Genomic DNA, 71,607 nt, shown 5'->3' with positions numbered 1-71,607 from the left:
CTTCAACAGTTGTTAACTGGTTAAAAGCCTTTTCCGCAACATTGCAGATCTTATCCAAAACAGAATTGGATAACACTCGAGTTTGTTTCTCGGCGCAATGCCAATTCCCTTCACCACATAAGTGTTCGTGTGCAATATCATTTTCATCACCATCTTTTGCATCCTCAGAGCTTTGTTGAAGCTCTTCGAGAAGCACCCGTAAAGATCTTTTCCACATGCTTTCCCACAGATCATACTCTGAGGGAGTTAACAGACATCTGAAAAGGTCCTTAATATCATTTGGTACAAGCTTATTTGAATTAAAAGTAGCTCTCATCATGCCTTTAAAAGTTTCACTGCTTCTGCCAAATTCACTTTGTACTTTACAAATTTCTTTTTTATCTTGATAGGACAAAGGCTGAAAACTTCTCTTGCCATTTTTCCTACCAAGATAAACAACAGGAGCAGCTAAGGGTATGTGTTCTTCTTTCTGGTTTTGACTTCCAGTGAATTTCCCTTTTTCCTCCACTCCCCTGGGGGCTAGGAAGCATTCCACCCCCCATCCCCTGGGGTCTGGGATGAGGCTAACCCCCCTCCCCCTTGGGTTCCTGGGGAGGCAGGGGTCCCGCTCCCCCGCCGAGTCCAGGGGGCTGTTCACCCTCAACCGACGCAGGGACACCGTCTTCCCAGTAGGGGCTGTGAGCTGGGTCCTCCCCACCCCCACTCCCTCCAGCACTGGAGCCTGCAGGAGCTCCAGCCTCTTCCCTGGAACTGCGGCAGCTTGGAGTAAGAGCTGCTTCTCCCCCGCCCCCATTTCTGCAGCAACCGTTGGAGCAGGCATGTGAAACTTGAGCATGGGAGTGGGCAGGGCTGCTCGGGTGGGAGGGGCAACCATGGGAACCAGGATTGCAACACATGGGGGTGGGGTTGCAGGGTGATATCATGCACGGTGGGCACTTGGAGGAAGGAGGAGGCAGGGTGGCCAAAGGCAGGAAAGGGTTATGGGAGGGGAAAGGGTTGGGGGCAGGAGCGAGAGGGTAAAAGGGATTGTGGGATGAAGGAGGTAACATGTGGCCGCCACCATATTGGAACCCCACCATGCGGTCTGCAACCCCCAGGGGACAAGGCACGTTGCCAGCGCCATCTTGGATCTTGCCCCAGGCCTCCTCAGGCTTAGCCACGTGGCCAGTGCCCTGGGGTGAAGGGAAGTCACTTTTAGGGCTTTCTGAACAGTGTTCTTGAGGGAAAACAGTTGGGTTAGAGGGATACAGGGAGGTTTCTCTGAAAATTGTCAGAATCGGGGTACTGGAAGGGGCTCAGGGGCCCAGAGCAGCTACGGCCAAGCTGGGTGCTCTGCGTTCCCCGGGATGACCTGCGGGTCCCCCCCAATTCCAGGGTAGAGGGTGAGGGAAAAAGGGAAAGGGAATCTGTGGGGTTCTGCTGCTGCTTTCTGTTATTCTGCATCTGAAGTACAGTAATTTCATGAGTATAAGGCGCACTGGAGTATAAGGCGCGCTTCCGGGTGTCGGGAAATTTCCGAACTTTGTCCATATATAAGGTGCACCGGCGTATAAGGCACACTTTTTTTTTGCAGTGAGGATCCGCGCGCAACAAAGTAATGAATTGGTAACGGAATCGCGCGATCGTGGCATTTACTGCCTCGGCAGGGGGCTGCTGCAGGCTCGCACTTCTGGGTTGCCAAATTTCCCAACTTTGTCCATATATAAGGCACTCTGGAGTATAAGGCGCACTTCTGGGTTCGGACCAAAATTTTAGTCAAAAGGGTGTGCCTTATACGCATGAAATTACTGTAATTGTTTCCGAATTTGCAAGAATATCAGGATGAACAAAGAGGCTGTTTCATCCCCATTTTCCACTTTCAATGTTAATAGAACCCCTATTTCATCCCAAAATAAAACCGAATTTATATTTTGCATGTTAAAATCAGAAATTTCATCAGATAACCAGGGGCAAAATGTTCTAACTGTTTCTTAGAGACTATAACATCTCCAGCAATCAATATTTTCTTGAACTGGGAAAATAAACTCTTTTTCTGAGCAGAAAGCTGTGTGTCCATGATGTTTTAAAGCAATCGGCTCCATTTATCTACCCCAATCCACAATTAAAACATAGAAAAAGGCAGCTGTTGTTATTTCCCGACCCCTAGCCGAAAGAATGGAGAGACAGTGCACATGCTGCCAGGTTGCGTCCCTGTTCCCGGTTGGTGCTGGCACAGGGAAAATCCTGCCGCTCTGCCACTGCTTCTGGGCTCCCCCCGCACCACCGTGGGACCTCACACCCAGGCAGTTGGATGGCACTGCCACCGATCCTGCCGGTGAAAAGCCGCCTGGCCGCTGCCGCTGCTTCTGAAAGCAGCACCGTGGATCTGAGCTGCGGAGGCACTGCACGGCAGAGCAGAGCCGCCGCACGCCGCGGAGCCTCTCCACGCACCACGCGCCACGCGCCACACCCGCACATGACTCACCCCGCAGAGGTAGCCGCACATGTTCTGCCACGTGGTGTTCCGGGGACCCTCCCCGCCGTAACTGGGGGCTAACACGAAGGTACACTCACCCCTCTCCTGTGGGCGCCGGCATCTGTGACTCTATGGAGGGTCCTCGTTCAGAAATTGACTTGCCTAGCGCAAAAGCGAGTTGCCCATTTCGTCCTTAAGGCTCCTTGCTGTGCAAAAAGCAGCTCAGAGTGATTTAAGGAAATTGGACAGTCCAAATGGCTCACTGAATCCCTGAAAAGGGACTCCCAGCCACGTGTAGGGCTCTCTAAGTTGCATGAAAGCCACGCACGTTGGACGCCAATTGCAGAGATATCCTGAGTCTTCCTCCTGCTCCCAGACTAGCTCAGTACCAGGAGGAAGCCCCGGATTCCTGCATGAATGAGGCAAAAGATCAAAAGAGGCTATTCTTTCAGGAATATATTCCAAGATTTATTCTGGAGGGCTTCCAGGAGAAAAAGAGACTGGATACAGGAGACGCGAGGGAATTAATACCACGGCAAGGGAACAGAGGGATTTGGACTCTAGCCAACCAGGTCTGGCCAGAGGGGAAAGGGGGAAGGGCATTATACCATTAAACCACAAAAAGGGGTTTTGGAAAAACCAAGGAGCATTGGATTACAAGAAATGTCTATTTATCGTCTTTTATCAAACTTCTGCAGCTCTTCTGCCCTTTAGATATCACATCCCATAATTTATTTTTTTTCAAAGTCTTTCCAATCTCTGACACTAAAGGCAAAGCTTGTGTTGGTTTTAAAGTCATGCGACGTAGCCCACAATAACATGATACGAAGGGCCCAGTCGCTGGTTTCAATGTCTCTTCTTTCCAGTAAAGCTTTCCATGTTGACAGGACAACACTTTCTTCACGTGATAAATTACTTCCCATTTTGTCCCAGCAGCACACCTGTACTCCAGGTGCCAAAGTCAATTAGGTCCACCCCCCTCTGCAGGCCACTCTGCAGTCCAATTGCAAATCACATAAGGAGTCACCAGATGTCGCTGTTAGGGTGGACGCGACATACGAAAGGACGCACTACATCTTAAAAGGCTAAATTCTGTTTATTACAACAGCTAGTTGTCTTTTATACCCTCTACAAAGTTTGCACTTTATTCATTGGTTACAATAAAACAACATAACATTAATTGGTGCAAGACTGTCTCCACCTCTGTTTTTCAGAAAATTTTTCTAAAAATATTTTTCGCAGTTGGAGGTCTCTTCTCTTCTCTTCTCTTCTCTTCTCTTCTCTTCTCTTCTCTTCTCTTCTCTTCTCTTCTCTTCTCTTCTCTTCTCTTCTCTTCTCTTCTCTTCTCTTCTCTTCTCTTCTCTTCTCTTCTCTTCTCTTCTCTTCTCTTCTCTTCTCTTCTCTTCTCTTCTCTTCTCTTCTCTTCTCTTCTCTTCTCTTCTCTTCTCTCTCCATACCAATAGCCTTGGTAAAATTCCTTTCAAAAGTAAACCTTATCCATTAACTCTCTCTGGCTCACAGACCAGCTATAAGCCCCCATCCATAAGATACAGTAATTTCACGATTATAAGCCGCACCATTTTGACTAAAATTTTGGTCCGAACCCGAAGTGTGGTTTATAATCAGGTGCGGCTTATATACGGACAAAGAACAAAAATTTGCTGGTTTAGTTTGGAGAACAGATGTCTGCTGAGAAAGGCAGGAGCTTCTCTTTTAAATGGAGAATGTAAACCCCCTCCCTCCAAATTATTATAATTTTAAAATCAAGGGGCTTTCAGACAAAAATATGGGAATTAGGAATAAGTTCTTTTCTAGGGAAATTAAAATAGAAATACAGTACTACAAAGAAACAAACTCCAAACCCTGACAAAGTCAGAGTACAACCTGACACCCCGTCAGTCAGGGTGTTGGTAGCAGTCCCATTAAATGGTGGTTGCATCCTCCTGCAGTGACAGATGTGACTCAGTTGGAGCAGTGCTCCTGTACAAGGTGCAGTTTCCCTCCGGAGGTCCAGTGGTGATATGGAGAAATCAGGTTTTCCACTGGAGTCCAGTGGAGAAAGGGGCTCCCTTAGTGTCCCAAAACCTCTGTTTTTATCTTGGTAAGAAATGTTGGGCTCTTCCCCCTGGCTGGAGCAACTTCCAATGGGATGCAGTAATTTTATCAGTCACACAGTGGGACTCAATGGGCCATTAGCAGAAAATGGCTGGTTGGAGGAAGGGTGGGTTGTGAAAAGATAAAGAACAATGCCCCGCCTGGTTTCAACGGATGGGCCATTAGCAGAATATCTGCCGTTGAGATAAGGATCACTACCCCCACCCTCAACAGATGGTGATAGAATAGATACCTTTTATCACACTCTGTACTGTAACATGCGGCTTATAATCAGGTGCGGCTTATATATGGACAAAAAACCAAAAAGTTGCTGAAACCCAGAGGTGCGGCTTATACTCAGTGCAGTTTATAATCGTGAAATTACTGTAGTTCTCCGTGAACTTCTCTGATGTGGCTCCATCTCATGAGCAGCAGTCCTCCCAAAACTGCTGCAACGTGAATCCATGCCATGGGCAAGAGTCCTACCAAAACTGCTGCGACATGAGTCACTCTTCCACAGGGTGCAGTCCTCCAAGGATAGGCTTCTCTACCCTGGAAGCAAGGGCCCTCTTTTGACACGTTTCCCATAAGATTACAGCATCCTCCAGGCATCCACCCGCTTCAGTGCCTGGAGCACCTCCTCCCCCACCTTATTCACTTACAGTAAATTCACGAATACAAGCCGCACTGAGTATAAGTCGCATCTCTGGGTGTTGGCAAATATTTCGGTTTTTGTCCATAGATAAGCCGCACCCGAATATAAGCCGCTCTGTCGTTCGCAGCGAGGACCCGCGTGCAATTAGTAACAGAACCGCGGGAGGGCGGGGTTTAGTGGTTGAGCTAAGGCTGTGCAGGCTCGGCCCGCTAGGGGCCGCTGACGGGGCCAGGTGGCCCAGCCCGGTGCTGCCGCTCGGGGCCACCCGCCGCTGCCACTGGGCCCGGTCACCCCGGGACGGCGCTGCCCCGCGGTGGCAGGCAGGGACGGAGCTTCCCCCGCTCCTACGGCAGCGGCGGCAGGCAGGGACGGAGCTTTCCCGCGCCCGTGGTGTCGGCGGCGGGCGCGGACAAAGCACCCCGCCCCCTCTCCGGGCCGCGGCAATGGCGGCGCGCACTTCCCCCCCCCTCCCCGGGCCGCGGCAATGGCTGCGCAGGGCTCCCGTTGGCTCCCCGAGCCACGGCAACGGCGGCGCCCCCCCCCCGTCGGCTCCCTGGGCCGCGGTAATGGCGGCGCCCCCCCCCTCTCCTCCCCGGGCCGCGGCAATGGCGGCGCTCCCCCCCCCCGTCCTCCCCTGGGCTGCGGCAGAGGAGGGAAGAAGAGAGCTCTCCCGCCTCTCTCCCCGTCCCCCGTGTTGCCTGCAGGGAGCCAGGGCAACACGGTAACACTGTAACAATTGCGAAATGCCGGCTTTTACTGGCAGGTGCTTGGCTCGGCACTCTGGCTGGTACGTCTGGGGTTGTAAATGTCAGAAAATTATTCACATATTAGCCGCCCCCGACTATTAGCCGCACTTCCGGGTTTCCACCAAAATTTTTGTCAAATTGCTGCGGTTTGTATTCGTGAAATTACTGTACCTTGGTGCCTGTATGTTACTCTTCTCTCACATATTCTCACTCCTACTCTGGTTGAAATTAAAACTGGGCAAGTATTGCTACCATGCTAGGAAAGGCAAATAATAGCAACACACTTCTTGAGCAAAAAAAAAGCACTTTATTAAAAACTCGACCTATATTTATAGCACGGTCTGCGAAAGTAAGACAGGACAGTAGTTCATTGGGCAACAGGAGAAACACCCCATGTCACGTACATCGCATACTGTCCCATGGTCAACACCAGGTGCTAATCTATGTTATTAATTCTTTCCTATCTCTGATAAAACTATCATCCTGGGAAAGAATCCTGGCCAGAGCTGAGAACAATCACACCCTGGGAAAGAATGTGAGCTAGAGTTAAGACAGTTGAGAGCCTGGGAAAAATCCTGGATGGAATTTTTCTTGGCCTCCAGCAGTGTCCACAGGCAACAACCTTTGTTTTGATTTCTTCTTAAATATGTCAACACAGAGGTGTTACCACCATCTCTAATTCACCCAGCCTTGGCCAGCAGCACATCCATCTTTGGAGCCATCAGAGATTGTCTCTGCCAGACATGGTGGAAGCTTCTAGCAGCTTCTCACAGAAGCCACCTCTCTGTTCCCCACTGCTACTAAAACCAGGCTGTGCAAAACCAACACCTTTCCCCCAAACGCCCCTCCACCCCCACCCCCGCCATTTATTCTATTAACATCTACATAAACTGTTAAGATAGGAGGGGAAGTGTTCTTTATCTTCTCAATGACTCAGCCCTCATAACAACCTCCAGGGAAAGAGCTCCCGCTCTGAGAGGGCCATCTCTGGTTGTGGGTCATCAAGGTCTCCCAGCATGACTCATAGAATTACATCATCCCATTGTGAGATACTCCGCCTAGGGGGAGGAACCAAAAATTCCTGCCTGTATGTAATCTGAGGTTTGGAACACCACAGGCAGCACTACCCTTGGATTCCCAGAGGACAAGAGCTCCATAACCACCACTGGACCTCCAGACAAGAACCAGATCTTTCTACAGGATTGCCACTTTGACAGAATCTCATCCATCACTGTGGGAAGATAGGTTGAAAGGATAGTACAGAAGGCAATCTTTCTCGATGAATTACAGTTGTACTGATTACTGAGGAGTGGAAATATCTGTGCCTGCCCAATGAGGATGGGTGTTATAAAAGAGTGGGTTAGCTGGCCGCTAGTTACAGTTGCAGTTTGAGTTGGAGCTTGAGACTGAGAGTCTGCTGCAGTTTGGGATGGAGTCTGCTGACTGTGCTGTGAGGAGGTAAGGGACATGCAGTTGTGCAAGGGACAGATAAGGTAAGAAGATGTTGTGTGAGGGACAGACAGGGTTAGGTGGCCGGGAAAGGGACAGGTTGGGGTTAGCCAGTCATGCAGAGAGGAGAGGAGTCAGAGCTGTGTGGAGCTGCCTGTAAGAAAAGGAGTCAGAGTTGCTTGAGAGAAGTTAACTGAAAAAAGGCATGAAAAGTTTTCTAATAAAGGACTGGTGGTGATGCCAGTCCAGTCCATCTCGACATAATAACTGCAACACATCACTCCAACAGGACCGTAGCCACCATTTAATTGGACTGCAACCACCACCCTGACCAACAGGATGTCAGGTCATATTCTGACTCTGTTTAAGCCAATGTTTCTGTACTATTGCCTTTAATTTTTCTATTAAATTGTAGTTCTGACTTGGTATGTCCAACTGGTTTGCTTTCATACTAGTACACCACACCTCCCTCCTTCCCAGCTCTACCTCCTCCCACCAACGGCACAGGGAGACAGGGAATGGGGGTTATGGTCAGTTAATAACCCACGGTTTCTTCCACTGCTCAGAGAGAGAAATTGTTCCCCTGTTACATCATGGGGTCCCTCCCACGGGAGGCAGTTCTCCATGAACTTCTTGGACACGAACTTCTCTGATGTGAGTCCATCTCATGAGTAACAGCTCTCTGTGAACCGCTGCAGTCTAAGTCCATCCCATGAGCAAGAGTCCTCCACAAACTGCTACAGCGTGCATCACTCTTCCACGGGGTGCAGTCCTCCGAGGACAGGCTACTACAGTATGGGCTCCTCTCTCCATGGGTCTCCCATGGGCTTACAGCCTCCCTTCAGGCATCCACCTGCTCTGGTGTGAGGATCCTCCATGGGCTTCATGGGGATCTCTGTATCCCTGTAGATCTCCATGGGCTGCAGGGGAACAGCTGCTTCACCATGGGCTACAGAGCATTCCTGACTCTGGTGCCTGGAGCACCTTTTCCCGCTCCTTCTTCACTGACCTTGGAGTCTGCATAGTTGTTCCTCTCACATGTTCTCACCCCGGTCTTCTCTGGCTGCAAAAACAACTGTGCAACAACTTTTTGTTTTTCTTCTTAAATATGTTACTGCAGAGGCATTACCACCATTTCTAATTGGCCCAGCCTTGGCCAGTGGTATGTCCATCTTTAGAGCCGCCAGGTGTGGAAGGGGCTTACAGCCGGTCTGTGAGCCAGAGAGTTAATTGATAAGGTTTACTTCTGAAAGGAATTTTACTAAGGCTGTTGGTATGGAGACTGAGAAGAGAAGAAGATAAGCAAGAAGAAACCTGCAGCTGGGAAAAGCATTTTTAGAAAAGTTTTATGAAAAGCAGTGGTGGAGACTGCTTTGCATCAATGAATGTTATGTTGATCTGTTGTAACCAATGAATAAAGTGCAAACTTTGTAGAGTGTATAAAAGGCAGCATGCTGCTATAATTAACAGAATTTAGCAATCTGATATGTAGTGCATCCCTTTGTCTATTATGTCTGCCCCAACAGCAACAGCCAGGGATTGGCTCTGCCAGACATGGAGAAAGCTTCCAGCACCTTCTCCCAGAAGCCACCCCTGTAGCCCCTCCACTCGCAAAACCAGGCCATGCAAACCCAATACAGAGAGGGTGGCCATTTATAGGAAAGTATATGCTTCTAGACTTACCTATGCCTAACCTAAATTTGTTTACAGTGGCACTGCACAGCAACATATTCTTTTATGGGCAAGAATGGATCATCACAGATGAGTGGCATTTCTTAGGGTTATTTTATGATGATACTTTATTCGCTAATCATCTGCTTTATGCCCAGAAATGGCTGCTGTATATTTAAGATGAACTAGGGGGCAGGGCTGGAGCCTTGGAACCCCAGATGCAGGCTCTGTTCAAATTCTCTCCCGCCAGCGTGGTTGGAAGTTATACGGATTGCTACTTCATTTCCTTTGCTGGATTGTCACCAACTTAGGCAAGAAGCTTATGTTTTGTTGGGTTTTTTCCTTCCCCTGGCCTGGAGGCTTTTCACTGGCAAATCCTTGCCGCAGATTTTTGGGTTTTTTTTTCCTTGAACTGTATTGGTTTGTTTTTTCTTCAGTCTGAGGAGCCTGTTGGGGGTGGCCCCAGTTGGTCTGAACCCCGGGAAAGACCGAGCCAGAGAATGAAGGGACATAAAACTCCACCAACTTCCCCTGCTGCGAGGAGAAGACCCATGCCAGAAATCCAACAGCTTCCCAACTGCTGTGTCAACTCTTTTTCTCCACCTTTTCCTGAGACAAAGAAAGACAGCCACCATCTTTGCCTCCTGGTCACGTGGTGAGGTGAGGGTGGGATGTAAGGTTCAATATTTTTTTTTCCTGTACTTTGTGACTATCTTGCTTTGTTAATAAACAGTTTTACTTCCCCCCGCCCCTTCACCCACGGGTATTAAGTCCTCTCATTGGCAAAAAGGGATTATTGGGGTAATTCTCTTTAGAGGAAACACTCATTCCACGGCAGTTTTCTCTTAAAATTTGTCTCTTAGCTCATACAGGGAATCAACACATACCATCTCTAAAGGGAATTAAAGGAGACATCATTTTGATTGGGTGCCAAATTCAAAATAACCCTAAATGCATGAAAGCAGTCTTACACATTGCTGTAATGTTGAAGGAAAGAGTGTTGTCAACTATGTCAAAGGGAAAAACAATGTACAGTAATTTCACAATTATAAGCCGCACCTGATTATAAGCCGCACTTCCGGGTGTTGGCAATGTTTCGTTCATTGTCCATATATAAGCCGCACCGGATTATAAGACGCACTTTCGTTCACAGTGAGGATCCACGTGCAACTTTCACAAAGTTGCCAATTAGTAACAGAACACGGGATCGCGGGGTTTACTGGCTCAGCTCGGGGCCGGGCAGGCGCCGATCGGTGCGGGGTTGCCTCAGCACTGCCGTGGTTGGCCGGCAATGCTCGGCGTGGGGCTGCTGTGGGCTTACACTTCCGTGTTGGCAAATTTCTGAACTTCGTTCGTATATTGGCCGCTCTGGAGTATAAGACGCACTTCCGGGTTTGGACCAAAATTTTAGTCAAAATAGTGCGGCTTATAATCTTGAAATTACTGTACATACCTGGTCTTTCAAGCATAAGTGCTGGCATACCTTTAAAATACCCCATCCAACACTTGTAATATTTTGTGGAGGCCGATGGCCCACCGGGGACTGAAATTGCCCCCCTCCCCTGGAGAGAATGCCCTTAAGCACTCCCTCTTCATAGTGGTTATGGAAAAATTATCCCCAATATGCCCCTCTGTTATATGTTAATCTGTTTTACTCTATTGGACTCCCCCCTTTGTACCGCCCTTGGACTGTCAATTTCATACCCTATATGAACACCGCTCCCTTAGCGTCCCCGAGCTCGTTCGTCCCTGGACCCCTCTGAGGAAGAAGACCAATAAGCTTCGCCTTGGAACTTCCAAACGCGGTTCCCATCTCTTTCTCCTGCATCGGCTGAAGCGAAGCCTCACAAAAGAGCTGTTCACTTCTGCCCGGGAGTTAGGACGTGCCTGCGATTCACGGACGTCCTTTTCAGGACGCTTTACTGGAGAATATCACGGCACCTCCCCCACAGCTCCTCGCCGCAATAGCTGGCGCCCGGAACAGGGATCTCTGCTGACAGGTTCCTGGTACAGCGTCTCCCTCAGCTCCAGCTGCAGGAATTAAGTCGCCGCCGGGATAGATGGCCCCCCGAGGACGGCTTCTCGCGTTCTAGTGAGTGCAATCGGACGGGCAACCGGGACCTTCGGAAGATCATCTTTGAAGAATGGTCGACGGCCTGAAGACCCCCCTGCAGTTTTGATTTGACCTGGCGGGCTTTGGTTGGCCTGAAGAGAAAACATGAGTTTAAATTCTTGCAGTCTTTTTCCTTTCTGTTCTTCCTTTTACTGCTTGGTGGGAAATTGGAGTTTTGAGGATGGGCACGCAATATTTTATGCTTAGCTCTCCTCAACGGGATGTATATCTCCAAGTTGAGGGTACCCTTCTTATGGGAAATATTCAGTTTTCAAAAGAAGAACTTGAAGCATTTATCCTTTGGGTTTTTCAACATTTTCCCCATGCAAATCGTCACTCTGTTCTTTCGGGCTCCTTTTGGGATAATGTGGGAAGGAAGTTATACAGTACTCAGGCAAATGGGGATTTTTCTGTAGTGAAATTTTTCCCTTTATTTCATAACATTATGAAAGCTACTGGGATTTTAAAGGATGTTTCGGGTGATGTTTTAGACCCCTTGTTAAAAACTCCTCCCCCTTCCCATCCCTGCGTTCCCGAACCCTCTTCCCTGCCTGAGGGGCGATCGGCAGGTGGAAATCCTTGTGATATACAGGGCTGCTTCCGACTCCCTGACACCTACCGATCCTCTCTCTCTCCTTTCCGAGACGGCACTGGCCATGCCGTCATGGACTTTTCCTCCAACCTCCTACCTATGCCCGCTTACCCAGTTTTACCTCCTGTTGTTACCCCGCAAAATAGCGCTGGCAATGCAGCCAGCCCCGCCATTTTGCCTCTCTCGTACCCCAGTTTTCCTGCCCTTACACCCCATAATGGCTGCGTTCCCGCCTCTCTTCTGTGTTTTCCCGCGCTCGGCTTCTCCCCACCCCCTGCGTCGATGGGTGTAACCACGTCGGGACCCTCCCCCTCCATCGGGAAACCCCTCCCTGATGCGAACTCCATCCACCCCCCTCCTCCGGTTGGCACCGCCCCCATCGCCCAGTCCACCTCCGCTCCTGCTGTCGTGGGAACCGGAGGTGACCCGGGCCAGGGCGGGAAGGAAGCCACCTTGGCCTCCACTGCTGACCACTGTCCGGCAGCTTCGGTCTGCCCAAAAAAGTCTTGCCCTGCGACAAAGCGGTCTCCATCTCCAGATGAGAGTAGCGACTCCTCGGACTCGGATTCCCACCCTGAGTCCAGGGACCACTGGGCTAAGACACAAAGGGAAGTCAACCGGGAGGGGGACTGGGAACTGGCAAGCAATATCACAGCCTTCCCGGTTATTCATAGAAAGGGGAAAAGGGCATTAGCATATGCATCATGGGAGCCTCTGCCCTATGGGGAGCTCAAAGATCTTTTCAAAGCTGCTAAACAACATGGTCGGAGGTCATTCTACTTTAAAAACCTTTTAGAAGCTACCTTCTCTGCCCATGTTCTGGTCCCCCATGACATCAAAAATATTATACACTGCCTCCTTACCCCAGCTGAATGCATGCTGTGGGAAAGACGTTGGAAAAAACACCTTATAGCATTATCTGTTGCCTACTTTAAAGACACAAACAGGCAAAATTTTACAATAGAACAATTGGCAGGAGAAGGTAACTTCCAAAAACCCACTGACCAAGCCCAGCTTTTACCAGAAGCTACATTACAAGACATTGCTAATGCAGCAAAAACAACTTTGCTCCTCACCCCAAACAATTCCATCTCAACACAAAATTTTGCAAACATCAAGCAAGGGGTAAAAGAGACATTTATAGAATTTGTGGACAGACTGAAGCTTGCACTCAAAAAACAAATCGAAAGTACTGAGGGACGCAAAGGGGTGTTAAATAAAATTGCCATGGCAAATGCCAATCAAGAGTGCAGGGCAATTTTGAGGTCATTACCCCTAGACTCTGAGCCCACTATCGAACTAATGGTTGAAGCCCGCACAAGGCACACCTCCACTGAAAACACAGTGGCACAAGCTGTTGCCAAGGGCATTGCAGATGGGGTATCAGGAGCCTTCGCAGTGGTTGCTGCAAAAGACAATCAGTGATGTTTTTGCTGCAGGGAACTTGGTCATTTTCTAAAGGACTGTCCAGAAAGGGACTCAATAACAGATCGTCGCTACCGGAACCCATGGCATCAACAGCAATCATCTCACCAGCCGCGTCTGGGAAACTTCCAGCAGAGTGCGGAACGGCCTCGGGCGACAACATCAAATCGGAAGCCATCTCGCTCAGCCCTACCCACCATCCAGGAACAACCAGGGAATCGACCACCACCCTTGTCAGTCTCAGAGATTCCAGCCCAGACCCAGCAGACCTCCTGTACAGAGCGATTCAGATGGGGACCCGACGCCAGCTGGTAAGCGCACTGATCATCCATTTTGTTGATGAGTGTGTCTTTAGAATCCCGACTGGAAAGTATGGGCCACCAGATGGTCCTCGAGACATTTTAATCATTGGGGACACTGTCAATGCACCAGATAATTTTCACATCTTCCCAGAGGTGCAAACTGTAGGCCTCGACGACGAGATCCTGGTCTCTCTTTGCTGCACAGACACACCATTTCAGCTGTACTAGGGAACCCCTATCGCCCAGGCCTTTCTCCTACCCAAGAACTATTTGGAACAGGTTCCTCTCAATCCAACCATCATGTGGACACAAATTGTGGGTTCAAGCAAACCAATAGTTGAATGCACCATACTTTGCAGAGGAGAAAAGATTCTCCGCCCAGGACTGATGGACACCGGAGCAGATGTTACCATCATTGCTCGCTCTGAATGGCCTTCACACTGGGAGCTGCAACTGGTTGCGGGAAGGATTTTAGGAATAGGAGGGGTTGCCATTACAATGAGAAGCAAGCACAATATTATAGTGGCGGATCCAGAGGGAAAAATAGCTACCATCAGACCGTATATAGTAAGAGCACCTATCACTCTTTGGGGCAGAGACCTTTTATCCCAATGGGGGGCTTCCATCCGTATTTCCAATAAGGATTTTTAGTCGGGGCCACTGCGCAGCGCGCAACACCTACTATCACCCGACTCACCTGGAAACAAGATCATCCAGTGTGGGTTGAGCTGTGGTCCCTTTCTAAGGAAAAATTGTGCGCCTTGGAAGCCCTCGTAGAGGAGCAGCTTTCCAAGGGTCATATAACGGAAACTAATAGCCCTTGGAACTCTCCTGTCTTTGTCCTCAGAAAACCTGGCAAAGACAGGTGGAGTCTCCTCCACGACCTCAGAAAAATCAATGAGGCCAATGAAGATATGGGTTCACTGCAACCTGGTATGCCCTCTCCCTCCATGCTACCACGAGATTGGAAGCTTGCCATTAATTGATATCAAAGACTGCTTCTTCAACATCCCCCTCCATCCTCAAGACGCACCCAAGTTTGCATTTTCAGTTCCTTCCCTCAATAGACAAGCCCCTTTGAAATGTTACCACTAGCTTGTCTTACCACAAGGCATGAAAAACTCTCCAACCATATGCCAATGGTACGTTGCCCGCATTTTGTCACCTGTAAGGAACCTGTTCCCAGAAGCAATCATTCTCCATTATATGGATGACATCCTTGTTTGCGCACCTGAACAGACCTACCTTGACATCACACTAAAAAAGACTATTCAGGTCATCGAATCGGTGGGCTTTGAAATCAGCAAAGAAAAAGTCCAATTTGTAAGCCTGTGCACCTACCTTGGACTACGAATTCGAGAACGCACCATGGCACCCCAGCAGTTAGCCATCCGAGATGACCCGAAGACCCTGCGAGACCTCCACCAACTCTGTGGGTCCATCAATTGGGTATGCCCCCTGCTGGGAATCACCACAGAAGACCTTGCTTCATTGTTCAACCTCCTCCGTGGCAATGAAGACCTGGACTCACCAGGCTCGCTCACCTCCAAAGCCCAGGAGTCCATCAAAAAGGTCCAAGAAGCCTTGTCATCGCGCCAAGCCCACCGGTACGAACCAAGACTTCCCTTCCAGTTTGCCGTTCTAGGTAAGGCCCCCTGGTTTCATGGACTCATTTTTCAGTGGGATACCGAATCCAAAGATCTTTTAATCATCATAGAATGGGTATTCCCACATCACAAGCCAACCAAAACTATAACTACACCCCAGGAACTAATGGCAAATTTAATAAAAAAGGCTAGAGCTCGTCTCTGTTCTCTTGCAGGTTGTGAATTCACACGCATTATCCTACCATTGGCCACCATTGGCCACCACTGGGGATTTGGAGCATTTGCTTCAATTCAACGAGAGCCTCCAGTTCGCCTTAGATAGCTACCCAGGCCAAATTTCCATACATCTGCCTGCTCATAAATTGTTTAAATCAGTCTTTAATTTGGTCCCAAAATTAATACAAAGTAAAACACCTCTCAAGGCCCTAACCATTTTTGCTGATGGCTCTGGGTCTTCTCACAAGTCAGTAATGACTTGGAAAGATCCCAAGGCTCAGAAGTGGGAGTCTGACGTCCAGGTGGTCGAAGGGTCACCACAAATTGCTGAATTGGCAGCCATCGTTAGAGCCTTTGAGAGATTCAAACAACTCATAAATGTGGTCATGGATTCGGCCTATGTTGTTGGTGTAGCTATGAGAGCTGAACATTCTCTTTTAAAGGAGGTTTCCAATCCAAATTTATATAAGCTGCTTTCTAAGTTAATTTATCTCATCTCCCACAGAAAGCAGCCCTACCACATAATGCATGTGAGGTCACATACTGACCTCCCAGGAGCCATTGTCGATGGGAACAGGAGAGCGGACGCCCTAGCCATGTTTACAGAAACTGCAAACTTACCGGACACTTTTGCCCAAGCAAAGATGTCCCATGCATTTTTCCATCAAAATGCCCCTGCTTTAATGAGAATGTTCCATCTTACAAGAGAGCAAGCTAGAGCCATTGTAGCTACCTGTCCCAATTGCCAATCCTACCAGCTGCCTTCCTTAGGATCTGGGGTCAACCCCCGTGGTTTAAATAGTTGCCAGTTATGGCAAACTGACGTGACCCACTTCCCAGCGTTTGGGAGAACAAAATACATCCATGTGTCAGTAGACACTTTCTCAGGCGCAGTGTTTGCTTCCGCCCACGTGGGAGAAGATGTTGCTCACACCATCAAGCACTTTCTCCTGGCGTTCGCTACCTTAGGAGTCCCAAATGAAATAAAAACAGATAATGGGCCTGCTTACTCTTCCCGCAAATTAAGGGACTTTTTTAACCAATGGGGAGTTAAGCACACCACAGGCATTCCACATAATCCCACAGGGCAATCAATTGTTGAAAGGACCCATGGAACTATCAAGCGGGTCCTCGACCAACAGCGGGGAGGGACAGAGACCATGTCCCAATTGAGAGACTCTGTAAGGCTCTGTATGTAATAAATTTCCTAAATTGTTCCTCCACTGAGCCCACTCCCCCATACTCTGGCACTTCTCAAATTTGGCTCGAGCTAAGCTTGAAGAGAAGCCACCAGTGCTGATCAAGGACCCTGAAACCCAACAAATATTGGGACCTTTCCCACTGATTACCTGGGGAAGAGGGTATGCCTGTGTGTCAGCTCCATCTGGCCCGAGATGGCTCCCAGGAAAATGTATAATACCCTATTTAAGACCAGCAATCACCGCAACCGACAACATTAATAAAGTCTCTCCTAAGTCTAACACTACAGGATCTCAGTAGCAGAAACAAAACTCCTGGACGCGAAGACGCCGCCAAATGCTGAGCCAGAAATAGCCAAATCGTCCTGTCACCAGGTCACAAACAAAAATCAAAGAGCCAAATTGGCACAAAGAATATGAGAAACCTCGAGCTAGGCATTTCCTAGCTACTGTTGCTACCTCATCCCCCAATAATCCTTACCAAACCCCACTTACCTTCCTGTCCCTCCTACCCCAAACCTTCCCATGTCCCTAATTCCCTTCCCCTCAACTACTTCACCAGAAAAAATACTCCTTCCTGTCAAATAACAATTTTGTTTATATTCCCTAGCCCAAACCCCATCCATAGCCAAGATGAAGGTCGCCCACCTCACTGTTATCCTTGCAATTAACAAGTCAAAGACATCCAAAATGAAGAAACAATCACCGATGGCTTTAATGACCTCCTTGGACAATGGGGACTTAAATGGTGGGGACTATCCCTGGTTAAAAGTGTTTTATGGATTTTCGTTATCATCCTTGTGTTATTCATGCTTTCCTGTTTTATGGGCTGTATCAAAAGGGCAGTTGGGGAAGCCTTCTTAATAAAGAAAGGGGACTTGTGGAGGCCGATGGCCCACTGGGGACTGAAATTGCCCCCCTCCCCTGGAGAGAATGCCCTTAAGCACTCCCTCTTCATAGTGGTTATGGAAAAATTATCCCCAATATGCCCCTCTGTTATATGGTAATCTGTTGTACTCTATTGGACTCCCCCCTTTGTACCACTCCTAGACCGTCAGTTTCATACCCTATATGAACCCTCTATATACTTAAATTAAATGATGAATTAAATTGCATTTTTCTTTCATGTTCAGAAAGCATCCGTGTTCCTCCCAGGGGTGGAACAGTCAAAGCCCCTTCCACAGCCAACCGTCCTGCTAGGCGCAATGGCCACCCGCCGGCGCTAGGACTCCCACCACAGCTCAGGACCGGTACTGCGCGAAATAACCGTCGGAGCCGCTAGTTCCCGCAGCTACCCCATCCCGCATGGGCAATACCTGCTCCCCTGCGGAGAGAGCTAGCGGCACGGAGACGGACCAATCCTAGGGGAAGTAGCCCTCCTACCCCCGCCCCTCGCCTTTCCCAGGCCCAACCCGGCCTGCTGCGGCGCCTCATGGCATCGTCACCCACCTCCAACGGCCACTCCCCACTCGCAGCCATACGGTGCTGACACACGCACAAATCCCAGACTACAACTCTCAGAATGCTCCAAGCAGTGGAACCACACCCCTCGCTACCTGTGCACCCTGTCGTGTGAAAGGTGACTCTAACCGTCACTTCCGCACGCTGTGCAGGCTGGGAATGCGAGTAGCGATTGGCCGGCGCCTGCCCTCCTTTTCAACGTGCAGGGGAGCAGGAAGCGGTAACGGCAGAGCGAGCGCGGCAGAGTGAGGGGCTCCTCACGGTGAGTTACCCAGCAGAACTGCCTCCAGAATGTGACCCGGCCGGGAATTGAAAAAGAATCGATTTAATGCGCCCTTTGATGACGTAATAACGACTAATGAGGTGGCGGTATGCTAAACGCATGGTTCGGGCCGGCACTAGTTAGGTCCCTTCCTCAGGGGCGCCCTTGTGGGATACTTGCGCCTGCCGGCGGTTGCGCACACCTCTCTCGGAATGCCTGTGCCCGTGTCCAGCAGGCACTTAGCACCGATTAGGCCTTCTGCCCCTTCTGAGACTCGGCGGACGCACATTTGCTTCTCTGCCTGAGGCGGGCTCTGCTGCCGCCTTACGATTGGCGGGGTTCGCGCAGTCTACTGTCAGCGCCCGCCAGTGGGGCTGCGGCTGTCTGCGGGGCTATGAGGGGCTTTGACAGGGCTGGACCTCGACCTCGCTTTCGAGAGCTCCGCACAGACTCGAGCCGGCGGGAACTACAAGGGGTTTTGGCGACGGGTCGCAGTTCCGTCCTCAGCTGCTATGGACAACGTGAGGCCTCTCCTGCCCCTTGGAAGTGCAACACCCCAATGTATGCCCTGCCCTGCTTGTCAGGGCGTGGGTACCTTGGTCGCCTCTGTCTTAGCGATAGCGAGCGAGGCCTTATATGTGATTGAGAGGGAACTGAGGGGCTGGCTCGTGTCTTTGCTCTGTGGTTGCTATCTTTGAAGAAAAATAAATAGAAAAACGCACAAGAAATTCTCATGTCTGTGTTATTTTGAAGCAACTACTGCTGTTACCAAACACCCCTCATTCTCCTTTCCTGATGTGGCTACAGTGAGATGGCAGGGGTTTGACCAGTGCTCAGTGCTGTTCTGTGTTGAGTACTTTGCCTGCCTGCATTCGTGTATGATACATATAGTCAAAGAAAACAAATATATTGTGCCTGAAGTAAGAGGAGTTCCTATTGAAGTCCAGGGGTGTGGAAATAATAAGATGGCTTTATTGAGGTAGATTTATAATAAAAAAATTGCTAATTGTGTACATATTGTGCGATGCATCTAGTGTCAGAAGTTAAAAAGGTTAAGTTAGTAGTCAACTTGGTCTACTGAAAAATCCAGTTAAATAACTGAATTAATCCAGTTTTCATCACTCCTAAATGAGCCTGCATATAAGTGTCAACTTGGATCACTTCTGTCTGCCTTCCTTGGCAGCTTGGTTTTTCTCTGAGGACTGCATTTCACTTCTTGCTCCAAAGTAGTCATGCTTTCATTGAACATATGCTGTTCTATTGGGCTTTCTTCTGCAATACCACTGAATTTGAAATGAGAAGATTCAATGAATACTGCAACTGTATTTAGATGGGTGATAAATTCACTTTCTTTTTACTAGTCTTGTGTTAATTCAGGACAATAAATTATCTATCATAAGTTAGTTTTTTATTTGTGATTTTTAATGTTCTGAGAGACTGAAATTTTTAAAATTTCTTGGATTGGGGGGCTTGCACTGTTATTTTGAGGGTCTAAGATCTCCCTATAAACACAATTTGGAAGTAAATTCTGGGTAGGTGGAAATGAGATTTGAGGTTGAAATTTAGTTTGGTTTAACTTTTAGGGAATTACACTTTTAACTGCACGTCATCTATTAATGTACAATATGTCAAAAGTTGGCAAGAAAAATTAACAGTGAAGTAAATGGCTGACAACTTTCTACATTAAACTTTATGGAATGATGGATGGAAGAAAGATGCTGATCATCTGTCTTAGACCCATCATTACAGATGAGGTGAAGGCAGCAGCATTCTTTTCCTTCAACCTCACTTTCTCTCTTGCCCTCACAAGATCCTAATATGTATTTCAGCATCTGCTTGGCAAAGCAGTGATAGCAGATAGAACTAGACTTCCATAAGCAGTTGATTCTACTCTTTTCCATCTCTTGGCAAAATGATTTCTCCGTGAGACAGTTTTTCTGAAATGCAAGAAAGAGTGTGTTTTGTGGTAAAAATAGGAATTCCAAAATTTATTTTACCTGATGTCTGTAAGTTATAAGACAATAACTTTGCTTTTATCATAACCAGGTAAATCTTCTTCAGTATGTGTTTGTTGGAAGCAAGGTAGAATTTACACATCGACTCAGGTGTTTTAGCAAGCATGGTGGCATCAGCTCAGGACTTTTCAATTCCAACCACATACAAAAAATCTGCACAAGTTAGGGAACACTTGCTATCTAGTTCCTTCTAGCACTCTAAAGAAAATTGCTTCTTAGCCACACCTTAATTTTCCATCTCTGTATTCAATGTTTGGTTTGATACTAACAGCTCTCCTAACTTTCTTCCTTTTGTCCATACTAAGTACAAAAAGAAAAGAATTTGACATACCCTTCACCATAAAAGTAATTCAGGCCTAATGACCATCTTCTCTCAGAAACCATATGTTCTTCAAAGTGAGTTAGACTATGACAAGAAACAAAGCTTTTGCATTAATGTGACTGTGAAATGTCTTTGCTTTTTCTGTAGCATTCTCAGTGAGCCATGTGAATGTGGAAGTTGAGGATGAGTGCTGCTGCACAGATCTGAAGTAATTTTGCCCAGAATTAATTTGTAAAGTGCTTTCATTGAAGTATTTGAACTCTCTCCAAAGATTTTTTTGCATCAGCAGCACACCCTCTGTGTCTCATCCACAGGCAGACTTCTGCTAAACTTTTTCAAGTTTGAGGATCTCTGCAACTCCCACCTCCAACTGTTTGTTGTATAAGTAAGGGAGGAAGAGCCATGAGATTACAAGCCTATACGTCTCTTAAAAGTTGGCAAAGAATATTTCACCTTGTAGGGGGACAAATGTAAGAAGCCTGGGTGAATAAGAAGCTCTTTGCTCCTGGGTGTGACAACATGTTAAATCCCTGGCAACTCCTGTGTACCCAGAAACTGAAAAGTGCTGTTGTATTACATGCTTATTTAAAGGAAGTGAGCATCTTGTGTTTACTAGATACAAAATGTGACTTAAGTATGAAAAATTTTAGAACCATTCTTTCACAAACAGGATTGGTAGAATTGCAAGAACTAACTATAAAGATTCTGATATGTTGCCAAGATGGAGAGTATTTAGCTGTGGACATGTTACACCCCTGCAGTGTTTGCTTTGAGGGAGGTGGGTCCTTGCTGAATTTGTAGAATAAAGAAATACATTTACCAACTTTGACTGTTTCTTCATGCTGTCTCGGTTTGAGACAAGTTAGGGGGAAACATTCTGAAATTGTCTCCTCTGAAGAAGGCAGGTCTTGGCACTCCCTCCCCCCACTGAAAGGAATTTCTTGGAGGAAAGTGGAAAAAACTGTTTATAAACTGCATATAAATAAGGCCATACTTCATTAACCTTCATGTTTCCTACCTGACAGCTAAAATCATGTAAATCTGTTACCAAGACAGTTTGATGTTTCCATTGGTTGTATAGTCTCTGAAAAGTGCTAGTTAGTTCCTGTCTGTATAATAAGCTGACTCTGCACAGTACTTTTTAAGTGGCACACTATTCTTACTGTCCTACCACATCTTTTGCAGACTAATCCTTTTGCCATGGAAGCCAAAGAAATTATGGAATGTATCCAGGAATTCCCTGAACACTATAAAGTTATTTTGGATAGACTGAACGAACAACGTGAGCAGGACCAGTTTACAGATATTACGCTGATTGTTGATGGTATGTATACACCTGAGAACCAGTTGGTACTCAGAGAATTCTGAAAGCTGCGCTGAGAAGCTGTTGAGTTTGTCACAGGTCAACTGTCAAACTGATCCTTAAAAGGATAGCAAGAATTCACTTTAATGAAAAGACCTATAGAGCCTGGATTAGAAAAAGTAAGCAAATGAAGAAAAAAATTATTCTTTGGAATCACTGTAGTTTCACTGACAACACTTGCACAAAACTTCTCCTGAATGTTTGTTCCTGCTCTAGTATTACCAAATCCACATGTTGAGCTCAAAACTGTTTTCTTGTGCAACTGTGTAGTTCTAATACATGTTCGTTCTCTTACCTCTGTCCCACGGAGCCTTCTGGATGTTCATGGCTGCACCAGGGAGAAGGCAACACTGTGATGGGAATACAGTAATTTCACGATTATAAACCGCACTGAGTATAAGCTGCACTTCTGGGTTTCAGCAACTTTTTGTTTTTTTGTCCATATATAAGCCGCACCTGATTATAAGCCGCATGTTACAATACAGAGTGTGATAAAAGGTATCTGTTCTATCACCATCTGTTGAGGATGGGGACAGTGATCCTTATCTCAATGGCAGATAATCTGCTAATGGGCCATCCATTGAAACCAGACGGGGCATTGTTCTTTATCTTTTCACAACCCATCCTTCCTCCAGCGAGTCATTGTCTGCTAATGGCCCATTGAGTCCCACTGTGTGACTGATAAAATTACTGCATCCCATTGAAAGTTGCTCCAGCCAGGGGGAAGAGCCCAACATTTCTTACCAAGATAAAAACAGAGGTTTTGGGACACTAAGGGAGCCCCTTTCTCCACTGGACTCCAGTGGAAAACCGGATTTCTCCACATCACCACTGGACCTCCAGAGGGAAACTGCACCTTCTACAAGAGCACTGCTCCAACTAAGCCACATCTGTCACTGCAGGAGGATGCAACCACCATTTAATGGGACTGCTACCAACACCCTGCCTGACATGGTGTCAAGTTGTACTCTGTCAGGGTTTGGAGTTTGTTTCTTTGTAGTACTGTATTTCTATTTTGATTTCCCTAGAAAAGAACTGTTATTCCTAAGTTCCATATTTTTGCCTGAAAGCCCCTTGATTTCCAAATTATAATAATTTGGAGAGAGGGGGTTTACATTCTCCATTTCAAAGAGAAGTTCCTGCCTTTCTCAGCAGACACCTGTCCTCCAAACTAAAACAGCAACTTCTCGTTCTTTGTCCATATATAAGCCGCACCTGATTATAAGCCGCATGTTGGGTTCGGACCAAAATTTTAGTCAAAATGGTGCGGCTTATAATCGTGAAATTACTGTACATAGTCTGGAAAACAGGAAGAACAAAGCTAAACCAAATTTGTTCTGCAGGGATCTTTGTGCTGGTAGAAATGATTATTAAATACATCCATATGTAAGAGCAGCAAAATCCAAGGAGAACTTTGTGTTGACTTTGCACGGCCTAGTTTTTGTTAGTGGAGGAGGACCACAGAAGTAACTTCTGTGAAAAACTGTTAGAAACTTCCACCATGTCTGACAGAACCAATCTCTGATGGCTCTGAAGATGGACAGATGGACATGCTGCTGACCCAATTAGAGAGGTTGGTAATGCCTTTGTGATTACATATTTGCAAAGAAAATCAAAACAGTGCACACAGTTTTTCCAGGGGTGGCGAGGCACCACAACCATCTTGGTGCAGCCTGTGGGGAGCCTTGCCCACCTGGCCTCTGCTAGATGGCTACCTGGTAGCTAGCTGTGCCATGGGCAGAAGGGCAGGTGTGGCGGCAGTCCCTTCTTTCTCGCACCCTGCATGGAGAGTCATTAGATAGCACCAACGCTGTGGCGACTGCCACTGCCCGTGGTGGCAACAGGACCACCTGGTCGCAAACATGGTGAACAATTTTGCAGTGCGGAACCTAAATGAGATCGACCTTTTGGCACTGGGGGATCCTGCAGGAATCTTTGAGTTGGTGGAACTTTTTGGGAATGGTATTTAAGGACAGCAGTTTTTCTTCTAGTCAGAGAAGAGGAAGAAGTGAGAACATGTGAGGGAAAACAACATGGCAGCACCAAGGTCAGTGGAAAAAGAGAAGGAGGAGGTGCTCCAGGTGCAGGAGCCGAGATTCCTTTGCAGGCCATGATGAGGACTATGGTAAACTGTCCCCCTGCAACCCATGAAGTCCATGGGGGATGCAGAGATCCACTCACCGGCCATGAAAGAAGTACTCACGCTGGAGCAGTTGGATGTTGGAGAAAGCTGTGTTCTAGTGGGAGACCTGAATAGAGAGAGAGGGTCCGTGCTTCCAGAGATAGAGAGGATTTTTACTTCCAAACTAGAACAGACTATCCTTAGAGGACTGAACCCCATGGATGAGTGACCCACACTGCAGCAGTTTTGGGACGCTGTTTGCCTGTGACAGGACCTCAGATTGCAGCAATTTTGGCAGGACTGCTGCTTGTGAGATTGGAGCTATGCTGGAGAAGTTCACAGAGAACTATCTCCGGTGGGAGGGATGCTGCAGTATAGCAGAGGAAAGACTTCTCTCCCTGAGCGAGCAGAAAAATATCTTGGGTGATGAACTGACCAAAACCCCACATCCTGTCTCCCTGCATTGTTGGTGGGAAAAAGGGAGGGACTGGGAGGGAGAAAAGGTTTTTCAAAGTCTTTTTTTGCTTCTCATTATCCTCTGACTCTCTTAATTATAAATTTACCTTATACCTTTAAATTTGAACCTGTTTTGCCCTTGGAATGATTTCTCCCAATCCTCATCTGTCGTGGTTTGACACTGGTCCAATGCCAGGCACCCACGAAAGCTGCTCACTCACCCTCCCCTGCCAGGGCTGAGCAGAGGAGAGAAAAAAAATTAACAAAGGGTTCATGAGTTGAGATAAGAACCAGGAGAAAAACACTTCAAGGGCAAAACAGACTCAGCCAAGAGATACAAAGTGAATTTATTACTAACAGAATCAGAGGAGGATAATGAGAAGTAAAATAAGCCCCTAAAACACATTTTTCCCTCCAGCCCCTTCCTCCTTCCCACTGACAATGCAGGGAGACAGGCCATGGGGGTTTTTGGGTCAGTTCATCACAGACACTTTCTCCCACTGCTCCAGGAGAGGAGTCCTTCCCCTGTGAGACCATGGGGTCCCTCCCATGAGAGACAGTTCTCCATTAACTTCTTCAGCGTGGGTCCACTCTCACAATCAGCAGTCTTACCACAACTGCTGCAATGTGTATTGCCCCCATGGGCAAACAGTCCTCCCAAAATTGCTGCGACATGGGCCACTCTTTCTGCAGGGTGCAGTCCTCCAAGGGCAGGCTGCTCCAGCCTGGAAACAAGGGCCCTCTCTCTCCACCAGGTCTTCCTCTGGATCACAGTCTCCTCCAGACATCCACCTACTCTGGTGTGAACACCTCTCCCACGGGCTGTGGGTGGATCTCTGCATCCCCCATGGACCCATGGACTGCAGGGGGACAACCTGCTTCACCATGGTCCTCACCCCAGCCTGCAGAGGAATCTCGGCTCTGGAGCCTGGAGCATCTCCTCCCCCTTCTTCTCCACTGACCTTGGTGTCACCATGTTGTTTTCCCTCATATTCTCACCTCCTCCTCTTCTCTGACTAGAAGAAAAACTGTGTGACTTTGCTTTGATTTTCTTCTTAAATATGCCATCACGGAGGTGTTACCAACCTCTCTCATTGGCCCAGTTTTGACCACCAGCATGTCCATCTTCAGAACTATCAGGGATTGGCTGTGCTGGACATGGTGGAAGCTTCCAGCAGCTTCCCACAGGAGCCACCTCTGTGGCCCCCTTGCTACCAAAACCTAGACCATGCAAAACCAATACATCATCTCAACTTATGAGCCCTTCGTTAATTTTTTTCCCTCTCCTCTGACCAACTGAGAGCAAGAGAAGATGAGTAAACAGCTTTTGTGAGTGCCTGGTGTTTGGCCAGTGTCAAAGCACAACAAGCTTGGATAAAATCTGCAAGCTGAGCCCAAGACACACAGGAAAAAATTTGAACAGGAATTTCCCATGACTTAAATATTTGAAAAGAGAAACTCTTTTATGAGTCCTTCAGCTGATTGGATTGCAGAGCTTCAACAAGGTCACTGATGTCAGCCAGGATGTGCATAAGATGGGACAGGCTAGCTGCAGTGGTATCCCATGTTACAAGAAGACATGCTAAATGACTATGTGCTACTGGAATAGATTTGTAGACTGGGTGATTCTGCAGTTGTCCTCTTCTCTGCGTCTGCACTTATTCTGCACCATGAGTAAAGAAAGTGTTATCCTAAACCAAATTTTTTGTCTTTTTTTGTAGGTCACCATTTCAAAGCTCATAAGGCTGTTCTTGCTGCCTGTAGCCAGTTCTTCTACAAATTCTTCCAAGATTTCACTCAGGAGCCCTTGGTGGAGATTGAAGGTAGTCTGATTCATGCAAATTAAAACCTTCGGAGTTGTGTGCCCATACTCAAAATGAATGTAGTATCCCTGGTTTGGGCTTAAATTCATGCTTGGTCATATTGATTACAGTAATTTCACGAATACAAACCGCAGCAATTTGACCAAAATTTTGGTGGAAACCCAGAAGTGCGGCTAATACTCGGGTGCGGCTAATATATGAACAATATTCTAAAAGCTGCCAACATGGAAGTGAGAGCCCGCGGCAGCCCCAAACCAAGCTGGAGCCTGGCCGGCCCCGGCAGAGGTGGGAAAACCTGGCAGAGGCGGGGCCAGCGGTGCGGGGGGCGGGTGGCAGAGCCCGGGCCAGCAGGGTGGCGGAGCCCAGCAGAACCGGGGCTAGCAGTGCAGGGGAGCCCAGCTGCGCAGGGGAGGATGGCAGAAGCAGGAAGCCCGGCGGCGGGGGGAAGCCCAGCAGAAGCGGGACTAGCAGTCCACTGGAGCCCAGGAGAACCGGGGCCAGCAGCGTGGGGGAATCCGGTGGTGCGGGGGCCTGCAGTTCCGGCCAGGGTGAGCAAACGCGGCAACGGCGGTGCAGACGGGAGGGGGGCGGGCAGTGAGCCCGGCGGCGGCAGCAGCACCGTCCGCAGGGCGAGCAAACGTGGCAGCGGCGGTGCAGACGGGAGGTGGGGGAACAACGAGCCCGGCGGCAGTGGCAGCACCGCCCGGCCGGCCCCGAGCGGCCCCGCTGAGCCGTAGCGCCGAGCTGGGCCACCTGGCCCCGTCGGCAACCATGAGCGGGCCGAACCTGCCTGGCCCCGCCCCGAGCCAGTAAACCCCCCTATGCCGCGATCCTGTTACTAATTGGCAAATTTGTGAAAGCTGCACACGGATTCTCGCTACGAACGAAAGTGCGGCTAATATTCGGGGTGCAGCTTATTTATTGACAAAGACAGCAACATTGTCGAGGCACCGGAAGTGCGGCTTATACTCCGTGCGGCTTGTATTCGTGAAACTACTGTAGCTTTCTAGATATCAGCTCTTGAGTTGTGAGGTAATGTTGTGGTTTAACCCTGACTGGCAACTAAGCACCACAGAGCCAGACTGGCTCATTTTCCACCAGTGGGATGGGGGGGATAATCAGAAGTGTAAAAGTGAGAAAGGAAATCATGGGTTGAGATAAAACCAGTTTAATTATTAAAAAGAAATAGTAATTTTCTAAAAATTGTAAGTAAAAGAGAAAAGAAAGAGGAAAAAAACCAAGGAAGAAAAGTGATGCAAATTAAAACAGTTGCTTGCCACCAATTGACCAATGCCCAGCCAATCCTCTAGCAGTGGCCCCTCCGTCTGCCTCCCACACATACTTTATATACTGAACATGATGTCACATGGTCTAGAATATTCCTTTGGTCAGTTGGAGTCACCTGTCCTGGCTGTGTCCTACCAATTGCCCACACACCCCCAGCCCACTCACTGTCAGGTCAGTGTGAGAAGCAGAAAAGGCCTTGGCTCTGTGTATGCACTGCTCAGCAGTAACTCAAACATCAGTGTGTTATCAACACTGTTTCAGCACAGGAACGACATCAACCTCTTGGAGCAAGTCCAGAGGAGGCCACCAAGATTACCAGAGGGCTGGAGCACCTCTGCTATGAGGAAAGGCTAGGAGAATTGGGATTGTTCAGTCTGGAGAAGAGAAGCTTCAGGATGACCTAATTGGGGCCTTCCAGTACCTGAAAGGAGTCTACGGGAAAGATGGAGAGAGACTATTTACAAAGGTCTGGAGTGACAAGACAAGGAGGAATGGCTTCACGCTGACAGACAGTAGGTTTAGATTAGATATTAGGAAAAAAATCTTTACTGTGAGGGTAATGAGACCCTGCACATGTTGCCCAGAGAAGTTGTGTATTTTTCATCCCTGGAAGTGTTCAAGCTCAGGTTGGATGGGGCTTGGAACAACCTGATCTAGTGGAAGGTGTTCCTGCCCATGACGGAGGGTTGAAACTAGATGATCTTTAAGGTGCCTTCCAACCCAAACCATTCTATGATTGAGCACAGATCCAAAACATAGCCCCATGCTAGCTACTATGAAGAAATTTAAATCTGTTCCAACCAAAACTAGTACAGATAGCTACTGCCACTGGAAAAAACTTCCCCTGAAGAAAAATTAAAGATAAAAAGATAGCTTTGCTGGGATGCAAGAACAGGATAGATGTGGAGCAATACCTTTCTGATAGGTAAGAAAAAATTTCCTGGAGCAATGCAGCTTCTAATAACTTGCTGCTCAGAGATCTCTTGAGAAAGAGATATATTTTTATGTTTAAATTTGAACTTTTTTATTTTATACAAGTAGCTTTTTGTCCTTCTTATCCTTCTTTTTATCTTTGTCATAGAATGACTGTAGTTGTTCCACATTCACCTATTTCTATAGTAGACTTTTTATTCCAATGTGGGCCTTTGAAGCGAGGCATCTTGAAATTGGCTATTGGAGTACTGGGAGCAGGCAAGTGTGAAAGACTGAGGAATTGTTAAAAGAGGCTGTTTTTCCTGCTTGTAAACAGGTGTAAGTAACATGGCATTTCGTCACCTAATTGAGTTCACCTATACAGCAAAACTAATGGTCCAAGGTGAGGAAGAAGCAAATGATGTTTGGAAAGCAGCTGAGTATCTACAGATGTTAGAAGCTATCAAAGCACTTGAAATCAGGTAAATACATACGCCTCTTTTTCTTCCCAACACTGAAATGCAGAGTCTTAAGAATCCTTATATGAGAGCTGCCAGTATTTTGCAGTGCTCTTCTTTATGCTGAAACCTCCTAAACTCATGTGGTATCGTATACTCTTTTACTATAAGATATGGGTCAGAATTACAATAATTTCACGACTATAAGGCGCACCCTTTTGACTAAAAGTTTGGACCGAACCCGGAAGTGCGCCTTAAAGTCTGGATGCGCCTTATATATGGACAAAGTTCGGAAATTTGCCAACCCGAAAGTGCGAGCTGCGAGCTGAACTGGGACCCGTGGGACCTGCGGCCACGTGGGGGGAACTGGGAACCGCGGGAGCCGTGGCCGCCGGGCGGGGGAAACCGGGAACCGGCACGGCTGACGGCTGGGGGGGAAGCTGCGCAACCACCAACCGAGGAGAAGCGGGGAGAAGCGGCACGACCACCAGCCGGGGAGAAGCAGCACGGCCGCTGGCCGAGGAGAAGTGGGTAGAAGCGGCCTGGCCACCGGCCGGGGGAACACCAGGACGCAGCGCGGCCGTGTGGTGGGAGCCACAAGCCGCGAGCCGTGAGCTGTGCCAGCCGGTGCCAGGGGCGGGCGGGAGTGCTGGGGCCCGCTGCATGGGGAGGGTGCCTGGGGCTGTGTTTAAAGGCTACACCGATCTTTGAAAAATGTTTGCAAATTGAGCACCTGCCAGTAATTCGTTACTTTGTTGCACGCGGCGCGGCTCCTAACTGCAGAAAAAAAAAAGTGCGCCTTATAGTCCAGTGCACCTTATATCATGTACAAAGTTGCGAACTTTGCCGACTCTCGGAGGTGCGCCTTATAATCCGGAGTGCCTTATGGTCGTGAAATTACTGTATACAAGCTAAAAAAATGAATGTCACATTCTTTGGGCTAGAACTCAGTGGCAAGTGACATGACTGGTGAATGTTGCAGACATTGTAGGGCTGTGACTTTGTGATAACTAATTACCAGGTCTCTATACTGACTACCTGCACATGATTGACAGCTGGCTGTACAGTGATGATATCTCTCAGGTAATTAGACCACATTAACAAGTTTGCACTGCTCTTTTGATTTCATGCAGCTTTCTGCTTTCAAGATAATAGGCAGTGATTTTAAAGCTTCATGTAGCAATTTTAGTCTCTCAAATTTCTTAAAAAAATGTAGTTGTTATATTTGACTTTATATGGGATCAGTACTTAATCAAATGTTGCAGTAGTACCTTTTATCCAGTACAAGGAACTGTAATCCATTACCAAACTTCAACCTGGGAAAAGCAGGTACCATTCCCATTATGCTATTTTTCTTCCCCTTCCTTCTCTTTCACAAAGTGCTGTTATGTTCTCATTTCTTCTGTATGCTATACTGTTCTTCTGTCATGAAGCAGGGGGAAGGGCAATAAATAACTCCAAGCATTACAGTTATCCTTGCTTTCTCTTCTAGACATGCTGAAAGCTCTTTGTGTTCAGGCTAAGGAAAGACTTGTTTCTTCTTTATCTCCCCATAGACACTAAGATAAGAAGAGTGGCTCTGACACTGAGTTCCTCTAGTAGCCAAACACACAAAACCTACATGACATGGTACCCTGGAAACTTGGTTTTCAACAGCAGTGTTTTTTTTATTTTTTGGAATCAAGTTATTCTGTTGATTGGTAGGAGAGCTGAATAACTATGTTGGGGATTTTTAATAGAAAAGATAGGATCGTACATTTCTAGTTCTACTCTCCAACCCAAACAATAGCCTTTTTTGACATTATTGAGATTAAACATGGTATCACCAAAAGAACTTTTTTACTTTTTTTTTTTTTTCATTTAGGGAAAAGCAGACCTTTGCTGTCTGTTTGAGAAATTTAAGACATTGAAAGTGAAAAACTGTGTTCTAATTGGTAGCACTTTGAGTCTCTGTACACTGGTAGAACTGTTTAACCAGGATTCAGATCAGTTTGTCAAGCTAAACTGTCTAGTCTGCAATTGATTCCCACTAATGTATGCTTGTTGGTTATGCAGCACTAGTAAATGCTATAATTCTTATGTTACAAGGAAATTAATGTTTGGTTTAACACACACATGTGCAAGCCAGTCTATTCTTAGAATTATTTCCATTGTTCATAGATTTTTGGGTGGGTGTTTTTTGGTTAGAAAAAGAAACTTGAGTACCACTGTCAGTCTCAGTTTTCTCCTTCACAGTAGGAAGGGGACAAATATCAATACAGTGCCTGTAGCTGAGCTTTGACTAAAAGGGGCAAGCATCAGAAACTTCAGCCAAAGTAGAGGTTATTATAGAACTAACCATTTGTGTAATGCATCAGAGTTGCACAGCACATAATCTAGACTTGAAAGAAAACAACTAGCTGTTATTCCTTGAGGTACAGTGTACTGTATGTGTGTATCTTCATTCAGTTTCACACCTGAGCCACACAATGTACTCAAGGACAGTAGTCTCCTCTTTGCTGAGCAGATTATTATTATTGTATGTGGTCCTGGAGCTCCTTGCAGTAATGTGCATGTGCAAAGTAACTGTCATGTTTTAGGCATCAGAAATATGACCTAGATGAAACTCTTAAGTTTAGCTGCTGTGTCTTCCTGTGTCTGAATATAGTAAGGTGCAGTTTAATAAGCTGCATCCTGCATTTGATCATTAGCCACACATCTCTGCTGTATAACATACCAATACTGGAGAAAAACCTTATCACCCCTATTACTGGAAAACCTGAAAGTTATAGGGAATAGGTTGCATAAAAGGATTTATCAGGCTGCACAGGAAGGTAAAGGTACAAATTACTCTGATTACAGTCTGATTTGAAGGGAAGATAGCCACTCATTTTCAAAACTGATAATCAGTAGTTAAACCTCCAGCATGTAAGAGGTGTGGACAATCATGAGTGTGTGACTTCAAAGCATTGGCCCAGTGTCTCGGGTTGATTTTATGATGATGCTTTATTCCCTGTCTGTTATACCCAGAAAACAACTGGTGTAGCTTTAAGATGGACCCAGGGGGTGGGGCGAGGAGCCTGGGGCTCCTGCGCAGGCTCTGTTCAAGATCTCTCTCTCCATTGTGGTCAGCGGCTACACGGATTGTTACTTCATTGACTTGTTTGCTGGATTAATTTTCGCCAACTTAGGCAATAAGCTTCTGGGGTTTTTTTTCTGTTTTTTTTTTCCCTTCCCCTGACCTGGAGGCTTTTCACTGGCAAATCCTTTCGACAGTTTTTTTTTTTTGGTTTGTGTTTTTTTTTTTTTTCTCTCCTGCCTGGTGAGCCTGCGGTGTGGCTCTGGCTGGTCTAAACCCTGGAAAGACTGAGCCAACAAAAGAAGGGACATTAAACTCCACTAATTTCGCCAGCTGCGAGGAGAAGACCCACACCAGAAATCCAACCTGTTCCCAACTGCTTTGTGATCTCTTTTCCTCTGATAGAGACAAAGGGCAATGGCCATCTTTGCCTCAGCCACACGACAAGGTGGGGGCGGGGTGTAAAGTTCAATTTTCTTTTTTTCCCTGTGCTTTGTGGGTATCTTGCTTTGTTAATAAACAGTTTTACTTTTTTTTTTTTCACTTTCTTCCTCTGGTATTCATTTCTCTCATTGGCAGAAGAAAAGGGAGTTATTGAAGCCCTCTCTCTTTAGAGAAAAAGCAACCATTTTAGAGCATTTGTCTCCTAGAATTTGTCTCCAAACTGAGGCAAAATTTGGTGCCCAACTTAAGGTGCAAGAAAAAGTGAAGAAAAAAAAAAAAGCATTCCGGTTTGAAACACTTTGTATTGGGGTACAGCACTAAGTGGTCACCATGCTGCTTGATTTAATATTTCCCTGGAACCTAGGCATGTGCACCTATCCACAGATATGGGGAATCGGGTCCCTGGCATATACCTTTTACAAATCAGGAATACGAATCAGGACTGCCATGTTAATGTGCCTGGTGCTAGTGATTTATAGAAGTTTAACAGAAGTCATGGAAACCATTGAAAATGTGTATGCCTTGTTGTTTGTCCGTTTTGGCCTCAGTAACCTTTTTTTGGGGTTTATTAGTAATTATACCCTGTCTGTTAGGGGAAAAGTAGGGGATGATATTTCCCAGCGCTTTATCTCCTTCTTCCCCTTACAATCTGGCATGTCACCTCTTGAGAATGTTCGGTTTCCTCTGGATGATAAAGATATAACCTTCCTGTTGTTTTATCTAGTAGGTTTCCTCTATATGGTCTGCAACTTGTCTGAAATCCAGGCTGAGATTTCCAGAGGGGTTGTCCAGACACCTGCCCCAGTTGTGGAAAAGTCTGAGTGGTATGGGGTGTAGGAGGACATAGGCCAAACCCTGCAGGAATTCTCTGACTCAATAGCTTGGAACTTTCCCCTGAAAAAAATTCAGAATCCAGCTGAGGTGGGAAAATATCTGAAAGAAAATTGCAGTAACAACTCTAATGAGAAGAAAAAGCTCATTGCAATGTGCTGGGTCCTGGCTAATGCTTACCACATACTGCTGGATATTGTAGGGCAGCAGATACAGCCAGAGGGGCAGGAGGATGAATCAGCAGACACCCCAGTCACTCCAGCTGAAGCTAAACCAGATGGGGAACCTAAGCCAATAACAGTTGCTCCTGTCCAGAGAAGGAAACAAAGCCAAATCCATTCTCTCAGTGGATGATGATGATGGGGAACCAGGACCTTCACAGCCAGCAGAGGAATCTGAACCAGAAATCATTACTGAGTCTCTGTCCATAGAAAGCCTTCATACCCTGAGAAAAGATTTCACCCAACATCATGATGAATCTATATTAAGTTGTTTGGTCTGAATCTGGGACACCGCAGGGGATGGGACAATTCTGGATGGTACTGAAGCGAGGCATTTGGGATTTCTGTCACGTGATGTGAGTATTGACCAAGGAATGACAAGGGAACCTGAAACTCTCAGTCTCTGGACACAGCTCTTAAGAAGTGTGGAGGAAAGATACCTGTGCCGAGATCTCCAGCTGCAGGAAAACCTCAGAAGACCATGGAACAAGGAGAAGAACTGGTGACGGCAGAGATCATTTTCTCAGATGACCAATTAGGAATCCAGACATGGCAAAATATACACTAGTGATGTGACTGAAACTTGCACGACATGTGCCACCAAAATACGCCCCTGCTTTAGCAGTTGATGTGGAATGATGGGGATGAGACAGTGAATACTATGGCAAGGAGGCTGTGGGCGTATGCAGACACTGTGCACAGCCCAACTCAAGCAAGAATCTCAGCTGTGGAAGCAAGTCTGTTGGAGTGCATACAGAAAACGGAAAACAAGATTGAGGAGACCCATCCTCAAGGATAAGATTAAAGACAACCTTCTCCATATCTTGTCACTACAGACCAGAGGCCCTGCTATGAGAAGCAGACGTCCCCCAGCTAGGGAGAGAGGATACACCCCACGAGCTGAGCTATGGTTTTTCCTGTGAGACCAAGGGGAAAATATGAAAAGGTAGGATGGAAACCCACTTCTGCCCTGGCTGCATGGGTGTATGAATTGAAGGAGGGGAATGCTCAGAGAGGGAGTTCCACCAAAAGGGAAGTAGCTCCAGTTTTGAATGATATCCAGGGCTAGAGGGGCCCTGCCTCTAGCCAGGAAGAGGCACCGGAAAACTGGGCCTTTTGAACAGTGTGGATCTGATAGCCTGCCACATCAGAACCACAAAATTATGAAGCCTGGGTTGACAGGGGTGCGCAGTGTACGATAATCTCATCAGGAAATATGAGGGCAGAACCTGTTTCTATTTGTGGAGTGACTGGGGGATTGCAGAAGTTGACCCTCTTGGAAGCCAAGGTGAGCCTGACTGGAAAAGAGTGGAAGAAACATCCTATTGTGACCAACCCAGAGGCCCCATGTATTCTGGGCATAGACTTCCTCCAGAGCGGGTATTTCAAAGACCCAAAGGGACTCAGGTGGGCTTTTGGAATAGCTGCTGTAGAGGCAGAGGGCATTAAGCAATTGAACACCTTGCCTGGGCTATCAGAGAATCTTTCTGCAGTTGGACTTCTGAAGGGAGAAGAGCAGTAAGTTGCAATTGCCATCTTGACAATGCACTGCTGTCAGTACCGGATAAATCAAGATGCCATGTTCCCCAACCACAAGATGATCCATGAACTGGAGAGCCAAGGGATGATTATCAAGCCCCACTCACCCTTTAACAGCCCTATTTGGCCTGTGCAGAAATCTGAAGGGGAATGGAGACTGACCGTGGACTATTGTGGCTTGAATTAAGTGACTCCACAGGTCAGCACTGATGTGCCGGACATGCTGGAGCTCCAGTATGAGCTGGAGTCTAAGGCAGCAAAGTAGTATGCTACTACTGACATTGCTAATGCATTTTTCTCCATTCCTCTGGCAACAGAGTGCAGGCGTCAGTTCACCTTTACCTGGAGGGCCATGCAATACACCTGGAACCGACTGCCCCAGGCGTGGAAGCACAGGCCCACCATCTGCCACGGACTGATCCAGACTGCACTAGAAAAGGGTGAGGCTCCATAACATCTCCAGTAAATCGATGACATCATTGTGTGTGGGAATATGGCAATGGAGATATTTGAGAAAGGAGAGAAGATAATCCAGATTCTGCTGGAAGCTGGTTTCACTGTCAAAGAAGAGCAAAGTCAAGGGACCTGCCCGAGAGATCCAGTTCCTGGGAATAAAGTGGCAAGACAGATGGCATCAGATTCCCACTGAGGTCATCAATAAGATCACAGCAATGTCACCACTGACCAACAAAAAGGAAACACAAACTTTCCTAGGTGCCATAGGTTTTTGGGGAATGCACATTCCTGAGTATAGACAAATCATGAGCCCTTTCTACTTGGTTACCCTCAAGAAGAACAATTTCCACTGGGGCCCTGAACAACAAACCTTCACCCAGATCAAGCAGAATCATGACAGGACCAGAGGGAAAGAATGTGTTTTTCTCTGCAGCTGGGAACAATGGCTTGTCCTGGAGCCTTTGGCAGAAGGTGCCTGGGGAAACTCGAAACCAACCACTGGGATTCTGGAGCCGAAATTAAAGAGGGTCCAAAGCCAACTACACCCCAACAGAGAAGGACATCCTGGCAACCTATGAAGGAGTCCAAGCCGCCTCAGAAGTAATTGGTGCAGAAGCACAACTCTTCCTGGCACCCTGAACACTGATGCTGGGGTGGATGTTTAAAGCGAAGGTTCCCTGTACCCACCACGCCACCAACGCCACTTGGAGTAAATGGATTGCCCTCGTTACAGAGTGCACCCATATTGGAAATCCAAATCTCCCTGGGTTCTTGGAAATAATAATGAATTGGCCTGAAGGTGAAAACTTTGGTCTCACTGATGAAGAGGAGCAAGAACAAGTGACACGTGTTGAGGAAGCTCCACCATATAACCAGCTGCCAGCAGAATAAACACGCTATGCTCTTTTCACTGATGATTTTTGTCACATCGTAGGGATGAACCGGAAGTGGAAAGCAGCCGTATGGAGCCCCACACGACAGGTCGCGGAAGTTACTGAAGGAGAAGGTGGATCAAGTCAATTTTCTGAACTCAAAGCCATCCAGTTGGCCCTGGACATTGCTGAAAGAGAAGTGGCCAAAGCTATACCTTTACACCAATTAGTGGATGGTAGCCAATGCTCTGTGCGGTTGGATGGAAAGGTGGGAAAAGGCCATTGGCAACGTAAGGGAAAAGCAATCTGGGCTACTGAAGAGTGGAAAGACATCGTTGACTGGGCAGAGAAGCTACCTGGGAAAGTCCACCATGTAGATGCCCATGTCCCTGAGAGTCGGACTCTCAAAAACTGGGAAATGTATTTAGTGAAGGCCCCCTGGTTAGTGAACACCTAAGGCTCCACCAACTGAGCAGGCCCTGCCCAATCTGAGCTCTTGCAAACAGCAGATGGAATCATGTTTCCAGTAGTGCACGTCGGGGAACTTTTGGGGAAAACGGTTTGGATTATTTCTGCCTCGACTAAAGACAAACCCATTCAAGGGGTTGTCTTTGCTCAGACCAGGTTGCGCATGGTGGGTAATGAAGAAGGATGGCAAAACATGTTGTGTACCTCAGGGAGATTTGATTTTGGGTGAGAACCACTTGTAGTGTCAGAATATCTATATACCACTGTTTACTGAATGTCACTGCCACTATTTGTATATCATTATATGTACAAGTGTATAGATGTGTGTATTTAGAATTGGAATGTACTAATTTGGACATTAAACCAGTGATATGGAATAAGGGGTAGAATGTCTCGGGGTGATTTTATGATGATGCTTTATTCCCTAACTGTCTGCTTTATGCCCAGAAAACAACTGGTGTAGCTTTAAGATGGACCCAGGGGGTGGGGCGGGGAACCTGGGGCTCCTGCGCAGGCTCTGTTCAAGATCTCTCCAGTATGGTCAGCGGCTACACGGATTTTTTTTTTCTCTCCTGCCTGGAGAGCATGCGGGGTGGCTCCAGCAGGTCTAAACCCTGGAAAGACAGCCAGCGAAAGAAGAGGCATTAAACTCCATGAACTTTACCGGCTGCGAGAAGACTCATGCCAGAAATCGAACCGGTTCCCAGCTGCTTTGTGAACTTTTTTCTCTTCCCCTGACAAAGGGAAGTGGCCATCTTTGCCTCTCAGCCACGCCGCAAGATGGGGGCAGGGTGTAAAGTTCAGTTTTCTTTTTTTTCCTGTACTTTGTGGATATCTTGCTTTGTTAATAAACAATTTTACTTTTTCAGTTTCTTCTTCTGGTATCCATTTCTTCATTGGCAGAAGAAAAAGGAGCTATTGAAGCCCTCTCTCTTTAGAGAAAAAGCAGTCATTTTAGAGCATTTGTCTCCTAGAATTTGTCTCCAAACTGAGCCACTCAGTTATCTCTGTGTTTGATATGGGATGCTTTCTCTGACATCTTGGAGGAAGGGGGTTTTGTATTAATGGTCCAAGGAAAAGAAGAACAGAGCTGGGAACTGTGCTTAAGCACTGATAAATTAAATTAAAATACTCTTTTCACATCCCAGTGGCTTTTTTCTTTTTTACTACAGCTGTTAGCTTTGTGTTTTCCTGAAGTACAAGGTGTTATAATAATCATTGTGTGAAGTGACAGCTGTACTGTTTTGTAAAAAGCTGTAAGTGCTGCAGGCAATTTAATGCACTCCAGAGCTTGAGAGGTGAATAGTGTAGGAAGAACTTGAATCTTATTTCTGAGTAGGCAGGCTAAAGTACAGAATTTTGCATTTTTTATATAAACCTATGTCATTAGGCTAAATGACCTTTCTTCTTGATAGGTGTTTTGTATCATTCAAATGGAGCAATTTAAAACACTTTAATAACCTTATGTTAAAGGCTCCACAGCTTTAACTGTGCTGTTCTACAGCTCCAAGGAGTATAGATTAAGGACAGATTAACATCTGAAATGGGTGCAGGTTATGTGGTCACTCATCATTCAGCTTCTTTGAGAAACATCTAGCTAGTGTTTAATGCAGAAGCTCAGCATCAGGCTGGAATTATGTAAGTGCTTATGGATCTTAACTATGTTTATGTAAATGTTTTGCAGGAACAAAGAAAATTCATCACCCTTGGAATCAAATCAAACGCAAGGTGAAAATAAAGCAAAAAAGAGGAAGATTGCTGAAACGTCTAATGTTATCACAGAAACACTGCCATCTGCAGAATCGGAGCCTGTTGAAATTGAGGTTGAGTTTGCTGAAGGGACGATTGAAGTGGAAGATGATAGCGCTGAAACACTTGAAGTAGCTTCTGCAGAGCAATCTATAAAGTACATACATACAACAGGCACATCAGATGAATCTGCTTTGGCTCTTTTGGCAGATATCACCAGTAAGTATCGTCAAGGAGAGACAAAATGCCATATTCAAGAAGAAGGTGGTAGTGCAACTGATCCCTCATGCAAACAGGTAGAAGATATTGAAATTGTGGAACTTCAGTTGTCACATGTGAAGAATTTATTCCACTGTGAAAAATGTAACCGTTCATTTAAATTGTTTTACCATTTTAAGGAACACATGAAAACACACTCTGCTGAGAGTTACAAGTGTGACATATGCAATAAAAGCTACCTACGAGAGAGTGCTTTGAAACAACACCTCACCTGTCACCACCTTGATGAAGGTAGTGCTAGCAAGAAGCAAAGACCTGGCAAGAAAATACATATCTGCCAGTACTGTGAGAAGCAGTTTGATCACTTTGGACATTTTAAAGAGCACCTCCGAAAGCACACAGGTAAGAACACTGATATGGTCCTGTTCTTGTGGCTTTGAGACTAGCATTTTGGGGTTTTGCATGTTTTGGGGAAATAGAAAATATGCTGAAGAAAATGCATGAGTCCTGAGTGCTAGAAATACTTAGCTTGTAGTTCCAACTAAAATGCTGGTGTGGTTTTTAAATTTTTTTTGTTTGTTTTACATTGATATAAATTTTGAGGGATTGAGGTGGTTAAAAATAGATGCCTAAAACCAGAAAGCACTAATGAATCTTATCTTTTCAGCCTATTAAATATTAAAATATTTATTTCAAAATAATTTCTTAAAGCATGTTGTTTTCATTAAAAGTATCAAACTGAGAAACCGCTCTTGTTTTCACAATTCTACTAGTAAGTGTTTCTGTTGAAATATGATCTAAACCATGAACTTCTCAGTTGAATATACATTTTAGAGTTTCCTTTACTAACAGAACATGAGCAAATGCCTATTAATGCATTAGACATGAAGTACCCCCTTGCTCTTGATATCTCATCTGATTTCATTTTCTTTGTTAATTAACGCAGCAAAACATTTCTAGTGACTATAGTAGACTTTTGTTACTGTAAAATCTCCCTCTGAAATCTGAACAGTATATTTTGAGTACAAAATTACAGTAATTTCACAATTATAAGCCACACCTGATTGTAAACCGCACTTTTTGGTGTCGGCAACTTTTCCTTCTTTGGCCATATATAAGCTGCACCGGATTATAAGCCGCACTTTCGTTCACAGCAAGGACCCGCGTGCAACAAAGTAACCAATTAGTAACAATTGCGCGATCGCAGGGTTTACTGGCAGGTGCTCAATTTGCAAACATTTTTCACAGATTAGGGTAGCCTTTAAATGCAACCTAAAAACTAAAAAAAATACAGAGAAAAATCACTCACTTTTATTAAACCTGCCGGCTCCGCTCTTGCCCAGGTGAGGGGAGGGCGCAACCCAGGGAGGCGAGGGCAACGGGGCTGGGTGGGCTGGGGACCTGATGCCCCAGGCTCTCAGAGGCGCAGGGGGCCCGCAGGCAGGAAAGTTTCCTGGCGAGTGGCGGAGCCCCCCTGAGCACTGCGCCAGCCTGCCCCGGGCCCGGGGCGGGCCCTGCTGCTCGCTGGCTGGGCCGGTTCCCTGTCCCGAGCGCTGTGCGGCAGCGGGTGGGAGCGCGGAGCCCGGGCCCGCAGGTGTCCGCGACTGCGCCGTGTGTGTGGTGTGAACACAGCGCCGTGCCAGGGCTGCGAGCCCAGTGGAGCTGCAGTGGGCAGGCGTGCTCGCAGCACTGCACGACCCCGGGCATGGGCCGGGTGGGGACGTGGCAGGTGGTGCGAGGGATGGCAGGGTTGACGGGGCTCTGTGGCTCCCGGGGCTCTGTGACTCTCGCGGCTCACACTTCCGGATTGGCAAAATTCATAACTTCGTCCATATATTGGCTGTTCCTGAGTGTAAGCCGCACTTCTGGGTTTGGACCAAAATTTTAGTCAAAAGGGTGCGGCTTATATTCGTGAAATTGCTGTACTTGTGCTTTTATATAATATGGGAGATTAAGATGCTATTTCTTCATGTCACTGAGTAGTCTGTACTATCTGAATAGGTACTGAGTATTATATAGAAAGCTCTCTGAATGTAAAATATGTTGTCCTAATCTTTCAGCCGTTTTTGTTTAATATGGCAGTCATGAATCATTAGTAAGAATTTAATAGAGGGTAGCAGTCATTTCTTTTGCAGCTTGCTGTTGCAAAAACCTTTTAATTGGAACTTCTTTTCATCTGTATATGACACTGCATCAAATCTACTCCAAATAGCCCCATAAAAGTTGCATTTATGAAAACTCTTTGGCAAATCCTTCTTCTCTATGAAGCAGGGAGTGTTTCTCCATTATGACCAAGCCAAATGCAAGCTACCTAACAAAAGTCTTTTCAGAGAAAAATTTCTGGAGGATTAACAGAATAAGCCAAAGATAACAGTATATTCGTTGCTGATGTGACAGAAGGATTTTGGGGATGAAGCAACTTAGCATATCACAGGAGGTGCAGAGTGTTTTCTAAATATTTATTGATGCAAGTATCACACATGGAATCTAATTACTTCCAGTTTCAATGATGTGCTTGAAGCAGCCAAATTAATCATCCCATGTCTGAAAAATCTAATTTAAGTAATTTGTATGCAGATTATAACAAACTTCTTGAGAAAAATTCATCAAGGTCTTTGCCATTCTTCATGAATGCAAAATATGTTTCACAGGAAGTGTACTTTGAACTGCAAATAACATCTTCCATAGGAGTGAACAAATGGACTCTATTTACATACCATGAATAAATGATCCCAAGAAGTTCATTTGATAAATGCCTGCCTTTGTGTTTCTGGGGGAGAAAAAAAGAAAACCAAACAAAAAATCCCAACAACCTTACTACAGTAATTTCACGATTACAAACCGCACCTAATTATAAGCCGCATGTCCGGGTGTCGGCAACATTTCGTTCTTTGTCCATAAATAAGCTGCACCGGATTATTAGCCGCACTTTTGTTCGCAGCGAGGATCCACGTGCAACTTTCACAAAGTTACCAATTAGTAACAGAATCATGAGATCGCGGGGTTTACTGGCTTGGGGCCAGGCGGGCCCAGCTTGCGACCGCCCCTCTGGGGCCGGGGCATGCCTGCCACCGCTCGGCGCTCGCATTTCCGGGTTGGCAAATTTCTGAACTTTGTTCATATATTGACCGCATCTGATTATAAGCCACACTTCCGGGTTGGGACCAAAATTTTAGTCAAAAGGGTGCGGCTTATATTAATGAAATTACTGTATTTCTCTCTAAACCCAATCTAAACAACGATATGGCAGCTTTATGGTTATGGGTGAATTCCCTGGTATTTCTTACATATTGGGCAAATAGAAGTCACTGTGTTATTAGGAATTTCTTTGGGTTAAAAAATATTTCTTTTGGGCAGTCCCCTTCCTGTGGCTGCAGAATTATAAAGGTTCAGCAAAATATTGGACTACCTTAGATCAGCATTTCTGTCCTGCGAGTTACTTATGACTGGCAAGTGAAATCTCGCCTGTTCTCATAAATGGAAAAAATAATTGTTAGATCAGGCCAAGAACCCTCCCTCTTTAGTCTTATTTAGGTGAGATTTTATAAACTCATAGTTTAATGACACCCAGGGGGAAAGAAGCATCACCTTTAGCAGAGGAGTTCAGTTTTCAGCTCGCTAGTGTACTTCTGAAGCTAGAGGCAGGCTGATACACTCTCTGTGTTTTCCATTGCTACTGCTGAAGTCACAGCATTGATTTGCACTGTGAAAGAAGTCACACAAAGTCTTTTTGGCCTTTGGATATTGCCACTGTTGTTTTTGAATTGTCAGTTTCAGATACTTTGGGCAGAATATGAAGATTGTTGAAGAATTTAGGTAAAAATAGAATAACTCTGTCCTTAACTGGGCAGTGCCTCGCTTCAAGTAACTCTTTAAATGTGACCAAAGACCAGGTGAAGGTTTGTGGTGTGAGTTTTGTTCTGTGATATTCATAGAATCATAGAATGGCCTGGATTGGACGAGACCTTAAAGCTCATCTCATTTCAGCCCCTCCTGCCATGAGTGCCTTCCAATAGACCAGGCTGTTCCTAGCCCTGTCCAACCTGGCCTTGAACACCTCCAGGGATGGGACAGCCACAGCTTCTCTGGGCAACCTGTGCCAGGACCTCACCCTCCTTACAGTAACGAGTTTTTCCAAATATCTAATCTAAAGCTACTCCTTTTCAGTTTTAAGCCATTCCTGCTTGTCCTCTCACTCCAGGCCCTTGAAAATAGTCTTTCTCCATTTTCCTTGTCAGCTCCCTTTAGGACCTCGAAGGTCACAATTAGGTTATGCTGGAGCCTGTCTTTTCCAGGCTGAACAATCCCAATTCTCTCAGCCTTTCATAGCAAAGTATCTCAGTTTAAAAGACAGATGTCTACCAAGGAAGGTGGGAATCTTCCAGGAATGGAAAAGATGACCCCCTCTCTCCAAATTATCACTTCAAAATTATGGGGTTTCCAGGCAAAAATATGGGAAAAGGAATAAGAGTTCTTTACAGGCTAATATAATATAATATAAATAGAACAAACAACAACAAAAAACAATAGCAGTTTTCCTGCCTGTTAAGTAAATTTTTTCCACAACCGGCAGGGGGCACTGTTGACTCCTAGCAGGGCAGAGAGGCTGCAGTGACTTCCCGCAGATTCAGGGGGTGCTCTGACACAAGCTTGGCTACCTCTTCAGGTGGTGGTGGGAGCTTGGGCAAAAAGGAGGACAGCAGATTGCTCCTTTTGCAAAGCTCATGGGCAGCAGTTGGTCCTGGTACCTCCACTGTCAGCTGGCACACTCTGGGGAGGTGGGCAGGACTTGGTTGCAATATCAGGCTACTGTGCAGAGAAGTAACCCGGCAGGGGCAGACCCAGTCCTGGCGGCACCCCACACATTCGCTCTGGACCCCCAAACAGCTGAGAAACTGAAAAAACGAGCAGGCTTGCAGTGTAGAAACTGTGGCGGATTGAAGTCCTGGGGCCTAACACACAGGAGTAGCCACAGTCACCACACTGCAGGCCAGGGTCCGGTGGGACATGGTCCTGGTCCCAGGTGGTACCACATGCACTGGCTCTGGGCTCCCAAGTGACAGGGAAGCAAGCAGGCAGGCCCTGGTCACAGTGCCGGGAAAAAAACACTAGGCAACAGTATTTCAAGACAGATGCACTCACTGTGTCCCCATGAGGCTGCCACCTCGATCCTGAACCAGAAGAGAGCGAGTGAGCCTCAGCCCACCCCCCCACCCGGTCCCAGGCTGAGCTTACACCTCTCATGATATCCCCTGAGCCACAGAAAACCTGGACAGCCAGGCTTTTAAAAAAGCCTGCACTTAAACAATGGCTCTCCATACCCCCAACCCCACATACATTCAGTCCCTTGCCTTAAAGATACAGCAACCATTTTTTGGGCACAAAGCAGAGGATCAGGAAATATACTATCATGATAACTCATTCCAAGACAGAAAGATGCTCCATCCCTCTAATTGTCTTGGTGCCTCCTCTGGACTCGCTCTAATGGGTCCATGTCCTTTCTGTGCTGGGGACCCCAGAGCTGGAGGCAGCACTGCAGGTGGGGTCTCATCAGAACAGAGGGGCAGAATCCCCTCCTCTCCTGCTGCCCACACTGTGGGATCAGCTCAGCACACAGGGGATTTCTGGGTGCCAGTGCACACAGCCGGGGCATGTCCAGCCTCTCACCCACCTGTACCCCCCAGGTCCTTCTCCCTAGGGCTGCTCTTGATCTGTTCATCCCTCAGCCTGAATTGATCCTAGGGATTGTCCCTACCCAGGTGCAGCACCAGCACTTGGTCTTTTTAAACCTGAGAATCCCATGGGCCACTTCTTGAGCTTGTCCAGGTCCCTCTGGATGGCCCTGTCCTTCAGGTGTGTCTCCTGCACCACTGAGTTTGGTGTCATCTGCAAACCTGCTGAGGATGCTGTCTTGGTTTGAAAGACAGGTCTTTGTTAAGAAAGGCAGGAGCCTCTATTGACATGGACAGTGTAAACCCCCTCCCTCCAAATTACAGTAGTTTCACGAATACAAGCCGCACGGATTATAAGCCGCACTTCCGGTGCCTCGACAATGTTGCTGTCTTTGTCAATAGATAAGCCGCACCCCGAATATTAGCCGCACTTTCGTTCGTCGCGAGAATCCGTGCGCAGCTTTCACAAATTGGCCAATTAGTAACAGGATCGCGGCATAGCGGGCTTTACTGGCTCGGGGCGGGGCCAGGAAGGCTCGGCCCGCTCATGGTTGCCGACGGGGCCGGGTAGCCCAGCTCAGCGCCACGGCTCGGCGGGGCTGGCCGGGTGGTGCTACCGCCGCCGCCGGGCTCGCTGGCCCCCCTCTCCCGTCAGCACCGCCCCGCTGCCGCGTTCGCTAGCCCGGCCGGCAGGGCTGCCGCCGCCGCCGCCCGGCTCGCCGGCCGCGCCGCGCCGCGTTCCCTAGCCCTGCCGGCGGGCTGCCGCCGCCCGGCTCGCTGGCCGCGCCGCGCCGTGTTCCCTAGCCCTGCCGGTGGCCTACCGCCGCCCGGCTCGCCGGCCGCGCCGCGTCGCGTTCCCTAGCCCTGCCGGCGGCCTGCCGCCGCCCGGCTCGCCGGCCACGCCGCGCCGTGTTCCCTAGCCCTGCCGGCAGCCTGCCGCCACCGCCGCCCGGCTCGCCGGCCGCGCCGCGCCGCGTTCCCTAGCCCTGCCGGCGGCCTGCCGCCGCCCGGCTCGCCGGCCGCGCCGCGCCGCGTTCCCTAGCCCTGCCGGCGGCCTGCCGCCGCCACCGCCCGGCTCGCCGGCCGCGCCGCGCCGCGTTCCCTAGCCCTGCCGGCGGGCTGCCGCCGCCGCCACCGGGCTCGCCGGCCGCCCCCTCCCATCTGCACCGCCGCCGCGTTTGCTCGCCCTGGCCAGCACTGCAGGCCCCCGCACCGCCGGGCTCCCCCACGCTGCTGGCCCCGATTCTGCTGGGCTTCCCCCGCTGCCAGGCAGCCCCACCCGCCTGCCGTCCTGCTTCTGCCATGCTCCCCTGCACTGCTAACCCCAGTTCTCCCAGGTTCCCCCGCCCTACTGACCCGGCTCTGCCGCCCCCCTGCCCCGCCCTGCTGGCTCAGGCTCTGCCGCCCGCCCCCCACACTGCTGGCCCCGCCTCTGCCAGGCTTTCCCACCTCTGCCGGGGCCGGCCGGGCTCCAGCTTGGCTTGGGGCTGCCGTGGGCTCTCACTTCCGTGTTGGCAGCTTTTAGAATTTTGTTAATGTATTAGCCGCCCCGGAATATTGGCCGCACTTCCGGGTTTCCACCAAAATTTTGGTCAAATTGGTGCGACTTGTATTCGTGAAATTACTGTATTATAATTTTGAAATTAAGGGGCTCTCAGGCAAAGATATGGGAATAGGAATAACAGTTCTTTACTAGGAAAAATTAAAATAAAAGTATAATAATACAAGAAAAAAAAAAAGAAGAACCAAAACACTGACAGAGTCAGAATACAACGTGATACCCTGTCAGTCAGGGTGTTGGTAGCAGTCCAATTAAATGGTGGCTGCAGTCCTCCTGGAGTGACAGATGTGGTTCAGTTGAAGCAGTGGTCCTGTAGAACAGTGCAGTTTTCCTCTGAAGGTCCAGTGATGATGTGGAAAGGTCTGGTTTTCCTCTGGAATCCAGTGGAAAAAGGCTGCTCTGATGTTCCAAATCTCAGATTTTATCTAGGTAGGAAATGCTTGGCTCCTCCCCCTGGCTGGAGCATCTCACAATGGGATGATGTAATTTTATCAGTCATGCAGTGGGACTCAATGGCCCATTCACAGAAGATATCTCCCTGGAGGAAGGATGGGTTGTGGAAAAGATAAAGAACACTGCCCCACCTGGTTTTAACAGATGGTCCATTAACAGAAGATATTTCCCCTCCCCCCCTCAGAGATAAAGATCACTGCCCTACCTGGTTTCAACAGATGGTGATAGAATACATACTTTTGGTTACATCCTGCTTTGCAAGCCAAGACAGGTGCCCTCGACCCCTTTGTGTGTGTCATTAATGAAGACGTTAAACAATACTGTGTAGCGGGTTGACCCTGACTGGGTGGCAGGTGCCCACTTAGTCACTCTATCACTATGTTCTATGGAGAACAACCATCAGGGTGAGATAAGGCAGTTTTAGTACAGTAAAAGAGAGAAATAAGCAGAGATCTGCATGCACATGGGCTAAAGAGAAAAAAGGTCAGTCTCTACTTCCCATCAGCAGCGATGTTCAGACACTTCCTGGGAAGCAGGGCTTCAGCACACGTCATGGTTCCTCCAGAAGGCAAACATTGAAAACTCATGAGTGCCTTCCCTTCCTCCTCTCTCTCTTAACTTATATATCTGAGCTGATGTCATATGGTATGGAATATCCTTTTGGCAAATTTGGGTCTGCTGGCCTGGTTGTGTCCCCTCCCAGGATCTTGCCCACTCCCATCCCCTTTGGCAGGGGAAGGAATGTCAGAGGGACAGTGTTACTCGACAGTAGCCAAAACACTGGTCTGTTATCAACACCCTTCTAGCTACCAATGCAAAGCACAGCACTGTAAGAGCTGTGAACTTTACCTTGGTAAGACCCAATACAATCTCCACCCCTTATTCCATACCATTTGCATCATGCTCATATCCCATATAATCTATATACTCTCATTACTAGGATCCTTAAACCATCTCTATAACAAACATACATTTTATTAACTACTATTACCTGTCCTTTCACATCCCTTCAGGTGGTCTCCATTCCATCAGGATGTGGGGTCAGGACACGAGAAATGGTACACTTGATGGTTCATGGTTGGGCACCACCACCGTCCCCGTTCATCATCACATTCTTCTTGCTCCTGGCAAAATTCATTCTTTGTCAGTTCATATCCCTCCTGCTACTTTACCTCCTGTAACATACAATTTACACTATAGGTTATTCTTACCCCAAGGTTAAATCTCCTTGAGGTACACATCAGGTTTCCCTATCCTCCCACATCACCCACCAAGTACACCCAGGTCCTTGGGCAAAGACAATCCCACAAATGGGCTTGCCTTTTCCCATGGGGGAAGAAATCCACACTGACTTCCCCAACCACTTCCCTATGTGTAGTGCAGGGACCTTGTCTCCTCTCACAGTGTCTAAAGGCTTAGTTTGGTCAGGACAAGGGTGGTTAGCAGATCCCCTGATGTTGACTAACCAAGTGGCTTCTGCCAAGTTTGCATCCCAGTGCTTCCATGTCCCATTACCTAACACCCTTAACATAGTTTTTAGCAGCCTGTTATATCTTTCAATCTTCCCAGAGGCCTGTGGATTATAGGGAATGTGATATATCCACTTAATGCCATGTCTCTTTGCTTAGGAGTTTATAAGATTATTTTGAAAATGAGTCCCATTGTCTGACCAAATTCTATTTGGGGTTCCATGTCATCACAAAATGTGTCTTTCAAGACCTGAAATCATGTTCCAGGCAGTGGCATGGTTTAATGGGCACATTTCCAGCCAGGCAGTTGTTGCCTCTACCATGGTGAGGATATAACTCTTGCCTTGGCATATTCATGGCAATGGCCCAATGTAATCAGTTTGCCAGGTTTCACCATAGTGGAAACCCAACCACCGCCCTCCACTCCAAGGAGGCTTCACTCGTGTGGCTTGCTTGATGGCAGCACATGTTTCACATTGATGGATAACCTGTGAAATAGCCTCCATGGTCAGATCCACCCCTCGATCATGAACCTATCTCTATGTTGCATCCCTTCCAAGATGCCCTGATGTTTCATGGGCCCATAGGGCTATAAATAGCTCACCCTTTCTTTCCCAATCTAGATCCACCTGAGCTATACCAATTTTGGCAGCCTTATCTACCTGTTCATTGTTTTGATGCTCCTTAGTGGCATGACTTCTGGGCACATGCACATCTACATGATGTACTTTCAGAGCCATGTTTTCTATTTGTGCAGCAATGTCCTGCCACAATGCAGCAGCCCAGATGAGTTTACCCCTGCATTGCCAGTTGCTTTTCTTCCACTGCTGCAGCCATCCCCATAGGGCATTAGCCACCATCCAGGAGTCTGTATAAAGTATGGGCCACTTTTCTTGTTCAGCAATCTCTAGGGCTAGTTGAATGGCTTTCACTTCTGCAACTTGACTTGATTTGCCTTTCCCTTCAGCAGCCTCGATGAATTGTCATGTGGGACTCCACACAGCAGCTTTCTACCTCTGATGGTTTCCTATCGCTCAGCAGGATCCACCAGTAAATAAAGCATAGCTTCTTTCATTTTCTGGTAACTCATTTCATGGTGGTGCTTCTTGGGCGCAAGTCATGTTCTCAAGCAATGCTCCAAAATCTCTTCTAGGATTCCTGGGAAATTGGGTTTTCCCATTTGGACTTGTGTAATTAATGCTACCCACTTACTCCATGTAGCACTGGTTGCATGATGTATTGAGGGAATGTTTCCTTTGAACATCCAGTGTAGCATGGGTAATCACAGTGTCAAGAGGAGACATGCTTCTGTCCCAACAACTTCTGAGGCAACTCAAAGCCCCTCATAGGCTGCTAGTATCTCTTTTTCAGTTGGAGTATAGTGAGCTTCTGATCCTCAATAACTGACTCCAAAACCCTAATAGTCAACCTCAGGTTTCTCCTGTGGTCATTTGCCAGAGGCTCCAGGTGAGGCCCTGTGCCCCACCTGCAGTGGAGAGTATATTTTGCACAGCTGGTCCTGTCTGAACAGGCCCAAAAGCTACTGCACAAGCTATTTCCTTTCTGATCTTCTCAAAAGCCTGTTGTTGCTCATGGCCCCACTTGAAGAGCTTCTTTTTCTGGGTTACTCGATAGAGGGGGCTCGCAAGCTGACTATAACCCAGAATGTGCATTCTCTAGAACCTCACAAGGCCCAGGAAAACTTGTGTTTCCTTCTTATTAGCTGGTGGAGACATAGTTGCTATTTTGTCAACCACCTCTGTAGACACATGGTGGCATCCATCCTGCCATTTTATTCCCAAGAACTGGATCTCCTGTACAGGACCCTTTACCTTACTTTGTTTTATGACCTAACCAGCTTTCAAAAGAATTTGGATTATTTTCTTTCCTTTCTCCAAAACTTCTGCTGTATCACCCCACACAATGATATCACCAATATATTGTAGGTGTTCTGGAGCTCCAGCCTGTTCCAGGGCAGTCTGGATCAGGCTATGGCAGATGGTGGGACTGTGTTTCCACCCCTGGGGCAGTCGGTTCCAGGTGTATTGGACACCCCTCCATGTGAAAGTAAATTGTAGTCTGCACTCTGCCACCAGAGGGACTAAGAAAAATGCATCAGCGATGTCAATTGTGGCATACCATTTGTCTGCTTTTAACTCCAGCTCATACTGGAACTCCAACATGTCTGGTACAGCAACACTTATAGGTGGCATGACTTCATTCAGGTCCTGATAGTCTACTGTCAGCCTCCATTCCCCATTTGACTTCTGCACAGGCCATGTGGGGCTGTAGAAGGGTGAGTGGGTTCTACTGATTACTCCTTCGTTCTCCAGTTGACAAATTAATTCATGGATAGGAGTTGCAGAGTCTCAGTTTGTGCGATACTGCTGCCGGTGCACTGTCCTGGTAGCAATTGGCACTTGTTGGTCTTCCACCTGCAGCAATCCTACAATGAAGGGATCTTCTGAGAGGCCAGGCAGGGTGTATAACTGATCTTCTCTGTATTCACTGTAGCTACACCAAAAGCTTATTGATACCCTTTTGGATCCTTGAAGTACCTTCTCCTGAGGTAGTCAATGCCAAGGATACAAGGGGCCTCTGGACCAGTCACAATGGGGTGCTTTTGCCATCTATCCCTTGTTAAGCTCACCTCAGCCTCTATTACAGACAACTCTTGGCATCCCCTTGTCACTCCAGTGTCGCCTTCTCAAGGCGTGGCGACCTGGTTCTGGCCCGGCACGGTGACCCAACCACAGGGCCACTCGGTCCAAAAGCTCCAGACACCAATGTGGTGGAAAAGCAAATGGCGTTTATTGAGGGGTCACAAGGGTTCTTATAGCCTGGGTAGTTAGTGTCACTTCCTCCTGCTTACGTCAGCAAGGTACATCCAGGTACAGGGCAGGGGTCTGACTGCAGGGGGGATGTGTCCTGACTGACCGTACAGCCCGATATCTTCCGCACGCATGTCCCTAACTCTCTACATTTCCCCCCTCTCTCATGGTTAGTAAAAATGTGTAAAAAGTAAATGTTATAAAAAATTTCGTGGGTTAGTAATATTAGTACATAAAATTATAAGTGTGTTAGTAACAGGAACGCTTCAAATTAATTGTCGGCGTTCGACAAACATAATGTTAACCGCTTCTAAACGCTTTTTAACAAATAGCACTAATTTGTTTAATATGCAAGGCCCGAAGGTTAGTGTTAGTAGGATTATGGTGAATGGGCCTATTAGGGAAGAAATTAGGGTGGTGAGCCATGGGGACCAGTTGAACCATGACTCAAACCGTCCTGGTTGAGCTTCTTTTCCCTTCGGGTTCACTGGCATCTTGGGCGGTGCCAGGCTGCTTGAAGGTTTCTCCCTCTCTTCAGGTAGTGGGGTGCGTGGGTTGCGGGGGCGTCTGATGATCTGGTCCTGCAAATAGAATCTCACAACTTTCGTTAGTTTTACTCTGAAGGTCTGGTTTGATGGATTTGAGTGGACACCGCATACCCTCGCTCCGTGAGCACTAGCCTCTGGCCTTGTTCCCATTTCCCTAGTTCATTTTTGCTTTGAATTACTTTAGCTTGGTGAGAATTATAATTGTTGATATTTTACAATTCAATTTTAGTGTTTAATATTTTTCAAGAATTTTCCTTTTACATGATAACTTAGGAGAATCTTCTCCGGATAAGATTCTTCATGTTTATCTCAAAGGAAAAGGTCCTAGCTTTTGCAAGGCTAAATCAACCAGTCCAAATTACTTGATTTCAATTTTAACCCAGAAATATTAGAATGTTACATTTTTCTCTCTTTGTCAGTCATTCCAACCTGGCCACAATTGAAATAGACTGAGAGGGTTTTGATAGTAAACATTCTTTTGCTTAGCTAATATTCCAGCCTGGCCAGGGCTGAAACATTAAACTAGGCAAAATATTTTTCTATTATATTTTTAGATTAAACTCAATTTTAATAAGTGGTAGAAAACTATGCAAGTTTAATTTGACTGTGAAATATTTTCCACTAAATCAATTCACATAATTTTGATTCACTAAACTTATAATGTTAAAGAAAGTAACATCTTAAAGTTTTTCTGGATGGCTAATAACATATAATGCTAGTGCAATGTATACAAACAACATTAACAAACATTGTGGTGCTAGCTTCGACATCTCGAAGCCGTTTGTCTTCAGGGTCTCGGAGACGGTTAATACCAGCTGGTCTACTTGTCTCGTTGATGGTGCGGCGATCAGGATGCCGTCCATGTACTGCATGATGGTAGCGGTTGCGTTGCTCTGCCGGACTGGTGCTAGCGCTCGGTCTGCTGTGATCTGGTAGATGGTAGGGGAGTTGATCATTCCTTGGGGTAACATTCTCCCCTGGAAGCATAGGTTGGGCCGTTGGCTGTTCAGGAAGACGATGGAAAAGGCGAACCGCTCCTTGTCGTCCTCGTGCAGGGGAATAGAAAAGAAACAGTCTTTGATGTCGAGCACTGCGCAGGGTTGTCCTTTCAGTATCATCGAGTTCATGGGCAGCAAAGTTTGCACGGGGCCCATAGGCTGGATTCTCTTGTTCACTTCTCGCAGGTTGTGCAAGAGATGAAAGCCTTCACCAGACCGTTTAGGTATTACGAAGATTGGGGTGTTCCACGGGCTTGTGGAGGGTTCTATATGATTCTTGTGCAGCTCACGGCTAACTGGCTCAAGGAGGGCAGTCATTCAAGGCTTGGACAAGGGCCACTGCTCGATCCACACCGGATCGACTGATTTCCAGGTCAGCTTGATGGGCAATGGTGGGTATGCGACAGTGGCCCTTAGAACAAATTTGTTACCTTAACGTCCAGTAGGGCTAGGGCATCTCTCCCTAACAAGGGTGGGCAATCCGACATAACGTAAGTCGTAAGGGTGATAGTCCTTCCTGGTCCTCTCTCGGTGCAGAGTGTTATTGCTATTGACTGGGTGCTTTTGCGGGCTCGGGACAGCCCTCCAACTCCGTCCACCATGGGGGCTTCTTCTAGCTTCCATGGTAGGGGCCAGTGTATGTCTGGGATGACAGTGACGTCTGATCCTGTGTCCACCCAAAAGGGAAGGCAGATGGCCGAGTCATCGGAGCTGTTGTGGAGAGGACACACTGCCCACACGATCAGTGGGTGCCTGCCCACCTTCACGGCGAGGGCCACCCATGGGTCTCGTTCCCATGCTTTCATGGCCAAAGCCACCCAGGGGCCTCGCCCCCAGGGAGCTGTTCTTGGTATTCCTGAGGTGCAGATGGGTTTGATTGAGCCATTGGCTGGGCGACGAAGTTGGTCATTTCTTGAGGGGGTGGTGGGCATGGAAGCCCTGTGCCCCATTGAGGGTTACTGTTGCTGGGCCGCTTCATGTTCCAGGAGGGAGGAGGCTGGGTACGGCCCGGCTGCCCCCTCCCCTCCTCGTTTCCCTGAGGCTTGGATCTGCATTCTTTAGCTAAATGTCCCTTCTTTCCACATGCCCAGCATGGTCCCCTAAGTTTCCCCTGGCATGACGGAGCAGCTGCTGGTGGGTGTCCTGACTGGGGGCAGTTGACTGCCACGTGGCCTGCTTGGCCACAAATAAAGCATGCCATAACACTGGTTATTGCAGTGTGAACTGCTGCTTGGATGGGAGCTAGGTGTTCTTCCTTTGCGACATGTCTGATTATGACAGCAACATTGGACCCAGGTGGCAGTGATCTTAAAATGTCCTTGGTGGCTGAATTGCATTGCTGGCGTAGGCAGTCTGCAAGCACAGGACCCTTCGCCTCTGAGGGTAACGCCGAGGAATCCAGTGCTACCTGAAGGCGGTCCACAAACTGAGTGAAGCTCTCACTCTCACTCTGCTTTATAGTGGACCATGGCGATGGCCTGGCTATTAATTTAGAAGCAGCACGGATGGCTTCCCGGGCAGCACGGGTCGTTGTCATAACCTCATGGGCCCGCAAGCCCTCTGCCTGTGCCTGGGGGCTGATCATAGTTGGGTCTGTGCCCATCAGCCTCTGTATGCTGGAGCCATGCAGTGGATGGTCTGCCCCCGTTACCAGGGCTAGCTACTTTGCACAATTGTCCTCCCATTCCTGTTTAAAAACGATCATTCCCGCCCCATCGAAAATCAGCCTGCACGTCTGTTTAATATCGAAGGGAAGCATATCATCGCCTCCAAAAACGCTGCCAATGAGTGTGGAAACCATAGCAGAATTAATCCCCCTGTCCGCAACCACTTTAACAATTGCCTGCACATCTTTCGGGTTTACCGGCGAGTAGGTTCTTTGGTTTCTGCCCGCCCCACCCACGCGGACCGGGAACACCAGCTTGGCAGACGGAGTCCACTCCGCACAAGCTATCTTTATTTTTCGCCAGTCTGTAAGCGGAGTTAGATCTTTCTCTGATATCCCCTTAACCCATGCAGGAGCGTTGCAGCTAGTGATCTTATATACCGCCGCTCCCTTTTTGTTAAAGCCCGATCCGGTATCGGACGCATCCTCCGACCAACTTTCAAGCTCCTCCGAGCTCGAGTCAGAGTCCGAGCCGGAAGTCGACTGGCTGGACGCTTCCGGAGAGCTTAGCCGTTTTCTCGGGCTCCTACCCCGCCCCATCTTGCAGGGGTCGGGCCGTTCCCTCCCCCTGGGCTCCCTCCACCTCCTGCTGGGGGAGGTTCTTGCCCTACAAGGGCCTGAGTTAAAATGAGCGTTGTGATTGGTCTTAAGCTCCTTCTCGGGGGCCGTCCCTCCACCCCGCTCGCCCGTGCTTGCGCCGTTCGCCGTGCTCCCGGCATTTCCACCCCCCGTGTCATGGACACGTGGTCCGGCGCCATTTTCAAACCCATATGGCGGCGGTTTTCCCTTTAATTCCGCGGCCGTTTCGGGCTCCGACACTATGTCTGCCATCCGCGCCTCCTCCGTGAGCCCCTGCCAAAACATCCACTAGTGTTCCTTCCCCCGAAGGCGGTGAGTTCTCTCCCGGGGGTAACGGAGCGGGTTCCGGAGCCCCGGAGTCCCCGCACCCGATCGGGTTAGAGTCTTCCGCGGTTTGCGTAGCGGCCCCGATTTCCAACAGCTGCAGCGTGGCTAATAAACAAGTTCGCGCGGCTTTCCAGGTCTCCTGCTCCTGCCGAGCTTTTCGCAAAGCCTGCATCACCCTCCCCCACGATTTCAGAGTTTTTCCCGAGCCTGAGGACATGGTTTCCTCAGCTAGCACCTTTGTGCACTTATCCCATATCTCCGGATGGAGAACGTCGACTGGGCTTTCTATAGCCCCCAGCTTAATCAATCTCGGCACTGCGAGAATAAAATCTTTAAGCTTACATTCAATATTCCACTGACTTACGACCTTCGCGATAGCTTCCATGCTCCTCGCTGGTCCGGGGGCGTCCCCCCCGCCGCTCTAGTCCAGCTGAGCGGCCGCCGGCGCCTCGTCCAGGCGAACCCCGAATTCCGGGCGTAAATTCCTCCCGGGTTTCGGCACCAGATGTCGCCTTCTCAAGGCGTGGCGACCTGGTTCTGGCCCGGCACGGTGACCCAACCACAGGGCCACTCGGTCCAAATGCTCCTGACACCAATGTGGTGGAAAACAAATGGCGTTTATTGAGGGGTTTCAAGGGTTCTTATAGCTTGGGTAGTTAGTGTCACTTCCTCCTGCTTACGTCAGCAAGGTACATCCAGGTACAGGGAAAAGGTCTGACTGCAGAGGGGGGTGTGTCCTAACTGACCGTACAGCCCGATATCTTCCGCACGCATGTCCCTAACTCTCTACACTCCAGAGAGCCAGATAGGTTCTGCACTCTTGTGCCTTGATGGCATCAGTGCACCAGTACCTACTAAAGCTTTATACTTCTGTGGATCCCATGTGCCAGGCCATCGAATCCACAAAGTTCAGTATACGGTCATCTCTTTCCTCCTCCTGGATGAAGTCAGGGACCCTCTATTCCTGTTCCTGGTCAGAGTATTCACTATCTCACCTTTGTGATGCCAGATCAGAAGTTCCCTCATCAGGGTTGTAGGAAATGGTTTTAGTTCTCATATCTGGGAGATCGCTGATTGTCTTCTGGTCTCTCTGCAGCAACTACACTGACAGTCTTCTTGGGTGGCCCCTTCTTAACAGCTCTTTCCCCTCTCAGTTCATGGAGACGGGCTTTCAGCTTAAAGGTGGATTCACCATCCCAATTCCTCATGTCCTCCCCCTGGTCATGCAGAAAGAACCAGAGTTCGTTATGTGGCCTTTTCTTGAGGCTTCCCTTCCTTCTGACCGAGGTTGGAGAGAGGCGATCTCTTGGGCTGCCCCTAAAAGTTGGGGTACTGGCTCACAGGGATGAGGGAGTACCCAGAGTTTCTTCTACGTTTCGGAGCCAGGAAGATACCACCTCTACAGTTGGTGTATCCATTTGCAGATAATACAGTGCTACCAAGCTGCTGGAATATGATGCAGGGGCACCTTGGACCACCTTCCTCCACATGGTGAGTGTACAAGGGACATCGTCTGGATCTTTAGAGACACTTTCATTCTTTAGATCACTATAGAAGACTTCTAGCACTGCTAGTTCTCTCAAGCACTGGATACCTTCATCTGCAGTGGTCCACTTTACCTGGGGATTTCACAAGATCTTCCTTAAATGGATATCTTGACCTCACGCTTGAGAGAAGTAATTTCCAAATACTGCAAATGGGTCCTTCCTTTCCAGTTTCTCTTTCAATTTCTTGTGGGCAAAAGGACAAGAGCAGAGGCTTCTCGTTCCTGGCGCCTCACCTGAAGAAAGGTATTAAATAGCACCAGTGCTCTAGCGGCCACCACTGCCCACATGGTGGTGGTGGGGCCACATGGCCGACAGCAAAAGCGTGGCAGGCGACTCCCTGATGTGGAATCTGGACAAAATCAACTTCTTGGCACTGCGGGACCCTGCAGGAATCTTTGAATTAGTGAAACTTGTTGGCAATGGTTCCTACAAGCAGCAATTTTTCTTCTAGTCAAAGAAGAGGAAGAAGTAAGGACATGTGAGGAAAAAATATGGCAGCCCCAAAGTCAGTGGAAAAGAAAGAGGGAGAGGAGGTGGTCCAAGTGTCGAAGCCAAAATTCCTCTACAAGCCGTAGTGAGGATTATGGTGAAACAAACTGTCCCCCTGTAATGCATGAAGTCCACGGGAGATACAGAATCCACTCGCAACCCATGAGAAAAGTGCTCACAATGTAGCGGGTGGATGCTAGTAAAAGCTGTGGTCTAGTGGGAAACCTGAATAGAGAGAGGGCCCCTGCTTCCAGAGATAGAGAGAAAAGACCCTTGCTTCCAGACTAGAGCAGTCTAGATTTAAAAGACTGCACCCCGTGGAAAAGTGACCCACACCACAACAGTTTTGGGAAGACTGTTTGCCCACAGTAGGGACCCCACAGCATAGTAGAGAAAAGACTCCTCTCCTTGAGTGAAGAGAAAAAGATCTCAAATGACAAACTGACCAAGATCTCCATGCCCTGTCTCCCTGCGCTATTGGTGGAAAAGAGAGAAGGACTAGGGGAAAAAAGTGTTTTAAAGGCTTATTTTACATCTCATTATCCTCCTCTGACTTAATAATAAACTTACTTTGTACCTTTACATTTAAACCTGTTTTACCCTTAGAGTGTTTTTCTCCCAGTCCTTAACTCATGAACCCTTCATTAATTTTTCCCTCTGCCCAACTGTAGCAAGAAAAGGTAAGTGAAGGACTTTTATGGCATTTGGCCAGTGTCAAACCATGACAACCATCCAACCACTTTCTTACCCATCTAAGAGTCTACCCATCGAATCTATCTCTCTCCAATTTAGAGAGAAGGATGTTGTGGGGCTCCATGTCAAAGGTTTTACAGAAGTCCTCAGAAAGGACATCTGTAGCACTTCCCTTGTCCACTGATGGAGTCACTCCATCAGAGGAGGACACTGAGTTGGTCAAGCAGGATTTCCCCTTGGTGAAGCCATGCTGGCTGTCCTGAATCACCTCCCTGCCCTCCATGTATCTTCGCAGAGCTTCCCAGAGGATCTGTTCCATGATCTTCCCAGGTACAGAGGTGAAGCTGACAGGGCGATGGTTCCCAGGGTCCTCCTTTCTACCCTTTTTAAAGATGGGGACAATGTTTCTCTTTTTCCAGTCACCTGAGACTGCACCTGACTGCCATGACTTTTCAAATATCACAGAGAGATGTTTGGCAACTACATCAGCCAATTCCCTCAGGACTCTGGGATGCATTTTATCAGGTCCCATGGACTTATGTGCATTCAGGTTCCTCAGTGTCAAGATTTTTATGGGTTTAGGTCTTCAAGGAGGCAAGAGCAGTTGTTGGTTGCTGTAAAATTGTTTATTGCAGAGGCACATCAGTCTCAAATGCAGGAGTCTGAAATGTAAAGTCCGTGTGCTGAGTTATTTGATATAAAGTCCCGAATAGAAGTAGTTCTCTGGTATAAAGTCCTGAGCAGAGGCAGGAGCAGCAGTTCTCTGGTACAGAGTCCTGAGCAGAGGCAGCAGCTCCCTGGTACAGAGTTTCAAGAAGAGGCAAGAGCTCCCTGGTGTTTCTTTTTCTTCTCTTCTCATTCTTGTTCTTCTTCTTCTCCCATGTGGTGGTAGTGATGATGATGATGGTGGAGGAAGAGAAAGAGCTCACCCCAATACACAGAGTTTTTATTTACAAATTAGCCAATGAGCTAAAAACACAAACCTGAAGCATTTCTCCTAAACCTATTAGAATTCTAGTTCTATAGTATGAAAGTAATGTAGCTCTATCTATTCACACAAATAGTTCTATCTGTTCTAGCTCAAAAATGTAAGCAATGTTCTTACTATGTTTTCATTATGTCTGGGGCTAAGTTTCTGAACTTTCACTGACACCTAAACTTTGCACTAGATTCTAAGGCTTTTTACTCTTTTAAGGCACTTAAAGCATATTCTTACTTACTTAAAACTAAGATTTATACTTCTACTTCATATCTATGTGACTTAATATTTCTACTTACTTAAAACTAAAACTTACACATGTTTCATGTCTGTGTGGCTTAATATATTTTAATTTCTCTAAAAACTTTAATTCAATCCCTGCATTCTGATGCCTCTCTGAGGGACTCAGAGGGGCTTCTGTTTTACACACTCCAACACCGCAAGTGGTCATGAGCCTCATCTTAGAGTGGGAGACACTTTGCTCCCCCAGTCCCTGTCCTGTTGTCCATCCATTTGACAGGTGTCGGAAGAGAGGTTGGCATTCAAGACTGAGTCAAAAAAGTTGAGTACCTCAGCCTTCTCTTTGTCCATTGTTAGCAGTTTTTCAGCACTGTTTATCAGGGGGTAACACCTTCTTTGACTTTCCTTTTCTGGCTGACAGACCTGTAGAAGTCCTTCCTGTTATTCTTTGTGTCCCTTGCCAGGTTCAGTTCCAGCTTCACCTTGACCTTCCTCACCCCATCTCTACACAACCAAACTCCATCTCTATACTCTTCCAAGGATAGCTGTCCTTGTTCCCACTGCCTGTGCATTTCCTTCTTTCCCTTTAGTTTGACCAACAGTTCCCCACTCAGCCATACTAGTCTCTAGCCTTCCTTGTCCAGTTTATTACTCCTGGGGATCACCTCCTGGGGTACTCTTTAGGCTCACCAATGTATTTGGTTGCTCGTGCAATGTCTGTGATTTTCAGTCTGCAAGACAGATGGTAGTTCAGCATACTCTGCATTACCTGTACAAAAGTTTCCAAAAATGTAGCCTTTTTTAACCATTAAGGGGAATGTTCCCTCCATTTAATGTTTTTCTGTGGCCTTTGGGTGTATGAGTGAGAATTATAGGCTACTTGTGGATTTCTTTTGAAAAGTTAGATGCTGCTGAATATGTTTATTTCTCAAATTACAGGTTTATTTGCTTTCCATCTCAGTTGTCAATAATTACTACAGCCCTGAAAATGTAAGCTTTTAAACTGAATCGAACTAGAATAGATTCTTGTGTTACTCAGTGAAATGTCTCAGCCTCTTTTGGAGTTCATTAAATAGTTCATTTCAATAGTGATGTTGGTATCACTACCTCCACAGATTACAGTAATTTCACGATTACAGTAATTTCACTACTATAATGCGCACCCTTTTGACTAAAATTTTCCCCCGAACCCGGAAGTGCGCCTTATAGTCCGGTGCGCCTTATATGATGTACAAAGTTGCGACATTTTCCACCCCGGAAGTGTGAGCCGTGAGCCGTGGGGGGAGCCGGCAGTGCCGCGGCAGCCGGGTGGAGGCGGGCCCGGGGGCTCATGGTTGCCGGGTGGGGGCAGGCACGGGGACCCGCAGCGCCTCCCCTCCCGGGTCCAGGCAGGCCCGGGGGCCCATGGCTGCCGGGTGGAGGCGGGCCCGGGGCACCGCAGCACCACCCCTCCTGGGTCCAGGCGGGCCCAGGGGCCTGCAGCATTGCCCCTGTCGGGTCCGGGCGGGCCTGGGGGCCCATGACTGCCGGGTGGAGGCGGGCCCGGGGGCCCATGCCTACCAGGTTGAGGCGGGGCCTCTGCCAGCAACCGCGCGGGGGGAGATGGGAGCAGAGCCTCGCTGCAAAAAAAAGTGTGCCCTATAGTCCGGTGCGCCTTATATGATCTACAAAGTTGCGAATTTTGCCGACTCCCCGGGGGTGCACCTTATAGTCCGGTGCACCTTATGGTTGTGAAATTACTGTACAAGCCACACTGACTATAAGCCGCATCTCCAGGTGTCGGCAACATTTTGTTCTTTGTTCATACACAACCCACACCCAATTATAAACCGCTCTGTCATTCACAGCGAGGACCTGCGTGCAACAAAGTTGCAATTAATAACAGAATCCCGGGATCGGGGTGTTTACTGGCTTGGCTCAGGCCGTGAGGGTTCAGCCTGTTCAGGGCTGCCAATGGGGCCAGGTGGCCCAGCTCAGCGCTGCCACTCAGCAGGGCCACTCGTGGCCGGCTGCCGCTGCCGCTGGGCTCCCTCGCCCCGACCCGGCGCTGCCCCGCGGTGGCAGGGGGGCACAGAACCCGCCGGCACCCGTGGCGGTGGTAGCAGGAGGGGAAGGAGCCCCCCGCCTTCCCCCTGGGCCGCGGGGATGACAGCACGGAGTCCCCTGCCTCCCCCCGGGCTGCGGGGATGGCAGCACGGAGCCCCCGTCTCTCCCCCAGGCTGCGCTGCCTGAAGGAGGGAGCTCCCCCGCCTTCCCCCTCGCCCCCCTGTGCTGCCTGCACGGAGCCCAGCTCCACCCGCCGCGAAACAGAGTAACCAATTTGTAACAATCGCGTAAAGCCGGGTTTTACTGGCAGGTGCTCGGCTCAGCACCCTGGCTGGCACTTCTGGGGTTGTAAATGTCAGAAAATTATTCACATATTAGCCCCTCCTGAGTGTAAGCCACATTTCCGGGGCGGGAGCAAAATTTTAGTCAAAATGGTGCAGCTTGTAATCGTGAAATTACTGTAATTATCAGACTGAGAAGAAACACACTGTTACTAATTTTTTGTACTTTAATTTCCTTGAATTTCATTGTATTTGTTCATGATGAAATTAGTAAACAGAGACAGCAGTTGTTCTTTGTTAATATTTGATGATGGTAATAACAGTATACTACTTTGAATTAAAGTTTCTGGTCTTGGTTTGTTTTAAGACCAATGCATTGTTACTTCATGGTCATTCTGTGCCAACTTCTTTTTCTGGAGCTTAATTTCAGCTCTCAAGCCTAAGGTGTCATTGTTCTTGAAAAGAAAACTGTATTATTTAAATACCTCCTTCTTTACTGTGTCACTTTTTGTATGTACTAATGTTGAGTCTTTAAGTGTTATAAGGTGAAAAGAGAGGAATAGCTCCTATTTCTTTAAGATATTTCATCAGAATAGTAACCTTTCATAAAAATCTGAATATACCTTAAATGACACTGGGAATTATGTTACTTTATTATGTCTGTGGGTTTTGTTTTGTTCAGTCTGTTTTGTTTTTATAAATTAAATTTGTGACTCCACATTAGATTTTTGCAATTTTATTTACATAAAATTTACGTATAATGTCTTTTTCTTCTGTAGAATAGTCCAGTTAGCCACATCTTTACAGCATATTTATCAACCTACACAAAAGGAAGAGCTGACCAAAAACTGGCTGGTTTTATACATTTACAAATCCCTGTGTCTGTCTTAACAGGTGAAAAACCATTTGAATGTCCAAACTGCCATGAGCATTTTGCTAGGAATAGTACACTCAAATGTCACCTGACAGCCTGTCAGTCTGGAGCTGGAGCTAAAAAGGGAAGAAAGAAGCTGTACGAATGTCAGGTGGGTAATAGAAGTAGCAGAGTCTGAGGCTAGACACCTCCTTCCTGTGCTGAGGAAGGGAATGTGAGAGTACTGAGCAGAAAAGGCATAAAGAGTGGACTTTTGTCTCCAAGAACTATGTTTAGCAAAATAAACTATAAAGGTTACATTCAACCATGACATAAAGGTAAATTCTTATATCTAAGTAGTTCCATTTAAAATATTAAATTACTGATATGGAGCTTTATAATAGTTAATCAGTTAGATTCTTGTGCGTAGGTAAGTGTTCATATGCATCTTATTCATCTTTCTGCTTCTTGATGCATATACCTAGGCCTTTCCTGCTTGTGAGCATGCTTCACTAAAGTCCAAAATACAAAGTACTATTTAATTTCCTAATTTATTATTTTTCTGTTTAATACCAATATACTGACTGGCTGGAAAGTAATTTCAACTTATGATGACAATCTTTAATGTCTTTTAAGCAAATATAAATGCTGCAGATGGATAACTAGGGTACTTGGTCACTATGCAACTGACATGTGAAAAGCTGTTCAGAAGAATATTACTTAGCTTTTAAAAGTTTATTCTGAAAACCTAGAAAATATGAGCCAAGGTTGGTTGTAGCATTTTTATTTGCCATTTTGCATCCACAGCTGTTACAGTCTCAAGGCTCTCACCTTATTCAGTTCACAGAATTGCTGTGGTTTGAGGTTAAATCGGGTCATATAGTAAAGAAAACTATTGGATATTGGCTTTATTTGTTAAAAAAAAAAAAAGAAATGTCATCTTATTCACAGAAAGCAGAAATACTGCAGGAGGTGAATAAATTCATCATTTAGTCACAAGTTTCATCAATGCTGTGGCATTGCTTAGTTGCTATGCTAGACTGAAGTTAATTCTTGGGAGCATGCCTTTGTCTTAAAGATAAGTTGGTTTTGAACATGAGAACTACTATATAATGCAAAATTGTACCTAGTAGCTTCATTGAGGATACTGTTTTGTCTTTGTGACCCTTTGGTTTAATTACTTCACCTTGTAGCTTTCTGTTACAAATAACTGTGAATGTGGGTCAGTGTTTCTTCAGCCTGCAGCAACTACAAGAACTCTTGGATAAATTCTTGATTTTTTTTCTCTTTAGAACTGAATTTGAATAGTGTTCAATAAATAAAATCTTGGCTCACTGAACAAGAAGGAAAAAACAAAGCTGCGCTTGCTTGACGAGCACTTTTGACGCTCTTCAGTGAATGCCTTGAGTACTGAATTAGGCTTCACAAGGCAAGAACAGTAATTATGTGCTTGGGCATTACTGATAGTCATTACCTTTACATACGACTAATTAATTTTGAGTGCTTATCTATAAGGTTAGTATTTTAAGAAGTCTGTGTGTGACTTTTTTCTAAAGCATGAGCCTAGAGGACACATGCAAAAAGCATGTTACTAGCATCACAAATGTGGTTTTAAGATTTCAATAGCAAAATAGGAATATTCAGCTGCATTACATAGACCTGTTCATTGAGTTAATCCCTTATTGTTGGCTGCTTCCTCCTCACACGGAGGCACCAATCGACAGTGAGCTCATGACTGACACAAGCATCAGTTGCTTATTATCTTAAAAACTTTCATACCTATTCCCTGTGAATTCCCACAGGTAGCATCACGCAGCCTTCTGACTCCTTCTCTCCTTTCCTCTTCCTTCTACATGACTGGCTAACGCCTTCCTGTCCTTTACATGACCACCTAACCCTATCTGTCCCTCACACATTGCATCCTTTCATCTCTTGCACGACTGCCTGACTCTTCTTCCTCACACCATGGCCAGCAAACTCCAACTAACTCCTAAACAACTAACCCACCTTTTTATAAAACCCATCCTCATTGGACATAGCTGTGACCTATGAAGGGCAAGGCTGCTCCCACTCTTTGGTACAGTAATTTCACGACTATAAGGCGCAACCTTTTGACTAAAATTTTCCCCTGAACCCGGAAGTGCGCCTTATAGTCCGATGCGCCTTATATAATGGACAAAGTTGCAAAATTTGCCAACCCGGAAGTGCAAGCCCACAACAGTCCCAAGCAGACCCCGCCCAGCGGTGGCATCAGGCCAGCGCCGGGCCGAGGCAAGCCCAGCAGCATCGGGACAGCCCGGGCGGGGGGGGAAAGCCCAGCAGGGCAGCCCGGGCGGGAGGGAAAAGCCGGCAGCATCGGGGCAGCGGCAGCGTGGGGGAAAAGCCTGGGGGGGTGTGGGGCTCCCGGAGCACCAGGGGGGCGCGGGGCTCCCGGAGCTGCATGGGGCTGCCGGAGCACCAGGGCAGCGCGGGGAGGGAGGGACCAGGCTGCTGCAGAAGCCGCAAGCTACGGGCGCTCCGAGCTGCCGCGAGCCGTGGCCCCCTCCCCGAGCCGCCATTGCTCCGGCGCTGCGGGAGCCCCGTGCCCCCCTGAGCCACCGGAGCCCCGGCGGTGCGGGAGCCCCGTTCCGCGAGGGGGAGGCGGCACCACAGCACCACGGAACCACGAGGGGGAACGGCACAGTGGCAGCGCCGAGCCGCGGGGGACAGGCAGCACGGTGGGAGTGCCGAGCCAAGTGAGGCACAGGCGGGACGGCGGGAGCACCGAGCCAAGCGAGGGACAGGCGGCATGGCGGTAGCGCCGAGCCGAGCGAGGGACAGGCAACACGACGGTAGCGCCAAGCCGAGCGAGGGAACAGCACGGCAGCTCCGCGGAGCCGCGAGGGGGAACAGCACCGCGGCAGCACGGAGCTGCAAGGGGGAGGCAGCCCCGTGGCTGCACCAAGCCACGCCAGCTGGCACCGGGGGCGGGCAGGAGTGTCAGGGCCCACTGCACGGGGAGGGCGCCTGGGGCTGCCTTTGAAAGCCTATGCCAATCTGTGAAAAATGTTTGCAAATTGAGCACCTGCCAGTAAACTCCACAATCGCGGGATTCTGTTACGAATTCATTACTTTGTTGCGCGCTGCGCAGCTCCTCACTGCAAAAAAAAAGTGTGCCTTATAGTCCGGTGCACCTTATATAATATACAATGTTGCGAAATTTGCCAACTCCCGGAGGTGCACCTTATAGTCCGGTGTGCCTTATGGTCGTGAAATTACTGTAATTAGTACAGCTGCAATTTATCAGGGGCAAGATTGCCTTCAGCACTATCTCTATTCTCTTACAATCCATCCTCTCACAATCCCTGTCAGATACTCCATCATCCTTTTTTGCTGTTGCTGTAAATTGAGGAGATGGAACATTCTGTTCCAAAATTATTTGCCAACAGTGAAGGGGTTCCAACAGTGAAATGCATGTTCTTTGCTTCTTTCTGAAGCCAAGAGCACTTGTATAGACAGAATCTCCTGACCCTATTTCTTTACTCCAAGCCTGACTCTACCCCACTCTTCTCTCTCTACCATGGCACCTCATTCATTTCTGCAGTCTTTGTGTATTGTTTTCAAGCTACTTACCTCACTGCCAGCTGAAGGGAAGGAAGTGTGCTATCATGCTTTATGAAAATAGTATATCTGCAGTCAAAGCAGTACTTTTAGCTGGAAGAGAATTAAAAAGATGAAGTTTTAAGATATTTATATCTGCTAAAATCGCTCAAATATTTATTTTGAAATGGCAAAATGTGAGAGTTTAGTCTATTCAGGTAAATCTTACAATGCCATGAACAAATGAAAACTGATAAGTAAAAGTAGGCTATTAGTACTGCATCTAGAACTTCAGTAAAAGGATAGTTTGAATTGCACTTTGATGATATGATATTACATAAATAGATTTCCACTCAAAATTCTAGAATCAGGCATTTAATGTGAATTTCACATAAAATAAGAAAACTTTTACATGCTGTACTGACTCATTAATTTTGTAGGAATCCTCTGTATGCACAACTCAAAATGGCATACTGTATCTTAAAAATAAATAAATACCAGGTCTTCTGTTCATTGGAAGATGACTTCTAAGCTTTTACCTCTAACATACATGGTAGGTTTTTTTAATCCAAGTACCAAGGAGTTACGCTATGTGAAGCCATGATCTGAAATAAGCACTATACTTTGTTATATTTCTGTTGGCACTGTTTAACACTATCTTTTGTTTCAGGTTTGTAACAGTGTGTTTAACAGCTGGGATCAATTTAAAAATCATTTGGTGATACACACTGGTGACAAACCCAACCACTGTACCTTATGTGATTTGTGGTTTATGCAAGGCAGTGAGCTGAGAAGGCATCTCAAAGACATGCACAATATTTCAGAACGAATAGTGACAAAAGAGATTCTTCCACTGGAAGCTATGGAAGCTGAACCAGTAACATCAATGACTATAATAGAACAAGTGGAGCAAGTCCATGTCTTACCAGTAATTCAGGTACAAGTGGATCCCGCACAGGTAACTGTGGAACAGATGCACCAGGATCTCATACAGGACAATCAAGTGAAAGGCACACAGATGGAGGAACTACAAGAACAGGTGCAAATTAGTTATTTAGAAGTTGAACAAATTCAGACTGAACAAGGTGCTGAAGTTCACGTGGAACAATTACATGTTGGGCATGTAAATCAAATACAGATGGAAGAAGTACAGGCGGAACTTATAGATGAAACAGACCTTGAACAAGTAGAATATGAAAGTGTTAATCAAGGAGAAGCAGAACGAAATGAAACTAGTCAAGTAGATGATGCAGCTATGGAAGATCATGAACAGACTGAAGACTTAAAAACTCAACAATTTGTGGACATACAGAATAAAAAGGTGGATAACTAGGACAAATAACCACACTGTGAAGCTTTAGGAACAAAGTACCCAATTATTTTTGCTAGCTTTTACATTGGTTTTTGAACCAATGGTCAGTGGTCACCTTTCCAATATGCTGTCCTTAGGAAGCTGGACAAGTGGACCAAAGTTCGTTTTCTTCATGTACAACTAAACTTCTCATATGCGAAAAATAACTTTATCATTCATGTAATGCCATGGAACAGAAACCACCACAGCTTTGTTAGGATTTTAATAATGAATAGCTTGTATCATTTACATCATCCCTGGGTATATGTAAGAGTAACTTTGCCTCTTTTGCTATAGAAGCAAACTTGTTATAGACTTGCAGGGTGTCTGTGGCAGAAGAATCAGTAAAATCTGGTGGGTTCTAAAGTAAGTGGATAATCAGGTACCTGTGAATTTTCTGGGCAGATTGTTTGCTGTTTCCTAACAGCAGTCCCTAGCTTTCAGGCTGGGGAAAAACATTGTTGCTGGAGGTCTTAGAGCACAAAAACATTATGCCTTTTTGACAGAGGTGAATTTTCCACAAAGCTCCTAGAGAGAGCATTCAACCTAGTTCAATAAAAGGCAATGTGGATAATGTTATAGTGCTTTATATTTTTGCTTAAAATTGTCAGCTAGCGATTTGAGGGGGTTTTTTCCTTAAATTTAGTAGGAGATGAGGGAGGAAACATTCCATGTGGAGGCAGCAGGACACTCTAAAAGGGACACTTTAAATTAGGAAAAGCTCAGTAAAATCTGTGATAAATATGAACTGGAAGAAAGCTACCAGCAGACTCTTCTTTTATAAATTGTCATTTTTGAAAAGTAGTATTTTTAAACATATATAGAGAAGGCTTTTCTATATGGTATCAGGTTCCTAACTTTTTAAAATGAAATTCTGACACTTGACACAAAGAGGTTGTACTAAAAGTAAAAGCCATAAGTATGAATGGTAAAATGTGAATTGAAAAGTAGGAGTGTAAATATTTTAATCAGTATTAGACAACAAAACAGTAGCATACATGGAATATTGCATTTGCTTAATCCAATAAATTTGGAACAAGAGTGACTGTCAATTACAGTGCCAGATCCCAGTGGCAAGAATCAATATAATTTTAATAACTTTATAGTAATGACCTATTAATCTTAAGTTTGTTTGGAAAATACTTGTCTGTCTCTATGTTTAAGGATGCTAAGAACTTTCAATTCTCAATTATTGCCTTGAGATTAGAGGTGCCTTTCAAAAAACTTTGTTTTCAAAGCCCTAAGTAAAGGGAGGAATTTTTGCAAGGATGTTCCCTAATGCTCTTGGTATTCCTGTAGATCTTGCTTAAAATCAGGCTTTTCTATTTAGTCTTCTCCAAATGCAAAATTATTTCTTGAGATTTGTGCTTTTATTTAGTATTATTCAAAATTATTCTTGTGTTTCATCATAGCTAGCCTTGGAGAAACTGTTGCAAAACAAACATGAATCTCAATTAAAATTTCAAACTATTTAATTAACGTAACTTGCATTCTTTTTTGTGATGTTTTGTATTTTCTGAGATGCAAATAATATGGGATGAGATTATGTGCAGAGGAAAGAATGTGGCCTGATATTCATCATGAAAGTTAGAGCTATTGGATTTATACCTGGCTTCTGATAAGAAGCCTGTCTTTTGATAACATGGAGGGGGTGTAACTTGCTTAGCTGCATAACTCTAAATTTTTAAGCATTTATGCATATAGACACCAGATCTTTATCAGTGGAATTAAAGGAATAATCTGGTTGTCTCTAATTAATGAAACTAACTTAGGCAATTTAAGTCCAATGTAAATTGAGCAGCTAGGTGATACTGATAGCAGGTCTATAATTTGGTAAGCACAGTTGGGGTATTTTTTTTTTCTTTTTGATCTTCTCTTTTTAACAACAGCTTGCAAATTTGGTAGGAGAGAAATGATGCTTTGTTGTGCCCAGTGCTGCCTCTACAGACTTCCATTGAGCCTGAGTGGGAATGCGGTGGGGGCATGACCAATCCTCTCCTCACACCGAGGGACAGGGTGAAAGGATCTCCTGAAGTAATAACTCCATTCAAAAGTGTTTCCCTTTGCAAACCCCCCTTCCCTAGAATTTCCTTCCCAAATTGCTTCTACCAGTGGAGTCCCCCATGCCTCCTTACTGCAACAGCAACTGCAACTGTGGGAGGGATTGACGGCGGTGGTAATGAAGAGACGGGGTCTTCATGATATGCTTGCATCAAGCCATGCAGCCATGAAGCCGTTTATTGATGCACAAAGCAAAGTTTATATACTTTTTCAGCTATTGCTAAAAATAGCGCACCAATAACATTTGCGTAATCAAGCTATATTGCTTACTTGTAACTAAATAACATTGCTCAATCTATGATTTGCTTAAGCTAACCAAGTACATGTAGTACTTTGTGTAAATCACCATAAAACTGCATGCTAATCACCTCATACCAAGCACTTTCTTATCTCTTACATTCCTTCTTCAAAATCCCGCTTACTCTTGCCAAGGCTTGTGGCCTACTATGGCTAACACATCCATGTTGGTTGTGACAAGCTGAGCAGTGCTCGCAGTTCTGCTCTCTAGTTGTATTCCCACAAGGGATGATTGACTTGGAGAGTCAGAAGTTCTGGTTGCCCTCTGTAACAGCCACCTTACCATCTTCTTTCTGCCACAAATGTCTGTATAGACATACAGACCTCTCCAAACTATATACCTATGCACCATTGGAGGAGTTCTTCCCTTTAAATAAGTATATACTGATGGTCTCCAAAGTACCCTGTGTTATGCTGGTACTGGTCTGTAGCTTGCAATGAGGCAGCATGCAGCTGCACTTGTTGCCTGGTGCCTGCAGTGGGCCATGTCACATGACGTGAATGCTTGAATTTATGCTGAATGAAACTAATTGTCTAAAGCACTGGGGTCTAGGCAGTGAGAAATGGAAAAGTTGGAATGAACAAAAACCTGTGAGGTGTGTCTGGATACAAAATAAAAAGTGAACGTTAAATTGAGACTTGTGGATTTATATACAATATTCATGAGAGGCCACAAACTACTTCTGAAAGAAGGGCAGAGAGAGGAAAGGGAGTTGATCAATAGTTTGAGATCTGCTAAGTTATTCACACAATATAAGAAAGAATTAGCTGCTTTTTTGGAAAACAGTTGCAAAAGCATGTTTCATCTGCAGGCTTATGAGAATGGAATTGGATGTCAGTCCTGTGTGACATGGTCACTAGAGGAGGATCATGCAACTTCTGCTGTTTCATGGTTGCAGTGGAATTTCTAATTAGCTAATGGTGCAGAATATGGTAGTGTCTTACACAAATTCTGTAACTCAGTATTATTTTGAATGAGGAAACATTTAAATAGGTGTTTAATTTGGTTGCTTACTTTTAAGGACTGAAGTATCTGTCTTATAAGGACTATTGTGAAAATGTAACATGCAGTTAGAATTTTTTTGGTTATTTCTACCAGCTTCCTTCTTAAGCTGTAGTGTTTGCTTCTAGAAAATAATTTTAAAATTAAAGCAACATGTTTACAATGAAAATACAAATAATTTGTAGCTTGTTAAACACTTGGCAGCTCAGGCAGGTACAACAGAAGCTAGAGCTCACTAGCTCAGATCTTGTAAAGCTTCAGCCATGGCTGGACCTAACTGTGAGATCATGCCTGTGTTTACATCCTGGCCACAGCTTTGCATGCAGTGTAATGCTCTCACAGCTCCCTAATACTTTTTCCCTAACTGGAACCTTGACATCTATAGACGTCTCTGCTGGGACTTGTCTTTCCAATTCCTTTGAGAAGTTGGTGGCCTGTTGAGGAAATAATTTTTACCATTAAACGATCTGAAACTAGAAAGGGGGGTTCAGCATGTAGATCCTAGAGTGAGGGTCTCTAACGTGGGGGTACAAGGACCCAGAGGGTATAAGTGGTGTGCAGGGGGCTGTGCCTGACAGGTGATAACCAGTCCTGGGATTGCAGAGCAGTTGTCCAAGGTTTTGTAACAAAGATGGCTGCAGTGGCTGGCTAACCTGGACTGCAACCCCTCTCAGCCAGGGTGTTGGGAGTTGGGAAGAGTGGGGGATGTGGTGAGGCAGGGACATCCATCCCCATCTCATGAGGAGAAGAGTGATGGCCAGTGATTGGCAGGGGCTGCAGCAGTGCTGAGGCACACAATCCCAGGCAGGCCTCCTCTGCCCAGAGTTAGCCTGCTGGAAGGTTGAAAGGGGCAGTGAGGAGACTTCTCCACAAGAAAACAATTCTCTCGTGGCTTTTAATTTTCACAAATAGAAGCCACCCGGAAATCTGTAATTGTTAAGTTCCTCCCATTTTTACAGACTTCCCACAGCTGCGTTTACGGGCCATGTCAAACCTATGGGGTACTATTTTAAGGATGAGCTGTTCAAAAGCAAAGGTTCTCTTCATCTATCTCTAAGATCATCTCTGGGAACAGAGGTCTTCTTCTTCTTCTTTCCCTGGGGGCAAAAGGTCTTCACTCTTGTCTCTCTGTTCAAACTGCTCATGGGATCACAGCTACTTCAACATCTGCTTGTTCAGCATGGATACCTTTGCTCATGTCTACAATTTGAACACTCCCTCT

At 46.8% G+C, this 71,607-nt stretch overlaps 1 protein-coding gene across 6 annotated transcripts; it reads left to right on the top strand.

Moving 5' to 3' along the window:
- Window positions 1–18,112: 18,112 nt before the first annotated feature.
- LOC117005090 (zinc finger protein 131-like) lies at window positions 18,113–68,430 on the top strand. 6 transcript variants are annotated; one of them, XM_033076353.1, is made up of 8 exons: window positions 18,113–18,247; window positions 21,770–21,908; window positions 26,247–26,348; window positions 28,885–29,029; window positions 38,579–38,939; window positions 39,042–39,264; window positions 62,136–62,266; window positions 66,344–68,430. In XM_033076353.1, exons 2-8 carry the CDS (start codon window positions 21,785–21,787, stop codon window positions 67,004–67,006), a joined length of 1,749 nt encoding a protein of 582 aa, XP_032932244.1. In that variant the 5' UTR covers window positions 18,113–18,247; window positions 21,770–21,784; the 3' UTR covers window positions 67,007–68,430. The 6 variants fall into 6 exon arrangements, with proteins under 6 accessions (XP_032932244.1, XP_032932243.1, XP_032932246.1 ...); XM_033076352.1 differs by having other exon boundaries at window positions 38,579–39,264; XM_033076355.1 differs by lacking the exons at window positions 18,113–18,247; window positions 21,770–21,908; window positions 26,247–26,348 and adding an exon at window positions 22,000–22,066 and having other exon boundaries at window positions 38,579–39,264.
- Window positions 68,431–71,607: the final 3,177 nt, after the last annotated feature.

The sequence above is a fragment of the Catharus ustulatus genome, chromosome W (assembly GCF_009819885.2).
Source record: "Catharus ustulatus isolate bCatUst1 chromosome W, bCatUst1.pri.v2, whole genome shotgun sequence".
Lineage (NCBI taxonomy): Eukaryota > Metazoa > Chordata > Aves > Passeriformes > Turdidae > Catharus > Catharus ustulatus.
The sequence above is the reverse complement of the archived record's forward strand: the minus strand, read 5'-3'. Positions and strand labels throughout refer to the sequence as shown.

Bases quoted from the DNA above. Each gene is read 5' to 3' on its own strand.
- LOC117005090 (XM_033076352.1), top strand. From the start codon at position 21,785: ATGGAAGCCAAAGAAATTATGGAATGTATCCAGGAATTCCCTGAACAC. The intron at 29,030-38,578 runs GTAAATACATAC...AATGTTTTGCAG, and splicing joins ATCAAAGCACTTGAAATCAG to GAACAAAGAAAATTCATCAC. The intron at 62,267-66,343 runs GTGGGTAATAGA...CTTTTGTTTCAG, and splicing joins AGAAGCTGTACGAATGTCAG to GTTTGTAACAGTGTGTTTAA.